This window comes from Micromys minutus (assembly GCF_963924665.1).
Source record: "Micromys minutus genome assembly, chromosome: 17".
NCBI lineage: Eukaryota > Metazoa > Chordata > Mammalia > Rodentia > Muridae > Micromys > Micromys minutus.
Genome location: NC_137952.1, coordinates 7,267,409 through 7,339,497, shown reverse-complemented (window position 1 = coordinate 7,339,497; position 72,089 = coordinate 7,267,409).

The window sequence follows — 72,089 nt, the reverse complement described above, 5'->3', positions numbered from 1 at the left end:
GTTTTTATTTATTATTTTATTTTTTTATACAATACATCTCAACACTAATTTTTGTCCTCCCCTTCAAGCTTCTTCCCCTTGCCTCCACGCTTCTCAAAATCTAACTGTTCTCTCCTCAGTGAACTGTATGTCTCCAAAAGATATCAACCAAACATAGCAAAATAAGGTACAATAAAATCAGGCATATGCCCTCACATTAAGGATGAGCAAGGCACCCAACTGAAAAAAAACGAAGAGCCCAACAAATAGGCAAAAAGGAGTCATGCACAACTCATGAGCATACAACTATGATTTCCACAAAAATGTCATGCTAATCAGTCAAACCATACACAAAGATGATGTAGGTCAGATCTCAAAGGATTTCTGCTCTCTACAAGTTCCTATGAGTCTCAGGAGGTTTGTTCTGTGGATTATATTCTCCTGATGTGTCCCTGACCTAACATGTTCTACCTATCCTTCCTTCCCTTCTTCCACTGGACACCTGAGCTCTGCCTAATGTTTGGCTGTGATACTCTGTATGTGCTCCCACCAGTTGCTGAGTCAAGTCTCTCTCTGGTGTTTTAAATGATGTTTCTGCTATACTCTTATCTCAGCATGCTCTACAGATAAGAAAAATGAGCTTTGTCTTTCAGTATCTGGGTTACCTCAGGTAGAATGATCCTTTTCCTTGTTTCATCTAGTCTACAAATTTTATAAAGTCATTGTTTAGTCTTTGTAGCAGCTGATTAATACTCCATTGTACTACATTTTCTTTATACAATGAGGACAGCTCATTTGTTTTATGCTTCTGGCTATGACATATCATGAAAACAGCTGCTATAACCATAGCAGCATCCATGTTATAGGAGATAGCATCCCTTAGGTATATGCTCAAGAGTACTAGGTCTTGATGTAGATCAATTTTTAATTTTCTAAAAAAAAAAAAAAAACCACTGCATCCTTGATTTTTAACATGGATGTGTAAATTTAAGTTATCCCTTGTTCTACATCCTTATCAGCATAAATTGTCATTTATGTTATTGATCTTAGCCATCCTGACAGGTGGAATTTCAAAATGGTTTTGATTTGTGTTTCTTTGATGGCAAAAGTGGTTAAACTTTTAAAATTATTTCCAGTCTTTTGAGATTGTTCTTTTAAGAATTATCTGTTTATGTCCATACTCCAGTTTTAATAATTAAATAATGTAGTTTGTTAGTGTCTAATTCCCAGAGTTTTGTATGTTGGATATAAGTCCTTTCTCAGACATGGTGTTGGTTAAGTTCTTTCTTTCTTTTTTTTTTTTTTTTTTTGTATTCTCTAAGTTTGTGTCTTTTAGTAATATCTGAACATAAACCTCAAACTATCATCAACTTGAGTGCCCAAATATGTACAGAAAAAGGATGAATTGGACATATCAATGTCAATGACTATTTATTTTATGAAGATATTATTGTATAATTATATCATTTATCCTTTCCTTTACTTCACCCAAACCCTTGTTACACTCCCCTTTCTACTCTTTCAAATTTATGATCTATTTTCATTAATTATTGTTAAATTATGTAATTATTCCCATTCCTGAAAATACTATTTTAACTTATTCAGTTTGATTTCTCAAACATATATGGATCTCTAAGTTCCTAATACAAATCTATGACATTGGAATTTTGACCAACTATGTAGCCATATTTGAAAGGGTCAAATGTTTACTGTACAAATAACTTTAACATTAGATATCCTAGAAAATGAAGGTATTATTGGGCTTGCAAAGACTATTCCAAGTGTCTGGGGGGAAAAGGCTTGGCAATAGATTTTAATGTCCCTCAAGTTATTAGGATACAATATTCCTACATCACATGCTTATGATAAAATCATAAAAAACACAAAAGTAAAATTCAGTCTTGCCATTTCTTATGAAATGTGTGGTTTTAACTTTAGATGTAAAAATTAGTGTCACATGTTTCCTCTGCCACTTTAACAAACTGCAAGCTCCAAATAGCTATATTTTTAAGTAGTGAAATCAATTTTTAATAGGTCATGTTATATGTGCAAGTATGTCACGTCTGCTTAACATTTTTCACCACTTATATTTGAGAATTTTTTCATTATCTAGGAACTTAAAAATAAAAAAAGAACAGTAGCCCAGTGGACACTCTTACTAATGTGCTAATCTTGCATCCTTTTCTATAACAGATTAGCAGGAGAAAAGTAAAAGGTTAATTTTGTAATTACATGCTTCTCTGAGGTAAATTGTGCATGGTTCCACATTCATTGACACAGTATAATGGGCACTTTTTGGAAAAGTGATTTTCTCTGAGGCTAGAACAATCAAATGTGTATTTTAGGAAATAAGTAGGCAGACAGCAAACAGCGAAGAGACATAATTCTCCCCAAAAGAGTGTTCTCAAACAGCTTTTGCTTTTGAAGCAAAATGTGGTGTTCATAAGTCACATACTCCAACCAGAGAAGTCAAGAATAAGCCTGAATTATACACAGCTCTTAAACTTTTCTTCATCACCTATGAACCACAATTTTATATATCTAAGGACTGATTTATTCATTAATATGTAAAATTAATATAGTGAATCTCTGGTTAGAGTGTGGTAATGTATGCAATAAGAATGAATGTGTAGTCTGTCGCGTATGAGATTCTTAATACATTTTAGGTATGATACTGAATCACAAGAAAAGTTAAAATTATGAGGATGAAATATATGTGTTAAGTAAATACTTAATTAGAAATATCTAAATAAATAGACCTTTCTGAGAACATACATACCTTTGCTTTATTGTTTGTGAGGAAAGAAATGTGTTTTAGAGCCAAAGGGGAAAAAAAATTATATGATATTTCATACGTGCTTCTGAATTCAGAGCATTCAAGTTGTTATATGGTTATGATTAAACTTTTTGTTGTTATGATTAAACTTTTGCACACATTGAAACAGCTTCCTCATGCCTAAGGCTTAAATGCAATCCATTATTTACTTATTTCCTATTGTAATTTTGTCTCATACTTATTAAATAGTGTCCCTTAAAAAGGCCACAAAGTGGAAGTCTCAGTCCTTCTTAGAAAAAAAAAAATAAGTGTATAGCACCCTCTCAGAGTGTGGTACACCTAGACCTTAAACCATTAATAACTCAAGAGCTAAGAAGATAGCAATTTTTGGTAGATAAAAAAATCATAATTTTTAATCTTTACATACCAAAAACTTTAACTATTTTCATGTTACATTTTGTTTTACATATACTTAATGATCTTTGTAAGGAGGAAGACTTCGATGTATATTTTCAAACCTTTAAAAAAATCAAGTACTGTGAAAAATATATTCATATATATTTATGCTAAAATGCTTTTAATAATCTGTATATGTATCTCTGTTTTTTTAAATAAAGGTGAAGAAAAGAGACCTACCTTCTTATTATATTTTCTTTTCATATAGAAAATGCTAGCTATTGGGTGGCTTCAGGACACCATGACATGGCACTTCCAACACCCTTAATCTTTTCTTCTGCTCTCCTGCTGAAGAATTTGTCCTTTGCAATGACAGGTTGCTTAGAGAGCTTTTTCTTCCCAAGAACTTCGTAGCAGCCAGATCACACAACATAAATAAAGTGAGCACCTCCAGTCTAATTTCTGTAGCATTGACTCCTGTCTGCTCACTATTCCAATGCTCATAATTTATTCAGGTTGACAGTTGGGGCAGAAGCTTGGGTTCACCTTCAAGTGGTAATGGCTTCTACCCACGTTTTCAAAGTAACCTGGTTGTGATGTGTTGAAGTTGATCCTGTGATCATGCTTGCCACCAACATTTCCATGGAGTCCTGACTACTTGCTGCGCTTGCCAGTGTGGCTATGACTGTGGCTCACATGGCCCTGAAGTTTCTGGTTCTTTCTCATTCTGGAAAGCATGGTTGTGGCAGAAAGGAAAGAGGCTTCTTGTCATATTTTAAGTATAGATCTATATTTGTAAAATGAGTACTCTACTCTACAAAATGACTCTAGAAGCTATTCATGTTTAAAAATTAACATCCATTAAGCAGCAATTTCCTACTTTTTTCTCCTAACTTTTGGCAACCATTCCTAATCTCTATGAGTTTGTTTATTTCCAGTACTTCTTCTAAATAGAAAAGCTTCTTGACCTTGTTTTTAGCAATGATTTCTTGGATTTGACACCAAAAGCATGATCAATGTTACCAAATATAGAAACGCAGAACTATATCAAACTCAAAAGCTTCAAAGTGAAAAATCAAAAAAAGTAGAAAGACAACCTACAGGATGAAAAGATGTATTTGAAAAGCATCTATCTGATGAAAATTTGTTTTATATGTTATATGTATAATATGTGTATATATAGATATAAGTGTATATGTATATATACATGTATATGTAACTTTGTATAAATATATATATATTGCTGTATATACATATATACATATTTGCACATATGTATGTAAATATATATATATGTATATATATTACAGGTTTTTTGTGTAAATATTTCATCATCCAGTTTAGTATTTTCACAGGATTTTTTAGTATGCCAGTGATTTTACATATATATATATATATATATGTAAATATATATATATATATATATATATATATATATATATATATATATATATATATATTTCAGTGGCAAAGAAGAAACCAAACTTTTAGTGTGGTTTAAATATAACTATACATTTATCACAAGGAAAAAGTAAAACTAACCACAAATACAAAAATGTCTGCTCAAGTCCTCAGTTATCATAATACAACAAAAAACAAAAACAAATCAAGTTAGCAATGTCACATCTCACTTAGTAAGTAGAATATTAACATAAACACAACCAGACAAGTACACACACACATGCACACATATGCATGTACATATATATATATATATATATATATATATATATATATATATATGTATATACATATATATTTAATGTAAATATTGAGAATTAAGTAACATTCTTCTGATAGAAACACAGAGAAGAGAAATAATTGCAGGCTTTTTTTTAGGCTTTTCAAGATAAAAATGAAAAAAAATCTCATTGTATATTATTTTCTTCTAATCATATCATTTGCCTGCAAATTTCATGTTGTCATTTTTTTCCTATCTGAGTAAAACTCTATGTATAAATGTATCCCATTGTTTTTATCTATTTTTTTCTCTGAAGGACACCTAGGTTGTATCCAGTATTTGCTATAATTAATAGAGCAAAAATGAATACGGTTGAGCAAGTGGTTCTGGAAGGCTGAAGCATCTTTTGGGTATATACCCAAGTGTGGTATAGCATGATCTCGAGGTAGATGAACTCCCAATATTCTAGAAAATGTCATCTTCACCCAGTCTCAGCAAGATGCATATGGTATGTATTCACTTTTACATGGATATTAGCTGTGAAGTCAATGTTAATCAAGCTACAATCCATAGAACAACAGAAGGTTGGCATAGAGTAAAGGGTTAGAGAGCACAGGCAGGTCTTGTTAGGAAAGGGAAAAAGAATAATTATGGATGGTTAAGAGGTTAAAGAAAAAATGGCATAGGAGGATAAATTTAGAAAATGGAATTGAGAGGATATTGGGGGTGAGGAGACAAGGCAAGAAATTAAATTAGGTGTTATTTAAGAGGAATTTTTTCTCTCTCTTACAACTTTATTTTTTACAAAAGGAGGGATACATATACAGATTTTTCAAGATATCTCAGCATAACACTTTATGAAAACTTTTTGGCAGTACTTAATTCTTTTAGAGGTTTGATGGCATGCATTGAGAGGAATTTAAACACATAATATAGTAAAAACTTCCTAATATATAGATAAAGTATGAATATGATCTAAATAGAATCTCCAAATAATGAGAGAGACAGTCTCTTCTAGATATATCTTGTCAGCAAATGAATGTTGTAGCACAGGACTTATATTACACCTAATTTAGTTGGTGGCCCAAGGGTTCCCATTTGAATCCCCAAAGACCCAGGCTTTGCCAAGACTGTAGATTATTTTGCACAAATTGGAAACAAGTTTCAATTGGTGAGCACATCATGAACAATTGAACATGGAGCGGTCAAGCTGGTGCCTACATAGGTCCTTCAACCACTGTGTTTCTATTGCAGGAAGGAACTCTACATAACAGAATTCAGAATGTAAAAAGGTGCTCCAGGTGGTTCTACTCAATTTCAGTTGACCAGAGTGAACGGAATGCCATCTGCTGATTTGGATAGTCAGTACTGGCCACACAACACAACCCTAGCATTTCCTTAATTTTACAGAAGAGCAGGTAAAACTAGAATGGCAATTAACTTGGTTTCAATCTATAAACTTTAAAAATAAGGATTTAATAAAATTTCCCTTGAGTTTCCGATATTATGTTGCTTTCCGTGTTCAAAGATTAAAGTTATTTTTATTATCTCTCTCAAGAAATTTTCTTACATTGTTATTAATAACTTAATGGATTCTGCTAAATGAATAATGCAATTTAATAACATAAACTTTAAATTACTATATGAGAAATACTTTATACCATAAACAGAATATTTTACATATGACCATAAAATTTCTATGGGATGTCTTGTTATAACATAATTCACATTTTCTAATTAAATCATAACTTGAGGATAAGTTACAATGAGAAAATCAACATAGAGACGTATTCTTTATTATAAGTAAAGTAACAAGTCTGCAAACTATTTTCCTTTTGTATGAGGTTCTAGTATTTTTACTTCATTTATAAGTTACTTTTTGATATTATTTTCTACCCATATTTCTTAGAGATCTTTTCCAACTCTATATTTTTCAAACTTCATATTTTTTTCAAAAAGTGAACTAAATTAAAAAAAATAAACACTACATAAATAAAACAAAAAAGATTATGCACAATACTGAACTTAGAACCAGAGATTAAATAAGTCATCAGCAGAATACAGCTACTGCAGTATACTACATTATTCTGTCAAAGACACAAAGCAATACAACGACATATTGCTATACCCATGAGGCAGCATATAGTTCAAACTTCTTCAGAAGAGATTCCTTTCCAGTATACAGGAATTACAAAGGATACATACAACTATACAATTTGCAAACAGTGAGAGACTTTGAAACACTCATCTCTAAATATTTCTATAAACCCTTCACACCAATGATTAAGGATCTATTCTGCAGAGAAAACTGAAAGATGATATTAGCCAGAAGTAGTAGGTATCTTCAAGCCAACAGTGTCCTCCAGACACATCAGAAAATATGGACATATGAACCCACAGAGACCTTGAAAGCCAGCCCAAGAACAGCATAGTTCAAAACAGACAAAATCCCAGCTCTTGGAGAGGAAGTGTGGACAATGTTCTACCCCTAGTTAAGAAAATATCTGTAATTAATCGATGCTGAGAGAAAGATTAGTTTTCTCCAAAGCAGTGTCACTGATTATGACAATACTCCAGAAATGTCTTCATGCCCAGGAGTTGGCAAAGACAAAATGGACTCTATATTATTTATTTGTATGTGTGTGTGTGTGTGTGTGTGTGTGTGTGTGTGTGTGTGTAAGTGTATGTCTGTGTGAATGTGGGTATATGTTTGTGGTGCCTGTGTGTAACTTTTGTTTTGCTACATTTTATCAAACACTGAAAATTAAAACAGCATAAATAAAAGAGGAATAACAGAACTTCCCATACCTGACATGTATAAAATAATTGTTATCTTTTATTTTTACATAAAAATATTGTCATGAAATAGATATATCATTTTCCAGATGCAGAGTTTAGACAAAATAATCTTCAACAATTTAGCAAGCCTAAGAAGGGGAAGAAAAAGATTGTATGTATCCAAGTTCACTTGAGTACAGTTTCTTATTTTTAAATCATATCATGTTTCCAAAAAACATATTACAATTAAGATTGTTATAAATTATGCATTATCATATTACAGTTGAAAAACAACTAGATATAAGACATGCCATATCATTGTAACCATAATGCATGTTTGCCCAAAATAAATATCACTTAATATTTCTTAAAACCAATAAAATATTCTTAGCAGCTTTCACACTTTTTACATCAGAATATAAAATCCAAGAAGAAAATGGTGATTATTTATGTTTACATAATTTAGAAGGACATATAATATTCTATTGTAAGATTACATACAATCTCAGTTCTTTTGCTTTTAAAGTATTGATCTTGCTACTATCATTATCTGTTTGCATCATTTTCATGGTACAATAATATACTCTGTCTCCCTTGACAGACATTGAAATACAAATGGAGAAAAATACACAGCTTCCTGAATATGGTTAAGAAACACCCATGTACAATATATGCCTTTGGAATAACACACATATATCATGGCGAGAGTGTTCAAACCAAAGCAACCCTTTATGGCGTGGCAGAAATATTGTGATGGGTTGTTATCAGTCAGTCAATTCCCTATGGAGGTGCTTCTGCCAAATCTGCCGCAGAAAACTGGCATACATGTTCATGACAGCCATCTGCAGATTATACTGAGCTGTTATCCTTCAACTGCTGTTGCCTTAGTTACTATTTTCACCAGCATGGTTTATTTTGAGACAGTCTCCATCTTCATTTATTTTTGTTTCTCCAAATCACTCAGAGGCAGTGCCCACTTTAGATGCAACGTGTCCTTGCAAGCCAGGATCTTAAAGTAGATCTGTCAAGAAGAATTGAAATGCACGGGGTTGGGCTGTGGATATATTGCTGCTCATCTGTTCAATACTGGTTATAGTTACCTGATAGTGTATGTGGGAGCAAACTCTCTACAGTAGGTTTTTAGTACTAACATCAGATTCAGAAAAGCAAGTAAATAGAGTTGTTGAATCTGCATATGTTAATAAACTCAGATGTACTTACTCTTTAAATTTCTGGTACATTGACATTTTATTTTGAATATACTACATTGAACTAGCTTATATATTTTAGGAACTGATCATTTAGCTAAACTAATATTTCATCTTTCTTTCCTAAAGTAAACATTATTATAGCCTTAATAATAATAAATAAAATAAATTTTGTGAATGAAAAATGCTTTAACTATCACAGATTTTAAATCCAAAAATTAATAATTTCTTTACTGCCAAAGGTCTAATAACCAACACAACATTAGATAGAGGCCTAATATCCAAGGTATACAAGGAACTCAAAAAGCTAGACACCAGAGAATCAAATAACCCTATTAAAAATGGGGTACAGAGCTAAACAAAACGTTCTCAGTTGAGGAACACCAAATGGCCGAGAAACATCTGAGGAAGTGCTCAACATCTCTAGCCATCAGGAAAATGCAAATCAAAACAACCCTGACCAAATCAGTAGCCTTCCTGTACTCAAAGGACAAACATGTGGAGAAAGAAATTAGGAAAAACGTACCCTTCACAATAGTTACAAAAACTATGAAATACCTTGGTGTGACTCTAACTAAGCAAGTGAAGGACCTGTATGACAAGAACTTCAAACCTCTAAAGAAAGAAATTGAGGAGGATCTCAGAAAATGGAAAGATCTCCCATGCTCATGGATTGGAAAAATCAACATCTTAAAAATGGCCATCCTACCAAAAGCAATCTACAGATTCAATGCAATCCCCATCAAAATTCCAACCCAGTTCTTCATGGAATTGGAAAGATCAATGTGCAATTTCATATGGAATAACAAAAGACCTAGAATAGCAAAATCCATCCTCAACAACAAAAAAACATCTGCGGGAATCACTATCCCTGACCTCAAGGTATATTACAAGGCAATTGTGCTGAAAACTGCATGGTACTGGTACAGTAATAGGAATGTGGATCAATGGAATAGAATAGAAGATCCAGAAATGAGCCCTCATGTATATGGTCACCTGATTTTTGACAAAAGAGCAGTAAACATACAATGGAAAAAGGACAGCCTATTCAACAAATGGTGCTGGTCCAACTGGCACTCAGCATGCAAAAGAATGAAAATAGACCCGTTCTTATCTCCTTGTACAAAGTTCAAGTGTAAGTGGATCAAAGATCTCCACATTAAACCAGATACACTGAAACTATTAGATGAGAAAGTAGGGAAAACCTTAGAACACATAGGTACAGGAGAAAATTTCCTGAACAAAACACCAATGGCTCAAGCTCTAAGGTCAAAGATTAACAAATGAGACTTAATGAGATTGCAAAGTTTCTGTAAGGCTAAAGACATCGTCAAAAAAACAAAACGGCAACCAACAGAATGGGAAAAGATCTTTACCAACACCACATCAGATAGAGGCCTAATATCCAAGGTGTACAAGGACCTCAAAAAGCTAGACACCAGAGAATCAAATAACCCTATTAAAAAATGGGGTACAGAGCTAAACAAAACATTTTCAGTTGAGGAACACCGAATGGCCGAGAAACACCTGAGGAAGTGCTTGACATCCTTAGCCATCAGGGAAATGCAAATCAAAACAACCCTGAGATACCACCTCACACCAGTCAGATTGGCCAAGTTCCAAAACTCAGATGACAGCAGATGCTGGCAAGGCTGTGGAGAAAGAGGAACACTTCTCCACTGTTGGTGGGGTTGCAAACTAATACAATCACTCTGGAAATCTGTCTGGCGATACCTCAGAAAATTGGATATAGTACTACCTGAAGACCCAGCTATTCCACTTCTGGGCATATACCCCAGAGACACTTTAATACACAACAAAGATATATGCACCACAATGTTCATAGCGGCTCTATTTATAATAGCCAGAAGTATGAAGGAACCCAGATGTCCTTCAGAAGATGAATGGATACAAAAATTGTGGTACATATACACAATGGAATACTACTCAGCCATCAGAAACAATGACTTAACCAAATTCTTAAGAAAATGGCTGCATCTAGAGAATTTCATCCTGAGTGAAATAACCCAGTCACAAAAGAACAGACATAATATGCAGTCACTGTTAGTGGGATGCTAACCCCAGAGGCTTGCACTCCCCCAGAAACAACTCACAGACTGTATGAAGTCCAAGAAATAAAGAAAACAAAAAAATATACATATATTTACAAAACAAGAAGACTTTGACTATTTACATGATGCGTTTTGTTTTGCATGTACTTTACGCTTATTGTAACTAGTAGGTTTTCAATGCATACTGTCAAGCCCTTGGAAAAAATCAAGTACTGACTAAAAAAATATATTCACATGGTTTTATGTAAAAATTATTTCAATGTCTGAAAAAACAGTACTGACAAAAATGTATAATTTTAAGCAAAAAATGTTTAAAATCTGTACATTTATCTTTGTTTTGTAAAATAAAGTCATTTAAAAAAAAACAAAAAATAATTATATAGAAAATTTGACAATCTATCCCCATCCCGGAAATCGAGTAAATAAAGCACAGGAGGTTAACAGAAATTTTTACATAAAACAAATATGGTTACTTCAATGACACAAAATAGCACATTTTAAACAATATGATAAGTTTGAATCAAGCATTGTCAAAATTAAAATTCTAGCCAGATATTACTTGCTAAATATTAGAAGGATCATATTCAAAATTAGGTTAGGACAAAAATAAATGATTATCCTAGACAGGTACCTAATCCAAAAGCTGCAGCAAATAAATGGGAGTTTTTTATAGTAACATTTGTAGTTTAACACAATCATGTTATGAAGAGGAAAGGTACAGTAATGATTTAATGAAATACTTAGGGTTCTGGGAGGTCTGATGCTTCTACCATGTAAATCATGGGCCATGATCTGCTTATTGTTGCTTAAGAGCACCTCAAAACTTTGGTAGCACATGCCATATGTTCTGTGGTCAGCCAGCTATTTAGAAGGAGAACAACCTTTAATAGTATGTGGCCCTGAAGTGATTCCACAATAAGGTAGTGAAGCAACGGACTAATTATATTGGTCTGTGCATGTGGCTGATCTGTTAGAATGATTGCCTAGGATGCATGAAGCCCAAAGTTCAAACACAGAAACACATGAATTAAAGGTGGAGGTTCATGCTTGTAATACCAGAAATAGTGAAGTGAAGCTACCTAGGATACCCTGGAATACATGATGGCCTGATACAAGATAAAAATACAAATTAAAACTTTAAAACACTATTTTCTGAACAAGGGCGAAGCAGAAATAAATTTATTTTCTGATGAACATAGTGCTTTAAACATTATCCAGTACAACACACAAGAAATATACAGAGCTGATATTGCTTGAAAGAGACATAAAATATATAATATCATCTACATGTTATCTTCAATATGAATTAAAAACTTTGACCATATATAAGAAGATTTCAAATGGAGTTTGAATTACACATTAGAAAACAAATAGATGTTTCAGGTTTTATATGCTTGGAAGAAGTACAATACAATAATTTTGAAACAAAATTCTCACTGTATAGGTTTGGTTAACCTTAAATACCATGTACACCATCCTGGCCACAATCTCATTTAAACTTGCTTGCCTCTGCATCCCAAAGGCTGTACATAAAGATGTGCACAACTGCAAATAGTAGAAAAATAATGCAAAGAACAAGCAAAATAAAACAAAATATTACTGAAGATGTGACAAATGAGAACAAATATAATTTAGTTTCATAGAAACTATATTAGATATGCAATGTTCTCTACTGTTTTCAGTGACTTTTAAAAAGTGTAGTCATAGAACATTATGTATTCCTCATAATACAAATTATTTCAGCTAGTCAAATGTGCACAGTAATAATCCTCAACATTTCTAAGAGAAAGCATTTGAGATCTGATGTGGCATTTTCTATGTGGTTTCCTGACGTATTAAACATCAAAGCCTTCCTTTTCAGTAGCAGTATGAAAACTTGGTGAGATCTACATATTCTTTGCATTCAACAAACTACAGGAAACAAACCTAAAATATACTTTTCAAAAGTATTATAGTTAGTTCAAGGTATGAGCAGGTTGCTTTGCACCACATCATAACCCTGTAGAAACCATCATGTACTTAAGGTGAAGAATCTTTCAAACTTTCTAGGTCCTTATACTCATTCTTGTTAATGAAGTTACGTGAATTGAGACTTTTTTCATACATTGAATGCCATAATATTTCATATCAAATTCAATATGTCACAAGCATCATAATGACCAGAACCTCCTATCCAATTTTAAGGGCTTTCAGAAATCAGGGTTGAGGGATTATCACTTAGCACATTTCTCTTTATGATTACAAAATGATGTCAAATTTCCTAAAAATAATTTTAGAAGTCTTTTGATCTCAATATTAACTTTATAAGGAACCAGGGAGATGATTGGATTCTCAGTAACTTGTCAAATAAGACAAATAAATTGTACATGACAAGAATAGAGATAAAACAAAAGACTGTCTGCTCTTCTTTATTAATCATAAAGGGCTGCATTCCACTAAGAGAGAAAAGGAATACATCTATATTACATTTATTTTAGGTAGATAACTTTATTTTAAAAAGGATTGTACTTATAATAGCTTCTGTATAATAAAACAGATGGAACTAAGAAAAGTACACTAAAATTTGATTAAAAATATTCAATGTTTTAAAGGTAGATGAATGTTCTTCATTTCAGTGTAGCCATTTTTTTTTCTGAGTATTATTGAGGATTGGGTCCACCATCTCCTACAAGAAACTAAAATCCATATGTAGGCAAATTTGTTACATAAAATGGTAAGTATTTCTGCATATGATCTATAAATACCCTCTCATACACTTTAAATCTTCTCTATTGTCACTTAGAGCATCTAACACAATGGATGTAATATGCAAATAAATGCTACTCTCCATATTTTAGAGAATAATGACAAGGAAACATGCCACTATGTGAATATTAATCACTAAAGAGTTTACAGATATCTGGTGTGAGAGTTTGTGTTTGTGTGTGGGAGGGGTGTAATAAGAGAAAGAACCAGAGAGGAACAAAGAACCTTTTGTAAGATAGATACTTTCTTTGAGCCTAGACAAACTTGAAATGACTGAGAATTTATTTTCATAAAATAAGATGTGAAACATGAATGGTGTTCTTTAGACAAGTTGAGTTTCATTAAATAAATGACCAGGGGACCATTATTTGACTTTGTTTATTAACACTAATACAGTTTATACAACATATATTAGTGTAAAACACTGAAGGCAGGGCCATGATTTGGAACTATTTTTCATGAAACCCTAATAATTGTTCCTGAGCAGTGGAAAGATATGATAGATAGTGGGAAACACAATGAATAGCCCAAGAATAAAATATCTCTTGATTTTAATTTTCTATTTGTTGCTATTGTAATGTGATCTGTGTTCTTCAGGAAAAATGCTGAAGTGCTACTTCCCTCTAGCTCACATTCTACTTTCTCTGGGAATAGGGTTTTGCTACAAATGTAATAACAGTAAATAAAGAACTGAGGCAAGCTCTTGTTATAGTACTGAATGGACCATAAAAAATAAACAATTAATTTCTAACTCTCAATGTGATAATTATTAGGAGAAAGTGCCTCTGGTTGATAATTAGGTCCTAATAACATAGCTCTCACAAAATTGATTAGTGTCCTTGTAACCAGAGTCATGAGAGATGATATTTATCTTCATCTTATGAGAAAATTGACTGATAAAATTCAGTAAGTGAGCAAGAGTCTTCAACATACATATTAGTTTTACTCTTGATTGCATCTTTATTTTGTCTGTGCCAGTCTCCATAATTAATAAAACTCACTGATTGTGGTTGATATCAACATATGTCATGTTATGGCATTTCAAATTTCTTCTTCTCCTTATTATTGCAAATTTCTCTTATCCCACCATTGTGAGTAGCTGAATCAGGAGAATCATCATGAGTTCAAAGTTAATGTTTCAGAACATCTGAATTACATACTGGTACTATGGCCCAAACAAGCAAAATCAAAGCAATCATTCCTGCCATATCTTTGTGTCCTGTTGTCCTTCTGAAGTTATAACATGAAAATTGCATTTAAAAATGATATTCAATGACTGAAGAAAATGAGAATTATGCAGCTGTAATTCAAGATAAGCCAAGGTGGAGGGAAGAAATAGTTGAAAATTGTAGACATTGAAACTTCCACTCCAAGTTACCTCACCCACTTATATTGCAAAACATAAACACAGTGTTTGACATGAAATAATCTTCAGACTCCTTATTGTATTACAGTTGTTTCTTCTAATTCAAATGGTAGGCTAGGTTTGCAGCAGCTGAATTTCTTAGCTCATGTTGCAATCCTTGACATGTACAAGAATAACTTTTATTCTCAAAAACTGAGTGAAATGCCACATTCTTCTAAAGTTCTGTCACTTCAAACATCCTGTATGGTTGACATAAATAAGTAAAAAATCATCACTTTCAAAGTGAAAGAGTTGATCTCAATTTTGACCTAATCGTGCATTTTCTAGGAATGTATCCCCCAGAAAGTTAAGAATATCTTCATAGATCTAGGCACAAAAATATTTTTATGTTACCATTTATAACATTTTCCCAGATGGTGCTGCCCTGATTATGGCAATGAGTAAGAGAGTTTCCACTTTACACAACTGTGATTCACTCAAAGTCTACCTGATATAGATTACTTCCCAAAGGAGTTTCCATGCACCAACCAGATACTCATGGTTTGCTTCTGAATTGTAGCCTGAAGCTGAAATATGAAAGGCTTGTTCTCTAGTTGGCAGCACTCCTACAGCAAGTTGTGCTGCAATGTGAGGTGGAGTCTCACTGTTCAACAGGACCATCAGGCCATGCTTTTCAAATATTGAGCTCCTGGCACAAGCCTCATTTTCTCCATCTGAGTTGTCTACAAATTGACCAGTGTCTCTAAAGCATGTGGTGATCTGAGCTGTTCTTCCATGCTTGCTCACCGTGGTGGACCAACAACCTTGTAATGATATTGTAAGATATGATTCAAAATATATCTTTAAATTGTTTATGTTCAGTGTTGTTTTTACAGTGTCACAAAAGTAACCACTAAAAAATTGTCTTTCTTGAGCCAGAGAGATTACTCAATGTGGAAAGTACTCATGACGCATAATGAGGACATAACCTTGGGTTCTTAGATCTTACAATGAGAAGAATAATGAATATAACAATGTAAAATGTGTGTGTGTGTGTGTGTGTGTGTGTGTGTGTGTGTGTGTGTGTATTTGTGTGATCACAGCTTTCCTATGGTAGATCAAGAGGTGGAGACAGGATTGCTAACTTAGAGTATGAATATGGCTCAAATATCAAGAAACAAAATTGACTAGAATATGAAAACTCAATGTTGTCTTCTGACATCTGCATGTGTGTGTGTGTGTGTGTGTGTGTGTGTGTGTGTGTGTGTACTGAATTGAACAAAAATTCCTAACTATAGTTCAAATATTTGTATGTCAAATGTCTCCTTAATGCTGAATGGATGTGTGTGCGTGTGTTCATGTGTGTGCTTGTACATGATCACCACACCTGAGAACTCATATTCATGTAAAATATAATCAAAAAACAAAACAAAATAAAGCAAACAAGCAAAAACCTCCCTTTATAGTCTATTCCTAAGATTTGAGAGAAGCTTGAAGCAAATGCTTCTCTGACATACTTATGCACTCATAATTACTTTCATATGAATCACCTTAAATTTTAGTTAATAGACTATATCATCTTTACCATTTTATAAAATGTTTTTATATTCTTTAACTTCCAGACTTGGTAACACTGGTAAAATCATTAGGGTTACATTAATACTGCAATATAATTTCTAGAGTAAGGAATCACATCTAAAAGACCTTTTATATCTGTGTGATCTGGATGGACTACCTATGTGCCTTTAATCCCAGGAGAAATAAGTAAGCAGATCTCTGAATTCAAGGGAAGCCTGGTTGGTATAGAGCATGTTTCAGGTAAAGAAAACACTAAGTCCAAGCATGTTTGTACACACCTTTAATGCTAGAATATTGGACAGAAAGAGATGAAAATATTTAAGTTATAGTTAATAAGTTTTGTTCAATTCAATTGAATTCAATCAGGAGAGTTTATCACAGACAGGTTGAAGAGAAAACAAGTTAAACACATGTGAAAAAAGAACAAACCTAAAACCAAGAAGAGGTCAGACAGAACAGATTGCTAGAGTTAGTTTAAAGTGAAGCAGTTCACTCACAATCTGAAATAATGCAGTTTGAATCAGTCAGTTTTGAGAGGAGTTTTCGACCAGAACAGCTGAGTTGAACTATTCAACCAGAATACAGAAAGATCTAAAGAGTATGAGCTTACTCAGAAGTAATTTTCAGAGGTTGAAAACATTCTAATCCAACATTAGACTGTATGGAGGTAAAAAGCTTTCAGGACTAGGCCTAGTTTAGCAGGAGATAATAAACCACCAGATAACAATTACATCAGCTGAATATGTTAATTCTACACACAGCCTTAGCAGAGTCTTTGTTGCAGTCAAGTTTCAAGATCATAGTCAATAACTATATTATGTGTGAACGCTTAAAAAATATTCTTGATCTATTGCTTAGGCTAGCCTCAACCTTGTGATTTTCCTTCTCCTGGTTCAGATTATATCTCTGTAGCACAGCCCCAGGTCTAAACTGTTAATACTTTTAATAAAATGCAAAACAATAATTTATCTATGTTTCTTCAACATTTGATTAAAGTACACTACTTTCTGTTTCATGTCCGTAAACAACCACAGCTATAAGGAAATATAGTAACAATGCCATGTTTCATCAGTAATTTTTACATTTGCAGTGACTCTAGGTAGTTAAGTATAAGTTGTTCATTACAGAAAAGGAAACAGACTTTTTTCTGAGTAGGTGCAGCCTATAAACATCTAGTTACACTTGGTGGGGATCCCAGGGCAGATCACAGTACAGAAACCACCAAATTTCAACTTTGAAAACCAATCTGTTTCATAAGAGTTACTTGAAAAATATAGATGAGGGGTTACTTACAGTAGCACAAATGACTCAGTGACAGCTGCATCAGCAAAGCCCACCACAGCAAGTGTGAAGCTCATAAAACCTGACGACCTGGATTATACTGTACAACCTTCAGCCAGCTCAACAAAACTCTAAAGTACCCTTTTTAGGTTCTTCAGTTGGTCTAACTCCTTTCAGGTAGCTGATCTGGTTATCTGTTTTTCTTTTCCAGGCACCCTGGAAAGTCTTCTATATAGCTTGGCTTCGCTGACAGTGACTCTCAGCAGCTTTTATTGCTAATCTGGGAAGGAGTGGTTTTCAGGAACTCCTTAAAATTATTTTGAGTTGTTTATATTCTAAGGAGTTCCTTTGGACATAGAATGCTTTGGATTAGAGGAAACTAGTACACAGCAAACTATGTACATAGTACATAGTTTAGAGGTAATCTATGTTTCAGAAGAAAATATTAGTAATTACGTGTCTGGCAGGTAGTTTATATCCCAAAATAAAACAAATACCAGATATTAATAATAAATACAAATGAGTAATTAATTAAACCCAACTGCATAATGAGAAATAGATGAACATGGACATTTCAAAAGGGAAGAACTTCAATGCACAACAGATACAAGAAAAAAACACTAGCAATGAACTCCGGGCAAATGCAAATCTGAAAGCACTGAGATATCATCCCTCCTATTAATAATGTTTGTTATAAAGAGAGTCCATACACTAAATGCAGAAGAGAAGAGGACACTTGCATGGGAACACTAATTAACTCCAAAACAGTACAGATGTTACTCAAGGACCTTACAATCTTTTCAAAGTAGTTTGAAGCTTTCTATTTTAAGAAAAAATGAAAACTTGAAGCCATAAATAAGTTCAACATGATTTAAATAGTGTTGTGTCACAGGCCTTTAATTGCAGAACTGGGTAGGCAAAGACAACAAATCTCTAAAAGTTCAAGACCAGTTTTTTTGTCTGCATAGAAAGTTTAAGACAAGGGATGGCTACACAGAGAAACCTGGTTGTCAAAACAAAATGAGGGAATTAAAATGTTCTATGGTATCTTTGACTATTTACAATATGTTTGTTTTATGAATTATTCAAAAAATTAAAACCTCAATTAACTCAAAAAACTTCTCAGAGAAAAATAAAATATAAAAGATATAGACAACACATACTGGGAAGAATTTGGAGAAAGTGGAACACTTCTTCCTTCCTGGTGGGACTGCAAACAGTAGAACCACTCTAGAAATCAATCTGGAGGTTCTTTAGAAAATTGAGAATAGATCTTTCTGAAGACCCATTTATACCACATTTGGGCATATACCCAAAAGTTGTCCCCTCATGCCACAGGGGCACCTGTTCCACTTTGTTCATAGCAGCTTTATTTGTGATAGCTAGAGGCTAGAAACAACTCAGAAGTCCCACAATTGAAGGATGGATACAGAAAATGTGGTTCATTTACACAATGGAATACTATTAAGAATAAGGACATCATGAGTTTAGCAGGCAAATGAATAGAACTAGAAAATATCATCCTGAGTGAAGTAACTCAGACCCAAGAGGACATGCATTTCATTTACTCACTAAAAAGTGGCTATTAGGAAATGTAGAGTACCCAGGACACAATCTAAAGAATTCAAGAAAGTTACCAAGCAAAGGACCCAAGTGAAGATGCTTCAGTATCACTTGGGGAAAAAAAGAAAGCAATCACAGGCAGCAGATAAAGGAACCTGAGTGGTAGAGGGGAAGTGGAGGGGAAGAGGGGACATAATCAGATATTGGGTGTGAGAACATGAGAGAGGCCCTGAGGGCCAGCAGAAACAATGGAAATATGCAAACTCAGGAGGTGGAAGATGGAGACACCCTCTATAATGTACCAAAGAACTGTGAGATGAGAGACTCTCAGGACTCAAAGGAAGGGACTTTACATGAAATGCCCTGGGAAGAGGGAACTTGTGGAGTCCACCTCCAGTCGAAAGATAGGGCATCAAGTGGTGGGATGTTGTTGCCATCCCAGAGTAAAACACTCTGACCTAGAATTGGTACTTTCTAAAACAACAGGAGGAACAAAAATGGAAAAGAGACTGACAGAAAGGAGTTCTAATAACCGGTCCAAATTGTGATCCATCTCTAGGAGAGGATCATGGAAGGCCTGACACTATTACTGAGGCTATGGTGTCCTTACAGACATGGCTGCCCTCGGAGAGGCCCAACAAGCAGCTGCGACAGAGGGAGACACACTCAGGCTATGGACTGAAGTTGGGGACCCCTGTTTTTAATTAGAAAAACGTTAAAAGACGTTGGGAAGGAGGGGGACCCCATAGGAAGACCAGAAGTCTAAACAAACCAGATCCCTGCGATCTCTCAGACACTGAGCCACTAACCAGACACCATGCACAAGTTGGTCAGAAGCCCCAAGGCATATGTAGTAGAGCACTGCCTGGTCAGGCCTCAGTGGGAAAATATGCTTAATCCTTGAGAGAAGGATAGTGGAGAGGCCTGGCAGGGGGCCATCCTCATGGAGACAGGTGGAGGAGTAATGTGATGAAAAACTGTGGAAGAGTGGACCTAAATGGGGGTGCAGGCAACAACTAGACTTTAAAAAAACAAAAGTAATAAAAAATTACAGTAGTAGCATGCTCTTTTGAAATATTCAGGCAGCCCTGATATTAATACTAGTTTATAATAATGTTTTCTGAATTCACAGAGGTGAATAATATTGTAATTCTTGAATGTGTATCTTTCTCATTTGTGTAGCAAGGGCATTTAGATTCAAATGCCTTTAATACATATTTCTGTGTTGTGACTCACATTTGTTATTCAGCTGTATCCTTTCCAAGTCTTCTCACAAATAGAACACAGTATATTTATATACACTTGTATATGACATTATTATAAATATAACCTTTGTGAATAGGTAAGCATTAATGATTTATATCTGAATTAGCAAATATGAATTTTATAATAATTTGAGTATTTCGAAGGGTTTTTAAAAGTTACAGATAACTAAAAATCTAGATCAATAATATTATAATTCTGACTTATTTCCACCTTACTGACTTTATCTTAACATAAATTAATTGTAGAATAAAATAAATGCAACAGCACACACTAATGCCATTATTATTTTATTTTTATCATTTATTTTGTGTACTTTTGGCATTCAAAAGTGTGTGTCATGTACATATAGCATGATTTGTGTATGTATTTCTGTGTGTGTATGTGTCTGTGTGTATGTATGCAGGAGTATACATATGCTAGATAAAAGTACTACTTGTGTTCTGTAATTATACTTTCTCTTCTGCTAATTGCCAATATTTTGTTACTCATTAGATAATCTGTAAATCATGGTATGTATAGAGAAGTTTTAGTTCTGATAGAAAATGAAGTCACTGGAGCATCTTTTGTTTCATATTCACAGTTCTTAGGTCTTTGTGGAACATAATTGAACCTCAGGACTTAATTCTCCTTGCTTCATTTCTTTATATCTAAGGTCTTCTCTATCCTTATCCCTACATCTGTAACTTCTACATCCACCATAGACCTTTCTTCATTTACATATTTTTCCATTCAATTTTAGAATATTTGTGGATATAAAAATAACTGTTTTTATTTATTTAAATTAAAATTATGAAAGATCACAAGAAATAGATTTTAATGATATATAATGAGAAGTAATTCTTGACACAGAAAAGTATGAATTTAATGTGACCATTATATTATACTTATGAATATATTCTAACACTCTAATTTCTATTATTTTTACGCTTATAACATCTGTGATAAAATTTTTCTTTATAAATATTATACATGATGATACTAAAAATCAGAACTGTTCTACATTTTTTTTACACCAAACATATAATTTTGAATAATCTAGTATCTGATCTCAAGGTTATTTGTGGCTAACTCATCCCCCACACCTTAAACTGTGATAAATATTTGTATTCAAGTACTGAAATACTTAATATATCAAAGATGTTTTGCAAGACAATAAACTATTTATTCCAGTATGTGGGCTCAAAGCAGGTTGTTATCTTGCCAGTAGATAGCCTTTATGTTACCAATCATTTTGAGAATTGGATAAATTTCTCAAGTTACTATGAGTCCATCAGTGAAAAAAAAAAAAAAAAGCAGGCTAGCTCAGTGCTGAGGATCTGAGTTCTAATGCCATTACTCTATTGCACTAGGTTTTTACCTTGCCCTTGCCCATTAAATAACCTCACTCTGACTCCAGCCATTTCTTCCAGAATTTCCCACTTCATATCGGATCTCTCCTGTTCCCAACCCAACTGCACTTAGTCTACCTGCGAAATCCATTCAATCCCCCTCCCTTAAGCCTGCGTTGCTCCTTATTTGCTTTGTGTCTGTGTCTTTTACTTTACTACCAATATCCACTTATATTTGAGTACGTATTATGTTTCTATATTTGGTTGTGTGTTACCTTGATTAGGATGATTATTTAAAAGAACGCTTCTGATTTGTAATATTTCAGAACAGTTAAAAATTCAAAATTGTGCTTATATCTCTTTCTGTCCACCTCCCATTGTGTATGCTTCTGCATGTGTGTGTAAGTGTATATGCATATTTTGTGATTGTGTGTGTGTATGTGTGTGTTTGACTGTGTGTAGTTAAGCCACATAAATATTCAGGTAATTATACTTTTTTTAACCATATGTCAAATGCAGAGCCGGATATTGGGAGCTTTCCGCTCTTGTTCTTCACTTTATTTTCTGGAGACAGAGTCTCTCACTAAAGCAGAAGTTTGAAATTGGGGGCTAGGCTGATTGGCCAGCTACCTTTCATGATTCATATTTGCAGTTCTTAGGTCTTTGTTGTTTTTTTTTTTTAAACAACTTAATTTTAAAAAACAGAGATAAATGTACAGATTTTAAAAGCACTTTGTATAAGACTATATGAATATATTTTTGTCAGTACTTGATTTTTTTAAGGTTTAATCATATTAATTGAAAACTTACTAGTTACAATGAGCGTCACAAAGCTGAAGCTCAGAACTTAATTTTCCTTGTTTCATTTCTTCATATCTATGGTTTGTCTCTTTGCTTTTCCCCTACATCTGTAACTGTGATGTAGTAATGTCGGACATTATTTGAACTAGCTATCTTCTGTAAACAGGCAAGGCCTCAAGAGGGGAGATTTGGACATCAGCCTAGCCACAAACCTCTGACCTTGCCTGCAGAATTTTCTGGAACTTGAGCCTAGCATAATTGTTATCAAAGAGACCTAAGAGATGTCACCAAGCAATTTATGGGAGCAGATGCCAAGTCTCACAGCCTAACCTTAGGCAGACCTTATGTGTCCTACAGAGGAAGGAGAGGAAGAATCAGAGGAATCAGAGAGGTCAGGAACACATCAGGAGAGCACAGCCCACAGAACCAACTGCTTTAAATTCATTGAAAATCACAGAGATCAGAGAACCTTTTGGTGTTTGACATAGGTCTTTTGTATAAACACTGTCTGAATAGCCTTGTGTTCTTTTGTTAATACTAACAGTAGGAGCAGGGGCTATCCTTGATATATATATATATATATATATATATATATATATATATATAATTTAACCTACATATTCAAACTTTTCCTCTCACTGGGCTGCCTTGTCTAGCACTGATGGGATGATATCTGCTTATTTTTTGTTTAGAATGATATACTATATTTGGTTGTTGTCCCTGGGATGTCTGTCATTTTCTGAATGGTGGCAGAAAGGTTGTACTTCTCAGGGAGAGGGGAGATTGAGGGAGCCTGAAGTGAGAAAAGTCAGGAAAAATTGTGGTAGGGATGTAACATGAGAGACTATTATAAAATTAAAAAAAAAATGATTCCCTACACACACACTGACATTGGTATATAGAGACTGGGAATACATATAGTTTAGCTTGCATGTTTCACTGGTAGTTGGATTGGATTGGAAATGTTATTCTATGAGCCATCACCAAGTGAAGTGTTTACAAGGGTAATTTTTATTGTAGTAAGACTCCAGAGTGCTGAACTTGAACAGTGAAATTGAATCACTCATGAAGCCATGCCAGATGTTATTCATATCAGGTGCTGATTAATGCACACACTTCATTTAGCAGAACTTAATATTGAGTTATTAAAATGGGAGGCTGTCAGTTTCAAAAGTGATTGATGGATGGAATTGGAAAGATTTATGACTGAGGTCTGAAGAAGTATGTAAAACATTTTTGAGAGGATTTTCCCCCTGAGAAAATAATCAAACCTGTTTTTGATTGTACTGTTTTAACAGGATTGCTTTGGGTAGTTTCTAGATACAACAATTCTGAGATTGGTCTTGATTCACAACCTTAAGAATCCCTGTCATGGAAGATCTAAATAAAATTATATGTTTGAGTCAAATATAAAAAATAAATACTATAGGAAAAGTAAAGTTTAGAAATGAAAAAATTCAATGTTCTGAGGAAAGGGAATTAAACAAATGATTTGTCATATGATCCAAGCTTGTTTGTGATATGAGGTTAACCTGGGCTTAGAGAAAAGTCTTTGGATGGTATGGTAGACAACCGGTGGGTAGAAGACAGCTGAGGCCAAACCTAAAGACAAATTCAAATTGATAATATTTTACTTCACTGACAGTGCAGACATTTTAGAAGTCTCTAGAAGAACATGAAGATGACTGAGAAGAGCACTTCAATGGCTCACACTTTAAAATAAAGAATTGATAAATGGGACCTCATGAAACTGGAAAGCTTCTATAAGCCAAAAGCATAGTCAATAGGACAAAACAGCAGCCTACAGACTGAAGAAAAAAAAACTTATCTAACCTCACAACAGATAAAAGACTAATATCCAAAATATATAAAGAACTCAAGAAGTTAACCACCCAGAAAACAAAAAACCCAATCAGAAAATGGGGTATAGAAATAAACTGAGAATTCACAGCAGAGGAATTTTGAATGTCTTAGAAGCAACTAAAGAAATGTTCAAAGTCCTTAGTAATCAAAGAAATGCAAATCAAAATGACCTTGAGATTGCACCTTACACCAATCAGAATGGCTAAGATCAAAACCTCAGGTGACAACACACGTCTGTGAGAATGTAGAGAAAGAGAAACACTCCTCCATTGCTGGTGGGATTGCAAACAGGTACACCTTGAAAACCAATTTGGAGGTTCCTCAGAAAATTTTAAATAGATATGCCTAAAGACCCAGTAATACCACTCTTGGGAATCTACCCAAAAGATGCCCTATAGGATCTTTCTCCAGAGGCTGGAAACAACTCTGATGTCCCACAACAGAATGAATATAGAAAATATGGTTTATTTATGCAATGGAATACTATTCCCTCATTAGGAATGAGGACATTCTGAGTTTTGCAGGCAAATGGATTGAATTAGAAAATATCATCCTGAGTGAGGTAACTCATACCCATAAGGACATACACGTTATGTACTCATTTGCATATTAGCAAAAAAAGAAAAGAGAAAAATGACAGAATACCCAAGATACAGTTCAACAAGCTGAAAGGTCCAAGTGTGAATACCTCAGTCCCATTTGGGAGGGAGAAGAAATCAACCATAGTGGGGAGGAAAGGAGGCATATGGAAGGGAAAAGCAATAGGGGGTGGGGGAGAGAGGAACATAATCTGGTATTGAGTTTGGAAAAGGACTGAATCCCTGAGAGCCAGCAGAAAGATTGGAAACAGCCAGTCTCAGGAGATAGGAGGATGGGAGGACCCTCTAGAATACCAGAGACCTGGGAGGTAAGAGACTCTTAGGACTCAAATGGAGTGACCCTAATTGAAATGCTGTATAGTAGGGAGAGGGAACTTGTAGAACCCATCTCCAGCAGAAAGACAGGTATCAAGTGTGGGGTAGGGTTGCTATCCCACAGTCAAAATTCTTACCCATAATTGTTCCTGTCTGAAAGAACTGCAGGAATGGAAATGAAAATGAGGAAAAGACGGGCCAGCAACAGGACCACAGTGGGATCAAGCTCAAGAGGACACCCCAAGACCTGACACCATTAGTGAGGGTATGGAGTGCTCAAAAAAGAGACCTATCATGACTGTCCTCTATCATGAAAGACCCAACAAGCATCTGAAAGATCATCATATGCAGATATTTGCACCCAAGCAATGAAGAGAAGCTGCTGACCCCTGTGGTTGAATTAGGAAAGAGTTAGAAGAAGCTGTGGAGGAGAACAGACCTATTCGAGGACAAGCAATCTCCATTTAACTTGAACCCCTTAGTTCTCTGAAACATGGGTTTACCAACCAGGCAGCATAGGCCAGCTGATATGAGGTCCTCAACACATATAGCCGAGGACTGCAAGGTCTGTGTTTAGTCAGAGATGATGCACCTAAACCTCACAGACTGGAAGCTCCAGGGACTTTAAAGATCTGGTGGAAAGGGGAAGGGTGGCTGGGGATATGGTGGTGCTGACAGGGAGGGCAGTCTGAGGATGTACCAGGAGGGGAATAAAACCTGAAGAGTAAATAGATAGATAGATAGATAGATAGATAGATAGATAGATAGATAGATAGATAGATAGATAGATAGATAGATAGATACATAAATAAATGAACCAAGGACTATCAAGTGTAGCAAAGAGACTCATCCTTAGTGTGCTGGAAGATGCTCTAGATTCCTTTCCACTCATTAAGGTCACACTTTCCAATCTAATGCAAGGTGGGGACTTGGAATTCTGGAAGTGGAGCTTGCCATAGCATAGAGTGCATTGCTACATTATCAAGTTTTCAAAAGAATTACTAGAATTTAATTCATACTTTTGGATATTGTAACAATTGACATACATGTAGCTTTCTTTTATATTTTGTCATAATAAGACCTTAATAAAATTGTAATACTAAGGCAATGCCCTTAGGTAAAATAGGGCTCATTTTATTCATATTCAAATGAGAAATGAATATTATTAATATACAACTTGAAAAGAACCAATTGTAACATTCTTAGGGGGAAAAATACCAAAAGTAGGCCTGGGTTCAATTTGTATTTCATTACATAAGTGTTTAGTGCTTTAAAATTTCAGTGAACACATCAAGATGACATAAAGAGATAAAACATTTCTTATTATCCATCCTGAGTCCTGTAGCTAAACAGTATAATTCATGACTTCAAACTGAGAAGGAAATGGCCAGTTTGTCTTTAAGTATAACTGAAAGGCCCTTGGCTTCTACCCTGTCAAGTGTCAGGTTGCTGGCACTGAAAATAAAAAGCAGATGGCCACCCTGCATTCGCAGCACCCTGTGGAGGTGAACAAGTGACAATTTGCTGGCTGATCAAACATAATTTAAGGTCTTTTAACCTTAGAAATTCAAGATACTATAGTGACAGATTCAATCACTTTAGTAAAAGTACAAACAAATACATATTCTGCCCCAGCCTTCTCCCAAATGAGAGCAAATAAATTCTCTAACTTACATAACTCGGACATACATTCTCTGTACATTTATCAGCATAAAATGTTTCTCTTCTACATATCTAAAATCAGAAAAAGAAATGCTCCAAAGATCAGAAGCATACATAAGTGAGAAGACGAATGTTGAACTGTGCAAAACCTCCCGTGCAATGGATTTTAGGGACAGTCATAGTGTCACATTCACATAATTCACAGTACTTAGAAAGCTAAAGCAACAAAGTCATAAAGCCAGGGCTCAACTGGACTATGCAATGACTTCAAGGCCATCCATGCAACATAGTGAGAATCCCTTTTTCAAACTTTCAGAAGCACCCAAAAGAAATAACCTATAACTGTTAGTGTTGAGTATCTTAAACTTTTCTGCTGAGATATCAAGTTGACATAAAAAGATAAAACATTTCTTATTTGCCAGCCTGAATCTTTTAGCTGAACAGTGATATGTAGGATGTGCTCCGGGGACAAACCCATTAGCAATCATATTCCTTATCTAGGTCCAAGTTGTTAGCTTTGAAATACTATGCACTAAAGTGACATTAAGTGGTCTGAGGAAATGGCATTTATATATTTATTTACACACACACACACACACACACACACACACACACACACTATGTATTAGTTCTGAATGAGTATGTAAAGCTGTTTCACTGGGAAAATTAAGCCCTTCTATTTACTGTTCTTCATGTTTGGCCCACCTGTTAGGTATCTAGTGCCAAACAATCATCCATATATATATATATATGTGTGTGTGTGTGTGTGTGTGTGTGTGTGTGTGTGTGTGTGTGTGTGTATATGTGTGTGTGTGTGTGTGTGTGTGTGTCTTTGTGTGTGTGTGTGAGTAGTATTGTATATGTCTGTTAGTGCTGAGATACCGGCTCCCATAAATTCCATACTGTTGTAATTTAAAATTATTGTACTAGACTGATACAGAGGAGGATGTTTGCAGCTAACCATGGGAATGAACATGGGAACCCCAATGAAGGAGTTACAAAACACTATAGGCAACCCCATGGAAAGAACAACATTATCAACCAACAAAACTCTCCACAGTTCAGAGGGGACTAAAACATCAACCAATGAGTTTGCATGGAGAGACCCATGGCCTCATTTACATACGTAGCAGAGGATAGCAGTGTTTGGTATCAAGAAAAGGAGAGACCTTTGGTTTAGTGAAGGCTTGTTTTCCCAGTGTAGGGAAATGCTAAGGAGCTGAGGTGAAGATGGTGGTTGAGAGAGGGTGCACCTTCATGGAGGCAAGGGTTGGGGGAGGCGGGATGGGAGTGGTGAAACAAGAAAAACATTTGTAATGTAAGCTTTTCTATAGTAAAAATTGTCAAAAATTCCACTCTACTTTGATCCAATCATTAAAAAAAATTACTTTTTCATTTCATTAAGGTTTTGTGCTTGCCTTAGTACACAAACACACACACACAGAGAAGACAGGCCACCCTGAGCTCTATACTCCACTCTCTCACCAGAAACTCTCACTAGTGGGACACACAGCAAATCCTCTCATTTCTCTCTAGTCACTTAATCTCTGAACACATTTTACATTTAAAAGAAAGGTATTCTTTTTTCTAAAATAACTCTCAGGAGACATCAGAAAAAAAAAAAACCCTCTAGGGATATACAAATCTTGTATTTTGCAAAGTTATTAAATTATTAAAGTTTCATCTTATGTTCTTGCAAGAACAAACTTGTCCCTGTAAACTGAAATAGAAAGGTGTCACCTTCAAGCATCCTCTCATTATTATTAGATGTTTGTTGAACACCAACAGGGAACTCTGATAGTTTTGGAATCTCATATAATTTTAAATATTAAAGAGAAAGAGAAAAAATCACACACACACACACACACACACACACACACACACATACACACACACACACACACACACACACACACACACACACACACATATTTCAATTAAATATGTGAATAGATTTACTGAATTAAAGGTACCTCTACATGGTTAGATAGATAAGGGCATACATATATACTTTCATACATATGTTTATACATACACACATACATAAATGACAGATTTTTCTCTAAAACACCTATGATTTCTGTTATTATCTTGTACATGGTCTTAATTTTTGTTTCAAATGTACTTTTATTAATATCCACTTCCTTTCCCCAAATGTTTTTTTTTTTTTTTAATTTTAAAAAGAACTTAAAATACTTTCTTCTGATTTTACTAGAGTTATTTAAGCTGATTGGTCCTCAGAGAAACTTTTCCGGATCTCTCAATATTAAGGCAAGTAAAGTTTCAAATAATAATATGAAGTTTTATCATAAGATGCAGATACCTGATATCATATATTGTGAGGTCCATCCTCCCACTCTTACAGATACTCTATTCATATAAAGTTTACAAGTAGAGGCCTTCTCAGTGTGATCAGTACTATTACAACTAATGTCTCATTTTCTGTCTAGCATCCAAAGAACTTTTCAAAACCTTTTCTTTTTATGGGGGGAAGGAGCAAAGAAGGTGAACCTCTGTAAGAATTTTATTGTATAAAATAAGTTCCATTGTTACTAATTTTGAATTGTTCTTCTCTCCATACACTACACCCTAACCAGAGTTTCCCCTTCATGCTCTGATCCCAGACCCTCCCTACCATAATCCACTATTGATGGGAAAATAAGGACACATTTGATTTCTTTTTTCTTTGGTAATCAGTAAATATTTACATTCATTCAAATAGTTTGAACAAAATTGTTTAATTATAAAACAAATTGTTTTACAAAAGCCACTGCCGAATAGGGTAAAGTCTAAAGAGTTGTAATATTATCTGAATTTTAAAATGTGTCAAAAAAGCTAAAGCCTACAAATCTCTATATCTTCACAATATTACAGTAAATTAAGAGTTGGTATAGGTTAATAGGTGAATATATTTAATGCCAAAAGCATTAAAAGAGAAATGTAGTTGTAATGTCTTCAACATTTCCAAAGTAGTTGATCCACATGACATGTGTGAAGCAGACAGGGCTCTTGCAAAGATATCTCAAAGTGATTCTTCTATCCAATTACACGTGTGTTTGGTTTCTTTTTAATTGTTACTTCTTTGCTAGTCCTTGTTTGGAGTGTAAAATAAGAGAATAAATAAAATTTTAAAAATACTATACTTAGTCATGAATATTTTGTCTATAAATTGTGCCTTTAAGTCAGATATCAATTGATAAACATAATGGAATACAACAATTAGGTTGTTTTTCCATTATGTTATAAACAGAGGATTATGTAAATCCTGTGTCTTACAAATACTCTGCATATTTTGAAATATCCTATTATCATCAAGAAGTCAAGCAAACATTGAAAACACTTGATTGATGCTCTCAGTACTCCATTCTTTTTTTAAAGTTCAAAGTCTCTTTGAGATTCATTTAATTACTTAACTGTAATCCATTATAAAATCAAAATAAAAGAGCAGATCATATACATCCAACATCACAGGATATACATTACCATTCCAAAACATCATAGTGAGGATGTACTGGACCAACACAAGACCAAAAACCAGCTGGGCAAACTCCAGGCTCTGCATCTCCATATCCAATGTCAAAATGCTCTTCAGATTTCCAACTCCTTTCATCCTTGTTGACTGCTGTTGGCAGATTTGGAATTCAGCAGCAACAAACTTCATTCTTTTGGGCTGGTTTCAATATCTGTTAATAGCTTTTTTCAACAGATATCCCATGGATCTTACATCTCTAACATTTTATAATATCCAAGGCAACTTAGACTTTACAACTTTTTGTTACAATGTCTGGGATCCACACATGATCTTCTGGGTTCCTGCAAAGGGCTTGGGTTGCTTCTCCAGCTCTGTGCTCTGTAGCATTCTAGGCTCTGGTTGATTCCACTCCACTGCTGCTGTTGTTCTTAGTGATCATCACATGGTCTTGCTTCTCTAATTCTATACTGCAACTAGGCTTCACCAATAGGCTCTCATAGGCTCCCCTCATGGTGCCAAGCCTCAAATTCTTTACATGACCCTGTCAGTCCTGGGCCATCAATACGACTTAGGCTACACCTTTACCAATGGCCTTCCATGCATCTCACAGTGCCAAGCCTCAGCTGTTCTCCATGACCCCTTCATGCCTTCAAAACCAGTACCACCAGGGTGATTCTTACACATTATTAAGTACAGCTGAATCACAAGGCAAAGCCTGGGCTATCTCTGAAACACAGCTTCTTTGTGATATCAGAAAACATTTCCCAGAAGATTTAACCTCAGTGAAGCTGGTCTCTTCTTAACCACTGCTAATTTCTTAGCTCCAGATAACCAGGATCAATAGTCCCAGTAGTCCCTTCTATTCTTGCATCTTTATATCTAGAGCCATGTGGCTGAAGTTGCTACATTCTGATACTTGCTATGGCTGGAAAATGGTCCCTTGTACTATTACATCATCATCAGTTTTCTGTTTCCTAACTCCTTCACTGTCAAAGCTTGACTGTTCTGGAACTTGCTGTATAGACTGATTGACCTTGAACTCAGAGATCTGCATGGCTCAGTCTTCTGAATACTGGAATTAAAGGTGTGTACCACCATGCCTGGATTTAAGCTTTTCTTTACTTAGAACTTGTTCTGTTACCCTAGATTCTGCTGGCCTAAATCTTTTGGTTCCAGAGGATAGTGTTCCTGCCAGGAGCATTGAAACTGGAAGCCCAGCCTTCCTCTTGGTCATTTTGGTCTTTTAATGCCTTCAAACCAACAGGATAAGAAAGGCATAATAGTGTTAAGAGGGATTATGGATCCAGATTATTGTGGGGAAAATGGATTGCCTATCCACAATGGAGGAAAAGGATGATTTCTGGAGTAGGAGATCTTAGTACAGCTATGTCCAATTATTAAAGTCAATGAGAAACTACAACAGCCTAATCCAAGCATATTCAAACCATCACAGTTGGTAAGGTACTTGCCTTGCAAACTCATACCTGAGATTGATGCTCAGAATAAAAATATAAGTGCTGGGACAAAAGCTATGCTCTTGTTTTGTTTTACTTTGTTTTTTTTTTTGTTATTTTTTTTATTGTTTTTGTTTGGTTTTGTTTTGTTTTTGTCTTTTTTGTGAAATTCTGTTGTCTTTATTTTTTTAATGGAAGAACTATATTTTAAAAAAACTAAAAGAAATGTACAAATTTTAAGCATTTTTTTAAGGTTTCATACTCTGCATTAAGGTCTTAATAGTTACAATGAGCAAAAAGTATTTGTAAAACAGGATGTAACCTGGAATTAGTCAATATTTTCTTGGTGTGTAAGGATTGAGCATAATGTTTTTTTTTCCTTGAACTTCACACAGTTTGTGAGTTGTTTCTGGGACAGTCCAAGCCTCTGGGGTTAGCATCCCACTATCAGTGACTGCACATTATGTCTGTTCTTTTGTGACAGGGTTATCTCACTCAGGATGATATTCACTAGATACAGCAATCTTCTTAAGAATATGGTTAAGTCATTATTTCTCATAGCTAAGTAGTACTCCATTGTGTAAATGTACCACAATTTTTGTATCCATTCATCTACTGAAGGACATCTGGGTTCTTTCCAGCTTCTGACTATTATAAATAGAGCTGCAATGAACATTGTGGTGCATGTATCTTTGTTGTATATTAAAGTGTCTCTGGGGTATATGCCCAGAAGTGGAGTAACTGGGTCTTCAGGTAGTACTATTTCAAATTTTCTGAGGAATCACCAGACTGATTTGCAGAGGGGTTGTATCAGTTTAGAACCCCACAAACAGTGAAGAAGTGTTCCTCTTTCTCCACAACCTCGCCAGTATCTGTTGTCATCTGAGTGTTGGATCTTGGCCAATGTGACTAGTATGAGGTGGAATCTCAGGGTTGTTTTGAATTAAATTTTCATGAAATCTAAGGATGTTGAGCACTTCCTTAGATGTTTCACAGCCATTCCATATTCCAAATTGAGAACGTTTTGTTTAGCTCTGTACCCCATTTTTTAAAAGGTTGTTTGATTCTCTGGTGTCTAGCTTTTTGAGTTCTTTCTATACCTTGTATATTAGGCCTCTATCTGTTGTGGAATTGGTAAAAAACTTTTCCCATTCTATTGCCTGCCATTTTGCTTTCTTGACAATGTCCTTATCCTTACAGAAACTTTGCAATCCCATTAAGTCCCATTTGTTAATCTTTGACCTTGGACCTTGAGCCATTGGCCTATTGTATAGAAAATTTTCTCCTGTGCCTATATGTTCTAAGGTATTTCCTACATTCTCATCTAATAGTTTCAGTGTATCCGGTTTAATGTGGAGATCTTTGATCCATTTATACTTGAGCTTTGTACAAGGAGATAAGAAAGGGTCTATTTCATTCTTCTGCATCCTGAGAGCCAGTTATACCAACACCATTTGTTGAATAGGCTGTCCTTTTTCCATTGAATGTTTAAAGCTCCTTTGTCAAAAATCAGGTGACTATATACATGAGGGCTCAATTCTGGATCTTCTATTCTATTCCATTGATTCACATGCCTATTTCTGTACCAGTATCATGCAGTTTTCTGCTCAATTGCCTTATAATAAAGCTTGAGGTCAGGGATAGTGATTCCTGAGGATGTTTTCTTGTTGTTGAGGATGGATTTCCCTATTATAGGTCTTTTGTTATTCCAGATGAAATTGCACATTGATGTTTCCAACTCAATGAAGAACTAGATTGGAATTTTGATGGGATTGCATTGAATCTGTAGATTGCTTTTGGTGAGATGACCATTTTTAAAATGTTGATCCTTCCAATCATTGAGCATGGAAGATCTTTCTATTTTCTGAAATCTTCCTCTATTTCCTTCTTTAGAGGTTTGAAGTTCTTGTCATAGAGGTCCTTCACTTGCTTAGTTAGAGTCACAACAAGGTATTTTTAATTTTTGTGACTATTGGGAAGGGTATCTATTCCCTAATTTCTTTCTCCACATGTTTGTCCTTTGAATATTGGAAGGCTACTCATTTTTTTGAGTTAATTTTATATCCAGCCACTTTGATGAACTTGTTTAGCAGCTGTAGGAGTTCTCTGGTGGAATTTGTTGGTTTGCTTAAGTACACTATCATGTCATCTGCAAAGAGTGATGTTTTTACTTCTTCCTTTCGGATTTGTATCCCTTTGATTTCATTTGCTGTCTAATTGCTCCAGCCAGAACTTCCAGTACTATGTTGAATAGGTAGGGGGAGAGTGGGCAGCCTTGTCGGGTCCCTGATTTTAGTAGGATTGCTTCAAGTTTTCCACCGTTAAGTTTGATGTTGGCTATTGGTTTGATGTATATTGCTTTTATTATGTTTAGGTATGGACTTTGGATTCCTGTTCTTTCCAATACTTTTAACATGAAGGGGTGTTGAAATTTGGCAAATGCTTTCTCAGCATCTAGTGAGATGACCCTGTGATTTTGTTCTTTGAGTTTGTTTATATGGTGGATTACACTGATGAAATTCCTTATATTAAACCATCCCTGCATCCCAGGGATGAAGCCTACTTGGTCATGGTGAATGATTGTTTTGATGTGTTCTTGGATTCGGTTTGCAAGGATTTTGTTGAGTATTTTTGCATCAATGTTCATAAGTTAGATTGTTTTTAAGTTCTCTTTCCTTGTAGGGTCTTTGTATGGTTTATGAAGGAGGGTTATTTAGCCTCAAAAAATGAGTTAGTTAGTATTTCATCTCATTCTATCTTGTGGAATAGTTTGGAGAGTATTGGTATTATGTCAGCAATAAATGTCTGATAAAATTCTGCACTGAACCTGTCTGGACTTGGGCTTTTTTTTTGTCAGGAGGCTTTTGATGACTTCTTCTATTTCTTTAGGTGTTATGGGATTATTTAGATGGTGGACTTGGTCCTGGTTTAACTTTAGGATGTAGTATCTGTCTAGGAATTCATCCATTTACTCCAAATTTTCCAACATTGTGGAGTATAGACTTTTGTAGTAGGATCTGATGAATTCTTGATTTCTGCAGTTTCAGTTGTTATGTCTCTACTTTCCTTTCTGATTTTCTTAATTTGGATACTCTCTCTTTGCCCTCTAATTAGTATGGCTAAGGGTTTATCAATCTTATTGATTTCCTCAAAGAACCAGCTCTTGGTTTTGATTCTTTCGATGGTTCTTTTTGTTTCTATTTGGTCTTTTTCTGCCCTAAGTTTGATTATTTCTTGCCATCTACATGTCTTGGGTGTATCTGCTTCCTTTTGTTCTATAGCTTTCAGCTGTGCAGTCAAGTTGCCGGGTGGGAAACTAGGTCCCTATGCTTGATTCCTGGACTTGATCAGGCAGGGCTCGGGTGCACTTTCCATGCATGCTCCGCAGAAATCTCTTTCCTCCCTGGCTACTAGGATCCCCTTCTTACCAGGCCTTTCTCTCTGGGCTCAGCACTTCATTCTTGTAGACACACTCGGTAGATATTCACTCAAGCTAAAAATTAACAAACCAATAAACAGACAAGAAACAAAAAAGAAAACAATATTAAAAACTGATATGGACAATCACTTTCATCTTAGTTAAGATTCAACCAGCATGATCCAAGCTTTCAGCTGATTTTTATAGCAGAATATTTCTAATTTAGGAAAACACTGGTTTAATAAATAGATGTAAATATCATAGGGAAACCAGCTGTCAATTTTATCATTGACATTATATACCTTCAGAGAAAATTGTGTTTATGTGTTACAAAGGTATAATCTTTTCACTTCATCTATTTGTTCAACATATGAAGATAATTCTACAGAGATATTTAAATACAGGAAGCATAAAAATACAAAATTGAGCAGAGCTCACTATCCATTTATATTTATAACAAAATGTGCTTTATGGGTGATTTTTTGTATCTTTTACAGTCATATTTCAATCTTCTTTGCATTAAGATTACATACTGCATTTGAAATCATATATACATTGTAAGGGCACAAAATATGTATTTTAAAAAATGTTATTCAAATGTTTAACACAGGTAATGATTGAAATTTTAATTAATGTGATACATTTTAGTTTGCATGAATACATTTTTATCCTATTTTTACATATACCATAATGATCTGTAGCATATTTATTCTAATGTACATGTCAGTATTTGATGTCAGGAAACAGAAGTAAAAGCAGATAGGAATTGATGTTTTTTAAAAGTCATACAGCCACCTTGACTCTCCACAGAGTGAGTACTGATGTGAAAATCAAAAGTATACCCCAAGCTTTAGGAGCTCAGATTAACATGTTCATTTTGATATGCACTGAACTCTTTATATTACAGTGGGAAGCAATTGTAAAACAAAGCATAAAGTTGTAGCCTACCATAAAAGCATAGTCCTACTGATCAGTGTCCAGGCCATTGATGTTAGAGGCCATAGGTGTAAAATTCTGCTTGCTTGAATTTTTAATTTCTCCTCATTGCATTAAACATAAAGTAGTTGCTTTTATGAAAAGGAAGATAAATGAGCAGAGAAAAGAAAAAACAAGTGAAAATGCTCAGATCTAATTGTGGTGATTTTCAAATCTGGAAGACTCATTGGTCCTTCTTTCCATTTCATTACTCAGCCCAAATGCCATCAAGCTAACTTGAGTGGGAATCACATAAGGAAATGGAATTGCCATGGAAACTAACTTAACATTTTTATCCTGCTGAGAATTTAGCTTACTAGATAATACTTTGTTTTAATCATTTTGGAAATTAGATGGAAAGTAATTTTAGAAACCTACATAAGCCATTACTAGATTCCAACCTTACTCAGGTCATGTGCAGTGAACAAAAAAGATGCTTTTAGTTTGGTATTCCTTGAGACGCAACCTACAGAAATTCCAAGGAGTTAAAAATTTACTCTCTTAGGATAATTAGATCATCATTGTCTAGACAACCACTCATATCTTGTTTGCTCATCTATTGAAATTTCAGTTTTCAAATAACAAATACAAAGTAATTTAGCATGACCTAGATACATCTTCCCATGACAGTCAGAAAAGGCATTGGGCATATATCAAATCATAATAACAATAATGTTTATATCATATTATGCAATAATGATATAACAAATTATCATAATAGTAACGATAATAATAATGCTCTTAAATGCCATAATAAAAAGGTTTACTCATTTTAGAGCATTAATTCTGGAACAAAAAAGGCTAAAGAGTAACAAGAGTATACACAAACACACAATGTGCCATCTCTACTGGTTTTAGCTCTCAAATCTAATCTGCAGCTGTTAGTCAGAAGCTATATTGATTTTCAAAGGTTATAATTATATTCTTTATAATCCATGAATAGCAGGACAAAGACAACAAGAACGGAAATGAAGTTAGATATCCAAATTGGATTCCAATTTTTCATAAAAGTGTAATTTTTGCTATGAGAAAGGGAAACAGTTTTTTTGCACTGGCATTTCCTTTAGGTGAAAATGTGGGGTGCAGCTCTAGACATTGGAATAGCAAATATGTGTGAGGGTTCTCAGATGCTTAAAAAAGACAAAGATAAGATTATAACTGTACTACATCACATAATATGGACAAGTATTCTGTTTAGAAATAGGACATCATTCCACAAACAATGTGTAGTGATTGTTCATATCAAAGTAAAAGAAAATATAGGTCTCTGAATTTCCTGTTTCATGTTTTGGTTTAATTTAAAGGAAAGATTATTGAAAACTCACTCTATGAAAGAATATAAATTTGTTTTTAAAAAACAGTGTTTATGTGTTCTTGGATTACCCCAAAAACATGGTAATCACCTGTCCCAGTCTCACAAGTGCTAAGATTATAGATGTATGCCAGCATAGCAAGCCCAAAGCCTTAAATTTCTAGTACAAAACTAGTACACAAACAAATGCCTCTGCAAAATCTTTTACCACATACCTAATAATGTTCTATCTGACTTCTTGAAAATTTTTCTAAACAATAAACTTTTAAAAAATAAACAAAAACTTGTTGTTATTAATGGGGACATCAGTAATTAATTTACACTGAAATTTATAAAATTATGAAACTTATATATGTTTTATTTCATTCAACACAAACTGATAACAACTAAAATGGTAGATCAGAGATAAAACCAAAGTTGGATCAGTTTTAAAGAAATAAGTTGATTTACAATAATAATAATAATAATAATAATAATAATAATAATAATAATAATAATAATAATAAATTCCAAATAAAAATAAAGCTAAGAATTATTTTGCAATGTCCATTTGGCAAGAGAGATGACTCAGCAGTTAGAGAACCTTCTCTTCACATGTGAGAACTTGAGTTCAAATCACAACACCAGCATCCAACTCAAGCATCCACTGCCTAGGGACCTGACAGCCGAGCATGCAAAAATAAATAAATAAATAAATAAATAAATAAATAAATAAATAAATAAATAAATAAATAAATAAATAAAGTAGCCATCAAATCACATTCTCCCTCTTCTTCAGCCTCAGATTTCCAAAGCCACATAAGAATCTGCAGCAGACTATGTGTTGTGGCCTCTTCATACTCTCTGTCTCCAGTTTTAGGTCAAAGATAACCTGCTACCATCTGTAGAAACACAGATGTTAGGTATACTGTAAGAAATTACTGTGAGGGCAGAGAAATAGAATTCAGCAGGCGAAAATAGAACAGATAGTTAAGGTGTACATGGGGCATGGACGAGAATATCAAGTGGAGAGGGAAAGGAAAACAAACACCAGGGGAACACTATGGGGGGTGTATATCTAAAATTAAGAACCATTTGAAATAAAGTATGGAAACCTAACTCAGGAAATGTTTCCTAAAATGTACACAAATATTAAGGAGATATAATTGAAATCCCAAAAGTTAAGTCCTCACACAAAGTGTCTCCCCTTAAGACTCAGGTAACTCCATGGAAGAGAACCCAGAAAGAATATTAGAGCCAGAGAGGGTGGGAGAAATTCAAATCAACAAAACTGAAAAATGTATGAATTCACAATAATTAAGCACTATCCACAAGGCCTGTAGTTTTCTGTAAAAGGTGGGATGCTAGACATGAAAAAATAAATAAATAAAAAACAACACATGCCCACATCCATAATCCATGTGACTATGTGGAAATAAAAGGAATTGTTTTCTCTACATTAGAATTTCTGGGGGAAGAAACTCCTGCTAAGGGTAGATTGTATGTCCAGCTATATTTGGACTCCATGGCATGTTTGGAGCTCCTTTGTCTTATATATCATGTCATGGCTTTTCCTTTTAAATTTTAAATTTTATCATATTCATTTCTATTTTTATTGTTTTTTTCTATCTTATTGTTTTTCCTTCTGTGTTTTTACTTCTCATGACCTTTCAGTACATATTGTTGTTTCCAGTTTAGTATTCTGGTGACATTTCTGAAAGTGTGAATGAGTGAGTCTGTTTCTTATGCCATGTCTTGGTCTCTTTCCCTTCTGTTTGCTTCTTTGGTCCTATCATGATGTGTTAGCTTTTGTTTTATCATTATAGTGTAGCATAGAATAACCTAGCCTAGCCTAGTCCAGCCCAGCACAGCCCAACAGAGCCCAGCACAGCCCAGCATAGCACAGCACATCCCAGCACAGCCCAGCACAGCCCAGCACAGCCCAGCACAGCCCAGCACAGCCCAGCACAGCACAACACATAAAAGCACGACACAGCATAGCATAATTACCTTAAAAACCCATGTCTTTTTTATACTGAGAGAAAGAAAGTGGGTAGCCCTGGTATATGGGGAAATGAGAGGAACTGGAGGAAGTAAAGAGAGAGGAAATCTAATCAAGACATATCATGTGAGATATAAATCTATTTTCAATACAAAAAAATATTTAGGCTGACCAAAATGTCATGCTTTTCTTCTGTACCTCAAACACCAAATTTAGTTATATGTTCTTGAATCCATTTTGCATCAAATAATTTGCCCATTGTGATCCCAATAAGCTTTAAACCTCACAGATGTGTGTACAGTTCAGGTGATGCTTTTGTCTTCCACTGGTTTGCCTAATTTCTTATGCTGATAAGGTGATGTAGTTTTAAGCAAAATTAAACTATCAGACAACCTAAAAATGCAATATGAAGATATTTTGTAATTATTCCTTCACAATTTAATCCCTGCTGCAATATATAATTATATACAGTGCAAAAATATATTTCTGAAATTTAGTTTGAATTTTTTATTCACCTTTCAGCAAGAGATCCAAGTGTTATTTTATGTGATGTGTTAATAATATTGTGATGATAACATTCTTAATGAAATTATTTGTCAATGTTGTATCTTTGTAAATTCTACTTAATTGGTCTAACTTTATTGAATGGTTTTATCTCTGTTAAAGTAAAATGATAAGAAACAAAACATAAACCAAATGTCATTAAATCTCTCAGCACTCATGACACCTTAATCCCTAATATCAAGACATCAGTTAGTGAATTCACAAGATATTCATTCTGCTGCTATATGAAGAATGTGGGAGCAAACTTTTAATAAAAGGATTTAATTAATATAGACGATTGAGCACAGGATGCATTTAAAAACAGCCCATTCTTCAGCATCTAATTTTTACTAGAACTAATGACTTAAAATGCATTTCTTAAATTTTATCTTAACATTCTCAATTTTGTATATAATCCATAAATAATCCTATGTATTGTTCTGCACACCCTCCAAGAACAATTTAAATAAATGGGAATGTATCATGATTGAAATGATTAAACTCTGAGAATTCTTCAGAGAATGCAATCATTTTTCCTGCCTTCACATTTAGAGAAACACTGAATTTCTTTTTACAATTCCAGGACAAGGTGACATTTATTCCTGCTCAAGGTCACAAATGAACACAAGAAATGTCTACAGCATCAAGTAATGACCATATAAATATACACTTGGAGGTAAATAAGACAAATTTCTTTTCTCTGTGATGGGATCATGTAAGTTCCAACTGATAAGCATGGAAAGTATAGGAATAGTACGTTAGAATCTGTTTTCCTAATATTTGTACATGAGATTTTCTCACATTTGATGAAGATGGTACCCAAATTTACTTAGAAAAGTCTCAATGAATAATATATTGACATGTGATCTTCAACACATTATGTTGTATTAACAAAATCTTCGCTTTGCAGCTCTCTCTGGTGTAAAAGGAAATCAGCAATTACATAGACCAACCTCTCATGTAGTTATCATCAAACTTTATTCATCAGCACATTATAGATGTAAGTGACTGTTATACTTTAAAACGCTCACTAATCTGGTGACCATCAGTTGATAAAGATTTATGGAAAAACTATGCTGGATTCTGAACTGATATGAAATGAGTGTATATTAATTTGTATCATTATTATAATGTCCATCCTTATATACCAAATTGCATTTTGAGATAAAAAAATTAATGTTTAGTCACCCACTTTTTGAACAAGTACAAGTACCCTTTTGAAGAATTCCTACTTTTATATATTCCAGTGGAAAAGAGTTTGGAGATATATTCAGTTATGTGACATTTTCTTGAAATACTATGTGGTTCAGGTCTTGAACAACACATTAAAGAGTATGGTGCACTTGGTTCATAGGTTACAACTTGACCAGTTCTGACACACACACTGGGTGGTCCTCAATGTGAATCTGATTCTCGATGCATTTTGATCTTGAGGCAAGGTCTTCCAACTTCATAGAATATTCTAAATCTTGATGGTAAATAAAATTATAGACATCTATGTAAAATATATTATAAAGGATTCTTCCACTAAAAAATCATTTCATTCACTGGGGAGATTGCTCAGCTGGTAAAAGAACTCGATGCACAACTCTGATAATCTGAGTTTGATTCCTGAAACACACATTATGGAAAGAGAGTTTTGACCCTTCTGTATTATTCTTAAAGTCCCACTGGTGCACATGCCACAAGCACAGAATAGTAATACTAATAAATAAAATTAAAAATACGATATTATAATTAAGAATTGAGTTTTATTAGGTGATCAAATAGAAGAAAGTACTCAAATTTCTTTTGGAGAAAAGCATATGCATTAAACACCTGTTTTGTGTGTAAAGTCAAAATAGTATGTCTGACTACTGTTATCAAGGTAATATTTGGAGAAATTATCACTGACATTCAACATGCATAAGTTGTGCAATAGAAACTTGAGAGAAAAACTATATATGAAAAAAAAAACCTCTTTATCATACTGGCAGACATTTGAACATTTATTTGAGTTTTCCTGAAACAAACAGTTACAGTAAACATTCCATCTCTGGTGTATAAAATATGCCATCAAATGAATTGTCAGTGTGTGATGCTTGAGGAGTGCTGTAGTAAGAGAAAAAAAAATTGCAAAGTACTAGATCATGAATGTAGGTTGTGAGAGTGAATAAGCAGAGAATCCTCAGAGAATTAAGGATGTTTTTCATATCTCAACAGAGATAAATTCTTCGAGATATATATTGTGTGAGCATGGCCTATAGAGAGAATATCTTAAGTTGTTAAGGTTGTAGCATCTGTCCGTAATAAATCAGATGTCCTCTGGCTTTGCTAAGTAATAGGATGTATAACATCTGAAAGGCAAACAGGATTCTGGGACAATGCCAGGCATGGGAGTTTCAACCAGGAAGGTGTGACAAGATGGAGACATGATCCCCTGGAACAGTTAACCATCCATGTGACAGAATTTAGATTAGGATATATGGATTACTTTATGTTATGATCTAGTCAGACAAGACCCTATCTGTACAACCAAGGTATACATTTTGAGTCTGTGTCTTATTTCTAGGAACATGGGGATAGGAGGAAGAACCAGACCTTACTTGTGTAAGTGGTAAACCAAAGAGAACTGAGTTTAGATTACAAGATCCTTGGAAAAAGCAGGGGGAAAGTCAGGCTAACTTGACAAGAGGCTTGGTCTCTTAAAAACAAGAAGAAGAAAGAAGAAGAAGAGGAAGAGATAGAGGAAGAGGAAGAAGAAAGGGAAGATATCATAAGACCCAAGAAACAAAAATCAGCAGAGAGATAGTATGGAAGGTAGCTTTTTAAAGAAGCCCATACTAAATTTAAAAAGAGAACACTGATGTTGGAGCTACACCCAAGGGAAGAGCATGGCAACTCGAAGGAGTTGGGACCAACTTCCTGGTTTCATATAAGATAAATGCAGGAGATGCTCCATTAGTGGCTAGCAAAACCCATGAAGACTTTCTAGAACAGGATAAGCCACTTCATGTTCTCCTAAACTTGGCACTGTGGGTTGGCCAAATCCTGTCCTATGGAAATTCATGATCTTCTCTTATGGTGCACAGAAATGCAGGCCTAGGTTTGACAATTGAGGACAGAATTGAGTAAAACGCTGAAATGCCTTTCCCTGGCAAAAAAAGGGACAGGGGCCTGGTGAGGTGCAAAAACTTAGCACAGCATCTGAACTAAATCAAATCAGACACGGGAGATAGAGACAGGCAGACCTCTATGAATTCTAGACCAGTCTGGTTTATTTAACACAGCTCTTATCAGATGACAGTCTAAATTTCTAAGAGAAATTTACAGGAGGCAAAAGGAGGGAGGGAACATCATGGAAAAGGGGTTGAGAAGGGAGGAATCAAGGCAGGGACAGGTGTGAGAAGAGACAGGAGGAAAGTCCAGGAGGGAAGTATGTAGAGGTAGGAGTAAAGCAAGGTGGGAAATGATGGCAAACAACTACAAAGTTTCAGACACCAGAGATCCAAGAAAATTTCAGAATCCAATGCAGATGGCATTACCCATAATGCTTCACATCAGGGAGATAGAACCTGAAGATACCATCCCCAGGAGATAGATATTGGCCCCAGTTGATGGATGGGACCACTCACTCATCTCAAAACTTTTAACACAGAACTGTCCCTGTCCAAAAACAAAAATAGGAACAATAATTGAGCAGACACTAATGGGAAGGCCATTCAGAGATAACCCCACTGTGGGATCCATCCCATCAGCAGACACTAAACCCCAACACCATTGTTAAATGCCAAGATATGCTTGCAGACAGGAGCTTGGTACACCTGTCCTCTGGAAGGAGGATCTGCTAGCACCTGACTAAGACAGATGCATATATTCACAGTCCACAATTGGGAGAACAACAGTATCAACTAACTGAACACTCAGAACTCCCAGGGAGTAAACCACTAGCCAAAGTTTATACATGTGCTGCTCCATGTATACATATGTAGCAGAGGATTACATCATCTGGAATAAATGGGATGGAAAATGCTTGGTCCTGTGGAGAGGAGAATGCTAGAGGGGAGAGGTGTGGATGTAGAAGCACCATTTTAGAGGGAGAAAACTGAGGATACAATGGGCGATGGTTCATGGAGAGCAGGCCAGGAATGGGGACAACATTTGAAATGTAAACAAATGAAATATCTAATAAAAATGTGTACAACCATAAAAATTTTACTCATTCCAATGCTTTTTTATTTACAATATTATATATTATATTTACTACACAGTGCAAAGTGAGTATATAATTCTCTTATTTTAAGACAGAATTATATTGTAAAGAATGCAACTGTGCATAGTACTTTGTTTTGACAGAATGCTCTACTGCAAGAAAATCTGCCTTTATAAACAAAAAGCCAAATATATGCTTTAGGAATTATGCTAAGCAAATTGCTTTGAATTAAAAAAAAAAACTTTAAAAAATCAATTATTTCTTTTTTTTTTTACATTTCTCTATCATTTATTAGGTAAGTGGAAACAAGTTAAAAAGGAGAAAGGACACAGAAATATAATAATATTAGACAAAGGGGTAGATTATTGAATGTATTCTTAAACCATCAAACATTTTACATCCAAAATTTTATGTTATAAAACTTTGCAATTTTTTTTGCAAAATTGAATTTATCTTTTGTAATGTTGGTACAAAATTATATATATTGATGCAAAAGTGAGGTTATGCTTTGGTATAAGTTATTGTCTGTTGATACAAATTTAAGGTTAAATGTGATATGCATAATGCATATATGTTTTTAATTTTATGTGATAAATTATGCCTAAACATTATTGAAATATACAATGTAAACTTCTATTCCTTTTGAACATGGTTATTTATTATAATAATTTTTATTGATATATGTTATTTACATTTCAAATGTTATCCCCTTTCCTGTTTTCCAAACACCCCATATCTTATCCCCCCCCATCCCCATGTTTCTTGGTAAGACCAAGGGCTTTTCTTCTCATTGATGCTCAATGAGGCCATTGTCTGCTACATATGCAGCTGTAGACATGTGTCTGTCCACGTGTGCTCTTTGGATAGTGGTTTAGTCTTAGGAGCTCTGGTTGGTTGATTGGTATTGTTATTCTCATTGGGTTGCAAACCCCTTCAGCTCCTTCAATCCTGTCTAGAACTCCTCTATTGTGGACCCCATTCTCAGTTCAATGGTTGACTATGGGCATCCACCCTGTATTTGTCATGATCTGGCAGAGCCTCTCAGGAGACAGCTATATCAGGCTCCTGTAAGCATGTACTTCTTGAGATAAGAGATACTCTTATACTAAGTGATCCAGTCAAACTAATGATAATATTAGATACTAATTTAACTAAAACAAGATGTTTTCTAGGTTATTCAGATAATAAATAACTAAGAATATGAAATGTTTCACAATTTGCACATACTATAGATAGATAATTGTTTTTCAAAAGCTTCAGAGAAGAGGACTCAGAGCCTGCCTGCAGACTGACTGCTGAGTACCCAGAAGAGCCTCAGAGGCACTTTCCCACCTGAGCTCACAGGTAACTTTCCACCTCATCTCCATGACTATACCAGGAGAGACCACCAAAAACTGTCAAGGAACAGGAGCATGTTGATGACTGGGAACAATGTGTTCTGACCCAGAGACAGAGCTGGGTCACTTCCATCAGGACACATTATATGCCAGCAGATAGCCTAACACCTAGAAGCAATCTCCCTCCTGAGTCCACAGTCAGTAGACCCACAGGAGAGACAAACTCCAATCAGTGACAACAAGATCACTTAACATCACAGATAACAAGATGACAAGAGGCAAGTACGAGAACCTAAACAATGGAAACCAAGACAACTTGGCAACATCAGAACCCAGTTCTCCCACCACAGCAATTAGTGGATATTCTAACACACCAGAAAAACAAGATTTGAAATAAAAATCATAATTCATGATGGTGATGGATATCCTTGAGAAGCACATGTATTGAAGAATTACAGGAGAACCAGGAGAACACACTTTAACAAGAAGAAGCCTCATATGCACCCAATGAACCCAAGCACTGTTACTGATGCTTAATAGTGGTTAATTGGAAAGAACCTGATATAGATGCCTCCTCAGAGGTTCTGCCAGAGACAAATTGATACAGAGGAGGATGCTTTCAGCTAACCATCGTACTGAACACAGGGACCTCAATGAAGGAGCCAAAGAAAGGACTGAAGGATCAGAAAGGGTCTGCAACTTCATGGGAAGAACAAAATTGTCAACTAACCAAACCCACCACAGCTCAGAAAGACTAAAACACCAACCAATGAGTTCACATGGAAAGACCCATGCCCCCATGTGCATATGCAGCAGAGAAAAGCATTTTCTGACACTGATGGGAGAATAAGCCTTTGGTCCAGTGCTTGCTTTCCCAGTGTAGGAGAAAGACAAGTTGCTGAGGGAGGAGAGATGGTGCTCTGGGAGAGGGACCACCTTCTTGGAGGCAATGGAAGGAAGAGAGACATTGTTGGAAAGGGATAACATTTGAAAGGTAAATGCAGAGAATATCCAATAATAAAGACAATAATGATAAATAAAAAATAAAAGTAGAATCTCTTAAAGAACAAACAAAAAAATCACTTAAAGAGCTACAGAAAAAACATAAACAAACATGTGAAGAAATTGAAAATTAAATAGAAATAATAAATCACAAAAAGGAGACAACCCTGGAGATAGAAAATCTAGGAAAGGGATCAGATGTCCTAGATGCAAGAATCACCAACAGAATTCAAGAGATGGAAGAGAGAATCTCAGAGGCAGATGATACCATAGAAACATTGACAAATCAGTCAAAAAAATGCAAAAGTTAAATAGTCCTAAACCCAAAATATCCAGGATATCCGGGACACAATTCAAAGATCAAACTTAGGGATAATAACTAAAGAAGAGAACAGAGACTTCCAACTAAAAGGCCTAATAAATATCTTCAATGAAATTATAGAAAAAAAAATTCCCTTACCTAAAGAAAGAGATGACCATGAACATACAAGAACCCATGAGAACTCCACATAGATTGGACCAGAACAGAAACTCCTCCCAACACATAATATCAAAACACCAAATTTTCAAAACAAAACAACAAGAAATAAAAAGACTAGGAAAACTAGTAAGGGAAAGAGAACAAATAACATATAGAGGCAGACCGATTATAATAACACCAGATGCTTCGTCATTAGTACTCAGGATCATCCCAGGAAAGGCTATGCTTGCAGATGAGCTGTACAAATTCTTTTCCACCTGGAGGTCTAAAAACTGGTCCTATTTCGATGAGAAAAAGAGCAAGGTGTGTGCCAGTACGAATCAGGACCTGTGGGCAGAGGGCTGAACTTCCAGAATAGCCTCACAAAAGCTCCCACACCGGAGCCCACGAAGACAGAAGTGAGTCACTGCCATCATTACTCACTGCTTGCCCACAAAGATCCTTACACCCAGAAGCAAATTCCTCCCTAAACAAATAAGTCCTCAAATCCACAAGAGAGACAAGCACTAGTCAGTGGCAACAAGATCACCTATAATCACAGATAACAAGAGGACAAGAGGAAAGGAAAGAACATAAGCAATGGAAACCAAGACAACTTGACAACATCAGAACCCAGGTCTCCAACCACAGCAAGAAGCAGATTGCCAAACACACCAGAAAAACAAGACTTAGACTTGAAATGATATTTCATGATGATGATGGAGATCTTCAAGGAGCACGTGAAAAACTCCCTTTAATAATTACAGGAGTACCAGGAGAAATCAATGAAAGAACTACAGGAAAACAAAATCAAAGAGATGATGGAATTGAAAACAGAAATAGAAACAATAAACAAAACACAAAAAGAAACAACCTAGAGAAAGAAAACCTAAAAACATAATCAGGAATCACAGATGCAAGCATCAGCAACAGACCACAAGAGATGGAAGAGGAGATTTCAGGGGCAGAAGAAACATAAAAAACATAGACAAAACAGTCAGAGAAGATGCAAAAACCAAAAATCTCCTAACCGAAAATGTCCAGGAGATCCAGGACACAATAAGAAGACCAAACCTAAAGATAATAGGTATAGAAGAGGTTGAGGAATACCAATTAAAAGGCATAGTAAATATCTTCAACAAAATTATAGAAGGAAACTTGCCTACCTTTAAGAATGAGATGACCATGAACAGAAAAGAAGTCCACAGAACTCCAAATAGATTAGACCAGAAAAGAAATTACTCCTGACCCATAATAGTCAAAATACCAAATGTTTAAAACAAAGAAAGAATACTAAAAGCAGTAAGGGAAAAGAAAAGGTAACATTTAAAGCCAGACCAATCAGAATTACACCAGACTTCTCGGCAGAGACTATGAAAGATAGAAGATCCGGGACAGATATCATACAGACTCTAAGAAAACACAAATGCCAGCCCTGGTTAATATATCTAGCAAAACACTTAATTATCATAGATGAAGAGACCAAGATATGCTCAGACAAAATCAAATTTACACACTATCTGAACATAAATTCAGCCCTACAAATGATAACAGATGGAAAATACAACACAAGAAGGCAAATTACTACCTAGGAAAAGCAAGAAAATAATTATGCAAAAAAAACAAAAAAAAAAAAAAAAAAAAGAAAGAAAGACACACAAACATAATTCTACCTCTAACAACAAAAATAACAGGAAACAAAAATCGCTATTACTTAATTTCCCTTAACATCAATGAACAGATTACTCTAATAAAAAGACATAGACTATCAGATTGGATATGTAAATGGGAACCAGCATTTTGCTCCATACAGGAAACTCATCTCAGCAACAAGGACAAAAACTACCTCAGAGTAAGAGTAAGTAATACTTTCCAAGCCAAAAGTAAAAAGTTAAAGTAGCCATTCTAATATTGCATAAAACAGATTTTCAACCAAAAGTTATAAAAAACAGAAGGACATTTTTGACATTTTTTTACTCATCACAGGAAAAAATCTATCAAAACTAGTTCTGAATCCTGAACATCTATGCTCCAAAAATATAATAAAAATAAATAAAAAATAAAAATCAATAAAACGAGGGCACACACATTCATAAAACAAACCCTACTAAAGCTCAAAGTGTATGTAGCACCACACACAATAATAGTGGGACACTTCTATTCCCCACTATTATCCATGGACAGATCATGGACTTAGAAAATGAACTTCTGTGAACACAGTGAAACTAACAGAAGTTATGAACCAAAGAATTTAACAGACATCAACAGAATGTTTAATCCTAAAACAAAATAATATACCTTTTTCTAAGCACCTAAGGGTATCTTTTCCAAAATTGACCATATAACAAGTCACAAAACAACCTCACCAGATATAAGAAGACTAAAATACACCCTTATAGCCTATCAGTTCACCATGGACTAAGACTGGTCTTTAATAACAACAAAATCGACAAAAGCCCACATAGATATGGAAGCTGAACGATGCTCTACTCAATGATAACTTGGTCAAGGAAGAAAAAAGGTAATTATGAATTCTGAAGAATTTAACAAACATGAACTCACAAGATACCCAAACTTATTGAACTCAACAAAAGCAATACTAATCTCTCATAGCTCTGAGTGCCTTCAAAAAGAAACTGAAGAAAAGCATATACTAGGAGCTTGCCAACACACCTGAAAGTTCTAGAATAAAAAGAAGTAGATACAACCAAAAAGAAAATATGGCAAAAAATAATGAAACTCAGCTGAAATTAACCAAATACAAACACAAAGAACTATACAAAGAATCAACAAAACCAGGAGGTGGTCCTTTGAGAACATCAACAAGATTGATAAACCCTTAACAAAACTAACAAGAGGGCACACAGAGAGTAAGCAACTTAACAAAATCAGAAATGAAAGGGAAATATAACAGAAACTGAGGAATTTCAAGAAATCATCAGATATTATTACAAAAGTTGATACTCAACAAAATTTGTAAATCTAGAGGAAATGGACAACTTTCTATAAAGATACTAGGTACCAAAGTTAAATCAGGATCAGAAAAATGATCTAAATAGTCTCATAACCCCTAAAGAAATAGAAGCAGTCATTGAAAGCCTCCCACCCAAAAACAGCACAAGACTATATGGCTTCATTGCAGAATTCTATCAGACTTTCATACATGACCTAATACCAATACTCTCCAAATTATTTCACAAAATAAAAACTAAAGGAATACTGCACAATTCATTCTTCAAAGCCACAAGTACACCCATACTGAAACAACACAAACACACCAAAAGGAAAGAAAACTTCAGTCCAATTTCCATCATGAACAGGGATACATAAATAATCAATAAATTTCTTGCAAACTGAATCAAAGAATATAATAAAACTATTATTCACCATGATCAAGGAGGCTTCATCCGTGGAATGCAGATATGATTCATTATACTGAAGCCTATGGTTGTAATCCACCATATAAACAATCTCAAAGGGGAAAAATAAAACATGATCATCTCATTATATATTGAGAAAGAATTTGACAAAATACAACTCCCCTTCATTTTAAAGGTCTAGAAACAACCAGAAATTCAAGGACCATATCTAAACAGAAGAAAAGAAGTATATAACAAAACAATAGCCAACATCATAATAAATGTTAAGAAACTTGAAGCAATCCTACTAAAATAAAGGAATAAAAAAGCCTGCCCACTTTTCCCTACCTATTTCATATATAACTGTATGTCCTAGCCACAGCTACTAGACAGCAAAAGAAATTCAAAGGATACAAATTGGAAAAGAAGAAAACAAATGTCACTATTTGCAGATGATATAATAGATTACTTATGTTTGCCCAAAAATTCCAAAAGACAGTTCCTATAGCTGATTAAAAACCTACATCAAAGTGGCTGGATATAAGATTAACACAAATAAATAAGTAGCCTTACTCTACTCAATGGATAAACATGCTTATAAATAAATTAGGAAAACAACACCCTTCATAATTGTCACAAACAATATGAAATACCTTGGGGTGACCCTAATCTATATGCTAAAAAATTCAAGTCTCTCAAGAAAGAAATTGAAGAAGATCTCAGAAGATGGAAATATCTCCCATGCTCAGTATTAGAAGGATCTATATGTTAAAAATAGTCATCATGCCAAAAGCAATCCATAAATTCAATTCAATCTTGGTAAGATTGCCAACTTAATTCTTCATAGAGTTAGAAAGATCAATTTGCAAATTTATATGGAATAACAAAAAACCTATGATACTGAAAATTATTTACAACTATAAAGAACTTCCAGGGGAATCACCATCCCTGACCACAAACTAATTACAGATCAATCTTGATAAACAAACAAACAAAAACAAAAACAAACAAAAAATGATATGTTTTCAGTACAGAGATAGAAGAAATAGGCAGTTTGATCAATGGAACAAATTGATGACCCAGCAACAAACCTATTTACCTATGCTAACTAGATCTTTGACAAAAAACATAAAATTTTCAATGGAAAAATAACAGATTCTTCAACAAATGGTGTTGGTTCAACTGCGTGTCAGCATGCAGAAGAATGCAAATAGATCCTTTTTTATTTACTTGTACAAATCTCAAGTGCAATTGGATCAAATACCTTTATATAAAACCAGGTACACTGAAACTATTAGAAGAAAATTATGGAAGAACTTAGAGAACATAGGCACAGGGGAAAATTTCCTGAACAGAACACAAATGACTTATGTTCTAAGATCAAGAATTAACAAATGGGACCTCATAAAATTGTAAACCTTCTGTAAGGCAAATTACATGGTTAAAAGGACAAAACAGCAAACAACAGATGGGGAAAAGATTTTTACAAGTCCTACATTGGATAGAGGGCTAGTATCCAATATATATATGTGAAATATATTTTATATATATATGAAATAAAAAAGTTAGACTCCAGAGAAACAAATAGTCCTATTAAAAAAGGAGGTTCTTAGCTAAACAAGGAATTCTCAACTGAGGAATACCAAATGGCCAAGAAGAATGTAAAGAAATGTTCAATGTCTCTAGTCATCAGGTAAATGCAAATCATAAGAACACTGAGAATCCACCTCACACCAGTCAAAATGGCTGGGACCAAAACCTCAGGTGACAGCAAATGTTGACAAAGATGTGGATAAAGAGAAACACTCTTCCATTGTTAGTGGGATTGCAAACTGATACTACCACTCTGGAAATCAGTCTTGTATTTCCTCAGAAAAGTGGACATAGTACTACCTGAAGACCCAGCTATTCCACTCAAAGATTATACCCAAAAGATGCTCCAACATATAACAAGGATGCATGCTACATCATGCTTATAGCAGCCTTATGTATAATAGCCAGAGCTGGAAAGAACCCAGATATCCTTCAACAGAAGAGTGGAAACAAAAATTTTGGTACATTTATACAACAGAGTAACATCTACTCAGATATTAGAAACAAAGACTTTATGAAATTCCTATGCAAATGGATTGAACTAGAGACTATCATCCTCAGTGAGGTAACCCAGAACAGTTTATTGGGGCATGAGAAGGGGAGTTAAGAGGGTAGTAGAGGCAGAGAGAAAGAGAAGAGGAGAAGAGGAGTAGAGGAGCACAGGCTGGCCATGAGCCCTGGAGAGAGATTATGGAAAAAAATGGGGAGAGAAGGGATAAGTGAGGAGAGCACAGTTGAGAGGCCAAGAGACCAAGAGAGTAAGAAAGGGAAGAGGTGGCATGCAGACCCCTTAATAGTTCCAGGCAACTTGGGAAGAGCATACCTGGCTGGTGCTTAAATGTGGGGTTGGGAATACCTGGATGTTGCCAGGCAACTCTGTGGTGGGTTTTACAGAATCCCAACAGTGATGACTAAGGATGTTGAACATTTCTTTAAGTTCATTTCAACCATGTGAGATCCTCAGCTGAATATTCTTCGTTTAACTCAGTAAACCATGGGTTATTTCGTTCTCTAGGTCTGTTTTTTGTTGTTGTTGTTTGATCATTTGTTTGCTTTGCTTTTGTTTTGTTTTTTGTTTTGAATTTTTTTGTATATTTTTGACATGAGATTTCTATTAGATGTAGGGTTAATAAAATTCTTTTCCAAATCTGTTGGTTGCTGTTTTGTACTATTGGCAGTGTCCTTTCTCTTACAGAGCTTTTTTAATCTTATGGAATCACATTTGTTAATGTTGATTTTAGAGCACAAGCTATTGGTGTTCTTTATGTTCAGAAAATGTTCCCTTGTGCCAATGTGTTCAAGGTTTTTGCCTGCTTTCTCTCCTATTAGATTGAACATAAGAGGCTCTGTGGGGAAGTCCTTGATCCACTTGGATTAGAGTTTATAAAAGGAGATAAGAATGGGTCAAATATTACTTTAACTGCCAGTTGATAGAGTATCATTTGTTGAAAATGTTTCTTTTCCACTGAATTGTTTTGGCTTCTTTGTAAAAGATGAAGTAACCATAGGTGTGTAGGTTAATTTCTAGATCTTCAATTCAATTCCATTGATGTACATTTCTGTCTGTATACCAATACCATAGAGGGTTTTGTTTTTGTTTTGTTTTTTTTTGTTTGTTTTTTGTTTTGTTTTTGGTGTTATTGTTGTTTGTTTTTGTTTTGTTTTGTTTTGTGTTTTTCTAAATCACTATTGCTCTGTAGTGTAGCTTGAGGTAAGGAATGGTGATTCCCACAAAAGTTATTTTATTGTTGAGAATAGCTCTTTGGTACTTTGTTTTTTTTTTTTTTTCTTGATAAATTTGATAATTATTCTTTCTATCTCTGCAAAATAATGAGTTGTAATTTTGTTGGGAATTTCATTGAGTCTGTAGGTTGCATTTGGTATGATTGTCATTTTTATCATATTAATCCCGTGAATTCATGAACATGAGTGATTTTTCCATCTTCTGAGGTCTTCTTTGGTTTCTTTCTTCTTCAGATACTAACTTTAAGTCCTTGTCATACAGATCATTCACTTGCTTTGTTTGAGTCACACTAAGGTATTTTACACTATTTGTTACTATTGTGAAGGGTGTCCTGTTCCCAGAAGTGTCTTGCTCCATCTCCAACTGCAGACATATATTTGCAAAGATAGTTACAAAGGCAGTATGCAAATTCCCTAGCTGCAGGGTGGAGGCATCACCACCTAGGGTGAAGTTTATAAACTGAGGTAGCTGAAAACAGGAAGAGGACCAGGTGTGGAGTAGGCTTGCAACTGGGCCAATTAGCATTACAAAGGAGGGCATGGTGCTTTCTCTAGTCAAGGTGAGCAAGTAGTCAGTTCAGCTAACCCTTAGTAGATGGGGTTTGGGCATAACTCCCAACAGTTTGGGAGTTATGTATACTATCATATCCTCTGAAAATAGTGATATATTCATTTTCTTCTTTCCAATTTGTATTTTTTTGATTTTTTTTTTTTTTTGGTTGCCTAATAGTGATGGTTAGAAAAAATAGGGGGAGAATGGTGTTTTGTTTTGTCAGACTTCTGAATCTAATGATCATGTGGATTATTTTTTCTTCTAGTGTGTTTATAAAGTGAATTGAATTGATAAATTTCCATATGTTGAATCATCTCTGCATCCCAGAGATGAAGCCTATTTGATTACAGTGAATTATTGTTTTGATGTGTTCTTGGATTCAGTTTGCAAGAATTTTATTGAGTATTTTAACATCAATATTTATGAGGGAAATTGGTCTGAAGTTTTCTTTTTTGTTGTATCTTTCTCTCATTTCTGATCAGCCTAACTGTGGCTTCATAGCATGAATTAGATAGTGTTATTTCTCTTTCTATTTTATGGAATAGATTGAAGAGTATTGATATTAGGTCTTCTTTGAAGATCTGATCAAATTCTGCATTAAAATCATGTGGTCCTGAGTATTTTCAATAGCCATTAGCTGGGAAGTACCCAGATACCCCTTAACAGAAGAATGGATATAGAAAATGTGGTATATTTACACAATTTACTACTCAGCTATTAAAAATAATTACTTCCCGAAATTTCTCAAGCAAATGGATAGAACTTGAAAATATAATCCTGAGTGAAGTAATTCAGTCACAAAAGAACATACATGGTATGTCCCCACTAATAAATTGATATTAGACAAAAATAAAATAAAATAAAAGCTTGGAATACCCACAATACAATTCACAGACCATATGAAGCCAAGAAGATGAAAGGCCAGACAGAAGTGTACATGCTATGTGGGGGTGCAGGGGGAAAAATAACCTCAGGAAATAGAGGGAGCTTGGAGGGAGAGAAGTCGCCAACAGGAAAATAAAATAGAACCTGTTCAGATATGGGAGGAGATGGCAAAGAAGTACAGAGGGTCAGAATATTGAAATGAGGTATGTAGCAGTTGGATTCTGGGAAGTTGTGGGTAGTCACTAGAACTTCTCAGATGCCAGGGACCCAAGAGTTTCCCAGGACCCAATAGGAAAGTCAATTGATGAAATACACAACAAAGGGGAGAACCTGTAGAGAGCCTATCCTTTGGATAGGCACAGCTTTCTATTGAGGGATGGAGCCACTCCCCCACCTCAATAACATTAATCCAAAATTGCATCTGTCACATGGATATTCATGGAAAAAGGGTAGATCAGAGGCTAAAATAAAGACAATCCAGAGATTGCCTCACCTAGGGATCCTTCCTATCTGTAGACACTAAATGCAGACAGCACTGCTGATACCAAGAAGAGCTGGCAGACTCAGGAGCTTGGTATGCTATTCCCTGATTGCCTTTGCCAGAGCCTAACCAATATAGATGTGCATGCATGCAAACAAATCTAAGACTGAGGGCTGAGTAATGGGACACCAATGGAAGAATTCAGGCAAGGACTGATGCAGCTGAAGGGAGTTTTAACTCCACAGAAAGAATAACAGTATTAACTAACCATACCCCACCCACCCATTCAAAGCTTCCAGGGATTGATCACCAACTAATGATTATATATACAATAATCCATAGCTCTAGCTGAATATGTAGCAGAAAGTTGCCTTATCTGACAATGGAAAAGGAGACCTTATGTCTTGTTGTGGCTTGAAGACCCAGGGTAGGGGAATTCTAGGGTACTGAGCCAGGAGTGGGTGGGTGGGTGGTTGGGTGGAGAAGCACCATAATAGAGACAGGAGGAAGAAAGTGGGTAGGAGGTTTGTGTAGGCAAATCTGGGAAGGGAAATAACCTTTGAATTGTAAATGAATAAAATAACCAATAAAAAAAATAAGATAACAAAAGATAAAAAGATAAAAACAAAAAGATAAAAAAGATAAAAAGCAACTAGCAGTTTAGCAAGAGAGTTAGTTGTTGGGATTCTGTAAACGCCACCTCTCAGTTACCTAGCAACAGCCAGGTATACCCCACCCCTCAATTACCCAGCAGTGGCCAGGTATGCTCCGCCCCAGTGACCTGACACTATAAAAGGAGCTGCTTGACCCCTCCTCTCTCTCTCTTGGCCTCTCCTGCCCTTGTGCTCTTGCAGCCTCCCTCTTCCCTTCCCTTCCCCCCTCTCTGTCCCACGTGCTCATGGCTGGCCTCCACTCCTCTACTACTCTCTCTCTCTCTCTGCCTCTACCACCCTCTTAACTCTCCCATGACCTGAATAAACTCTATTCCGTACTATACTGTTGTGTGGCTGGTCCCTCAGGGAAGGGATTCCCAACATGGACCCCTCAGAGGCATCTCCCTTGCCCTCAGGCCTCGCCGCACCTCCATGGGCCATATGCCCCCCACTCTCTTCATCTTTTCCTTACATTGGTGCCCCGTGTGAGGATGTTAGATTTCCTCACGACCACATCTCTCTTTCCTTTCATTCTGTGACTTTTAACAACCTTGGATTGGTGCCAGCGCCTCAAGAAAATGCAGATTCGAATCCCGACGCTCACTAGCTCAAGACCCGGTAAGCTCCCTCCCCACATCTGTCAGAGTAAGCATCCAGGAGGTCCCAGGGAAGTGTTCCTGAACTCCCCCTGAGGATAGATGCTTTTACTGACCCTCATTCTAGGACTTTTGCCCTTGGGACCCCCCTCCTCTTTTTACTAGACCCAGGCTAGGCCTGGATCTCATTCTGGAGCACCGCCTCCAAGGAGCGCTGCCTCCGCTTTAACCCCATTGCAGACTCTCACCCATGGGCCACCTCCATGGAGCACAGCCCATGTGCCCCCATGGCAGCTATACCTACCCTCACCCATGAGATTGTTTTCGCCGCCTTTGTTCCTATTTCCTGGGATGCTTTAGCTTAATTTACAGTGATCAGAAAGCAATAAACTGCACTCCCTTCCTAGCTATCTGTTCTGTGTGAAGGTCTGTCCCTGCTCCTAGCCTCTGCTTGAGACTGTTTGCTAGACCTAGCTGTTCCCATCCCACGTGTGCTTTCTCCATCCTGGTCTCTGTCCCAGACTCTTTGTCCGCTGGGACCCAGTGGGCAGGCATCTGGTCCTGCGGAAGGCTCAGCCTTGGTTGCTTGGTCCTGCGGCAGGAATCCGGAGCTAGTAGAGCCTGCCCGCAGGTGGGCTTCCTGAAAGGAGCAGCAGCCTGGGACACAGCTCCCGTAGGAGCTTCAGAGCAGGCTGATGTGCTGTGGGCCTAGTGCCCCAGGCTCCGGCCGCTCCCTAGGGGCAGTGAATAGAAGGGTGGTGATTGGGTTTCTGCAGGGACCCTGGCCCTGCTGGCAGTCCCTAGGGAAACCATGAGAGCAGGCCTCCTAGTAAGCAGTCGCCTGCCTAGCAGATCACACACGTGGTCCCAAGACCTGCCATGGCTGCAGCACAGGTACTCCCCGCCCACCGAGGGGCGGGGTGGCCCGCCCCCTGGCCGGAACTGCTAGCCTTGCCCTGCTGCCATAGTACCAAACCCCCTCCCTGTATGTGAGTGCCTCCAGTGCCCCAACTGCACTTTCACACCTGTGTGCCTGTCTCGTGCATGTTTTGTTTCCCTTTATTACTTTCAATCGTATTCTGCCTGCTAGATTAAAAGTTTTATTTATTCTAAGCCAGATTTCTGACTGCATTGACAGCTAAGGTAACTGCAGTTTAACTAAAAAAAAAAACAGATTTCTATTTTCTAACAAGTAGCTCAAATATATGGTTACTTTCTTACATAAGCTCTAGTTCCATTAATGCTTCATGTTTCCTCTTGCTAAACTTCCTTTTCCACTACATACAATTCTTGCTCCTTCTTCTCCATAAAGGCTCATCTTAAAAATGTTTGTTGTTAACTCATGTTGTTATCTCTTATAAGCTACAATCAGATCTACCTGCAATAGACCAAATGAGACTCCACCCAGATAAGTACATCTGCCTAAAGCTCACTACCTATTCTAAAAGGTGGGATTCCTCTAGATTTCAAATGTGGGTTTCAAATGTACATCTAAAATTTTTCTTTCTTTACTGAGATAGTTAAGCCAAACCTGCGCAGGGACCTAGATTTTCTCGTGACCAGTCCTTGCCGACCACCCCGGCCCACCCCATCGGGCTCGGCATAACCTTGACTGCATGGCTGGCGCTGCGGTTGCCTATTCTCTTAATGGACGCCACTGCCTCGAGTTCCCGTACTGTCTCTTGTTACGCTGACTGCTGCAGTGACCATCTCCCGCCACCGTCTCCCTGCCGCTGCCGCCGCCATGTGCCACAACTGCCTCCCCGTCTGCCACCATGGCTGATCTGCCAACAGCTGCCCGACTCACAGACTTCCAACACGTGAGTTGTCGCCATTACTGAAGCTCTAGACACTTGCTGGCCACTGCTCCACCATGTGTGCCAGTAGCTCCCGCCACGTGGGCTGCTGAGATAGATCAGCCACACACCACATGGTTTCACTTTTCCTGATACCAGATCGTGGCTAAGGCTCCCGCACAAACATCGGCAAATTGGTAGGGATTGTCACTCCAGTTGGTGGAGAGAATCCCCGATTTCCCAAAAAGGCCTGGCCAGCTTTTTCGGGCAAAGAGGGTTACTTCTCTATAGCCACAGTTTTGAGACAGACATTGACCATTGAGAAGCTCGTCGGGAGTGCCCTTCACTCTTTTTCCCTTCCCCCAGGGCTCTAGCAGCCGGTTCACTCAGCCGAAGTCCAGGCCTGGCGAGGGCACTCTCTGCCAGATCCAGGATCTGGCGAAGCCACCAGGAGTCCGAGTGAGGACTCGCGACCCCTGCGCATAGGCGAAACTTTTCTACCGAGTTTCATCCACTGGGACGCTGGATTGGATGGCTCCGTAGCCCCCTCCCTGTACCTTCCCAATGGACAACTCAATGTCTCAAAACGGGTCACCAGGCTCCCCACTGGGATGTCTCCTAAAAAATTACAAATCTCTAACACTGACACCTCAGCTAAAGACATCTAAATTGATACACCTCTACAACAATGTTTGGACTCAGTATCCACTAGACAATGGCCAAAAAATGGCATCCTAGACTCATTAATTTTATGAGACCTTCACTCATACTGCCAAAGATCTGGTAAATGGAAAGAGGTTCCCTGTGTACAGGCATTTATCTATCTCTGCTCTAATCCTTCTCTGTGTTCTTGTAGCCCCATCCAGCGCCTTTTAGCAATGAGGCAATAAGGCAGATGACACCACAGCTCTCGATCCAGCCAACGAGCCATCGCCGCAAGATCCAAACCTCTACCTCAGCTTCTATTCATGTTATTCTAAGCTTTTCAAAACTCCCCTCCACAGCCAGACTCACATGTGGACGTGGACACACCACCCGGCCTCCAGCACCACTGCCGGTGCCCCTTTCCTCCCTTTCTGTCCTCTTCTGTGCCGCAATCTTATAGTCTGATGTTCTATGCTTTACTGTAAGTCTCACTAATAATTTACTTCCTGAGGAAAGCCAGCGAGTTTGGGAGCAGAAAAAATGCATGCAGACGAGATCCATCAAACAGATAGACACTAACTTAGACCCTTAAAAACCCAAAAGGTAAACAACTTCTAATGACCTATTTCTTTTCCCAGAGCTACCCCGACATAAGAGACTAGCCTAAAAGCTTGAGGGGGAACCCCTAACTCCACAGGCAGAAGTCTTGGTGCTGGCCTTTAAAGTGTACCATGGGAAAGGTAAAAAGGCTCACAAATACCATATGCTGGCAAAGGCTTCCCGACCAGCCCCAGCCACTGCTACACCACCGGGCCCCTGCTACAGATGTGGTCAATAGGTAATTGGGTAAAAGCTTGCTCCAGCCCTCACAAGCCAAGAGGCCGTGTCCTAAGTATGATCCAGAGGAACATTGGGCTGTCGATTGCCCTGTGTCACGCAAGACAGAGGGACATCACGCCCAAATAACCCTCCAGCCTTCTAGGCTTGGCTATGGACAACTGAAGAGGTCCAGGCTCCCTTGACCTGACCACTGCCATCGCGAACAGGAAGCCACGGGTAGCTATCATGGTATGTGAGCAGCCCATTTCCTTCCTCTTGGGCACTGGGGCCACTTACTCGGTCCTGACGGAGTTTTGGGGACCTACTTCTCCCTCCCATTTTCCTATTGTCGGGTAAGAAGACACCTTACCTTCCTCACCAGATTCCAGCACTTACTTACATTTTTAGGAGTGCACCTCTCAGTCATTCCTTTTGGTAGTTTAGTGCCAACATGTCCTGTCCCTTTATTAGAGAAGAGATCTAGCTAAGTTGGGAGCCTCTATTTCCTTTGCTCCCCCCATTTGCCTGAACCCAAGCTTGCTAGCAACCCCTCTGCTTCTATCCAGTCAACCTATTAACACAAACATGTTTCCTTTACCAGCTTATCAGGTAGACCCCCGAGTCTGTTGCTAAACACTCTTCTATTGTCATCCAATTACTAGACCCTACCAGGACCCTTTTGAGGTGATTCTTAAGACACCTGCAGCTCTTTTACCACATACAAGATCCATGAGATCCCAGGTGGGAGACAGAAGTTGTTGGTAAGCTCTACTGTAAAAAACCAGCCAGAGTCCCTCCTGTAAGTACTATCAACATTCAGCTGCCCTGACTCTGACGTTGCCATGACTCCACACCTTTCCCCTATCTCTCTTCATGGTATGGCAAACCATTGTAAAATATCCTGGACACATTATAGTAATTTTCTCCGAACCTTATCAATCTTCTGTCTACTTCAACGACAGACAAAAATTTCTAATCAAACAATTAATTAGTTCCTGTTACAGGACTACCAGCCACTGTCCATAGAGGAGCCTGATGTAAAAATCTGCCAGGTGGATCCCGATGGTGAAAGCCAGCTGCACCCCCTTACGACGCCCCAAGACAGCAGGAAGTAGCCAATGAGACTCGACGCCCCATTCCCCTTTCACCATCGGCTCCCCCCTCCCTTTTTTCTCCTTCTTATAATAAGAAAAGGGGAGGAATGGCAGCATTAGGACTGCTCCTGAAAAATCTTTCTTTCAAACCAAATGTACTTAATCTCTATCTATAATGTATACACATGTGTGTTCCAGCATCTTGTCAAGTCCAGGTGCTTATTACATCTAGAACAGCTCCAGAGAAGCAACCTACAGATGCTTCAGCCTTCTCTCTCAGACACAGATGCTTCCACTGGACCTGTTACTTCTGACCTATCCTCAGATGGTTCCACAGACCCTGGACAACAAGAAAACAGCCAACTCTTAAGACTGGACAAACAGCCCTACCCCCACTTTTCTGGACTCTAAAAACATCACCCCAAACCAGCATGAAGCAGTCAAAGAGATCACAATGACCCTATTCCTGGCCCACCATCGCCTCTAATTTTTCTTTTTTAATTAAACAAAAATGGGGGAATGTTGGGATTCTGTAAACCCCACCTCTCAGTTACCTAGCAACAGCCAGGTATACCCCACCCCTCAATTACCCAGCAGTGGACAGGTATGCTCCGCCCCAGTGACCTGACACTATAAAAGGAGCTGCTTGACCCCTCCTCTCTCTCTCTTGGCCTCTCCTGCCCTTGTGCTCTTGCAGCCTCCCTCTTCCCTTCCCTTCCCCCCTCTCTGTCCCACGTGCTCATGGCTGGCCTCCACTCCTCTACTTCTCTCTCTCTCTGCCTCTACCACCCTCTTAACTCTCCCATGACCTGAATAAACTCTATTCCGTACTATACTGTTGTGTGGCTGGTCCCTCAGGGAAGGGATTCCCAACATGGACCCCTCAGAGGCATCTCCCTTGCCCTCAGGCCTCGCCGCACCTCCATGGGCCATATGCCCCCCACTCTCTTCATCCTTCCCCTAACATTGGTGCCGTGACTCGGATCGTTATCCTTTCACAACATTGGTGCCCTGTGACTTTTCCTTTCATTGGTGCCCCGTCATCTTTTCCTTACATTAGTTTCCCCTCCCATCAGTCACTGATGACCTGACCTTGTGACATGAATATTGTAAGTTTCAGAAACTTTTTTTTCCTTCTTTTATTGGATATTCTCCGTATTTACATTTAGGATGTTGTTCTCTTTCCCCAATCCAATCCCCCATCCCCATCCCATTACCTCCATAAAGGTGCTACTTCTCCCATCCAGCCTCTTCCCCATCTGGCATTCACCTACACTGGGGGGTTGGGAGGGCATAAGTCTTCGCTGGACAAAAAGCTCCCACTAATGCCAGAAAATGCTATCCTCTGGGGCCTGGGTCTATGGGTCTCTCCAGGTGAACTCACTGGTTGGTGTTTTAGTCTCTGGGAGCTGTGGTGGGTTTGGGTACTTGATAATGATGTTTTCCCCATTGGGTTGCAAACCAGGTTCAGCCTGAGAGTTCTCAAAGGTCTTTCCACAGCAAGGCAGTGGAGAGAGAGCATTGGCTCACCTCTGGGCTTAGGAGGGCCAGCACTCCTGTGTCTCCTCTGAGTGCTCAGCTCACTGCTGGTAGCTTTAGGAACATTCTACGCCTACTAAGTTGTTTCTATGGTGAATCTTGTCAGTTTTACTTACTATGATCGTTTTCATGAGCCTCCTTCAAGATAGAATGATTCTGTGTGGATAAAATTCACAAAACACACACTTAAAGGAAAAATAGGTCACTCGTGTTATTAAGTATCAGGTTTTTGACACCATTTGAAACTGTTGGGTGTTTTGTCACTCTTAATATTTGCTCAGATTGAATTGAGCAATGGTTCTGTATTCTCCTTTACTCTATGGAGACCATTCAATCATAGTTTCCTTTTCACTGCAACATTTGAATTTCATTTTAATATTGCATGCCTATTAATGAAATGTGAACCTATTATTTTAAGTTATCCAGAATTTTAAATCATAATTATAAAATATTCCCAAGTGACCTTCAGAATTTTATTATAGTATTTGAAAAAAGGCTCATTTTGTCAATAACTATATTAATTGGCTCTTTCTCTCCTTCTTTTAGGCTTTCCAGGTGTTCCTAAGTATTACTAGTTTTTTTTTTTTCCAAGAACCAAATTGCTAATTGGTGGATTATGTATAATGTCCCATTATTCTCTGTTTCATTAATTCCTTCCCAAATATTTCTCTACAGAACAGATTAGGTTTTGATTTCTTTCTTCCCTTTTCCTCCCTCTCTTCTTCTCTTCTTCCATTTTACTAGTAATTTGAAATACACAATTAGGTTGTTTATTTGAGTGCTGTCTTATTTTGATGTGTTTACATACATAAGTCTTCCTCTTAAGACTACCTCAGTTTTATCAAGGAGGTTTGCAGTCCTTATACATCACTTTGTATCTATTCGTTATTTAGAAATTCATCCCTTACCTGACCCACTCTTCAATAAAACATTCAGCATCTAATTTTGGTGTATTTGTATAAGATATAAGATATATTGATTTTTTGGGGTTTTTTTTTTTTGTTTATTTTATTTATTTACATTGGGAATGTTTATGTGCTGCAATTTGCGTTTTGCTGGAAATATCTCTGATTTTTCAGCAATTCTCAGTGACAAAGTTGTGGATGTAGCAATATTGGTTGTAAGATACCAAGCTTTAAAATAAATTGTCCTATGATGTCTTAGCTTTTAAACTTGCTACTGAAAGATCTGGCGTTATTCAGACATGTCTGTGTTTTGTGCGAACTGACTTCTGTCCATTTTTGTTTATGCCTAAAATAAAATGATCTTTTTGTATTGGACATTTCTCTGTATTTACATTTCAAATTGTATTTCCTTTCCCTCTTCTCTCCTCTGCCCTCCCACTTCTGCTTGTTTCCATGAAGATGCTTCCACTGCTAACCGCCCTCTCCAACCTCAGCGCCTTGGCATTCCCCTACACTGGGAAAACAAGCCTTCACTAAGCCAGAGGCCTCTCCTCCCATATGGCTGTAAAAACATTATTCAAAGAATGAGATTTTTAAACTTCCAGAACTTGCTCATGTGAATCAGAAAGAGAGAGAACAAATATTTTAAAAATAGAACAATATTAAAAAAATAGGACAAAAGACAGAAGTTACAGACATGTTTAAAATCACCTAATAATAAATGTTTTTTTTTTAAGTTCTCTTCCATGTCATTTAAACAGTTTTGCAAACTATTATTTTGTATCAATTAACAACTTAATGAAAGATATGTGGGTTGTCTCAGTGGGTAAGGGAACAAGATCACCCTACTTTCATCCCTTAAATAAACTAACAGGTGGAAGAAAGAAAATAACTTCGGAAAGCTTTTTTTTCTGACATCCACGTTATTTCATGTATGTTCATACCCACATATGTGCATACAGATAAATAAATGAATTAAGTTACATTTAAAAACAATCCTGGAGTTCACTCATGATCTTCTGTGAGCCTCCAAGGAAAAGGCATTTTACATGAGAAAATCATTTCAGTAAATGGCTATGCCTTGCTTGTTTTCCAACCTCTCTTAATTCTTGCTTTTTAATAAAATTTTAGTTAAAATGTACCAGTATTGTTTCATGTCCATGCCATTTACATAGCAAAGAAACTACCCCATGAATTGCAAGCCCCAAAATACTGAAAACCCCAAAGTCAAGTTTTTCTTTGAAGGTATTTAGAGAAGATTTTCACTGTCAGAAATTCATCTAAGCTGGTCATGTCCCACACTGTAACCTCTGTGGATTTGAATGAATATCTGATTGAAACTAAGTTAGAACAGACACTGAGACTCCTAGAATATTCACAGATGCCTCATCACAGAGCGAGTTGCACCTGGGAGAATCAGGGATTGTTTTCTTCAAATCTAAGAGGCATATTATTTACATTTTAACATATCTGAAATCTGAATGCATCAGCATGAAGAGATTTAAGATTGCATTAACCTTTCCATTATGCTGATTGTCCCATTTGGTGTACAGAAACTGTTTTAGTGGTAGCATTTCTTATTAATTCTATTTTGCTCTCCTGTGCAATAATTTTCAAGTAAAAAGTCACTTCATGATTTAAATCAAAGAACTCCTCCTCTCTTACATTTTCTTATAAGTGTTTTGTGGATTAGTTAATATATTTGAACTTTTGATACATTCTAAGTTGATTTTTAGAAGTGTAAGAGAAAGGTAGTATCTTATTTTTGTTCATATTTTAATATATTATTTTTAGCAGTGCCATTGAAGAATATACACTCTCCTAAATATGCATTTTTTTCTTTTGTATTGGATATTTTCTGTGTTTACATTTCAAATGTTATCCTCCTTTCTCCTATTCCCATCCCCCTACCCCTCCACTTGTTTCCATGAAGGTGCTTCCTCTCCCAACTGACCTCTCCACCTCAGTGCCTTGACATTACCCTACACTGGGAAAATGAACCTTCATTGGACCAAAGACCTCTCCTCCCATTGATGCCAGTCAATTCTATTCTATGTATTCTTACAACTTGATAAAAATATGTTAGCCACCTTCTATGTGTAAGATTTGTTTTCTATCACCTCTTGTATTCCATTGGCTTACAAATTTGAAGGTCATTTTTTTTGTTGTTTTTAATATGTTGTTGTTGCTTCTTTATTTCCTCCCCAGGAACATACTATTTTGTAACATTGTGCCATGTTTTGATTTCTTGAATTGTGATGCCTCCTGTGTACCTGTTCTGTTCTTGGAGCAACCCAGTGTCAAATTCTCAGCATCCACACGGTGACTTACATAACTACCAAATCAGAAGACTTAGTCACCATAAGTTCCATGTTCATAAGTATACATGCAATACCAATACCAAAACAAAAAAATTAAAATAAAAGTACTAAATGCTCCTTATTTAAACCATCTGTGAAAGGACAATTTAACATATTCTTTTAGTCATTCATGTAGATGTGCATATTTTTGTACAGATATAGATCAATGTAGACAGATTATAAATTTATATTTCAGTTAATCTAAAATAGCAATTTAATTAGAATAAACATCCAAGATTAATGATTAATTAGGACTAATTTTTAATTATCATTTCTGTTTGAAATAACAATGTTAGCTGATAATATTGTTTTTCCATTGGGTTGCACACTCTTTCTGCTCCTTCAATAATTTCTCTAGCTCCTTCACTGGGGTCCTCATGTTCAGTATGATGGTTAGATGAAATCATCCTCCTGTGTATCAGTATGGCTCTGGCAGAGTTTCTGAGGAGGCATCAATGTCAAGTTCTTGCCAGTAAGTATTACTTGGCATCAGCAATAGTCCTTGGGTTTATTGGGTGCATGTGGGGTTTATCTCCAGGTGAGGCAGTCTCTGGACAATGATTTCTGAAAACTCTGCTCCTCTATTTGTCCCTTTATTTCCTCCCATGAACGTTTTGTTCTTTCTCCTATGAAAGACTGAGACTTCCACCTTCTAGCCTTCCTTCTCTTTGAGCTTCATAAGTTCTGTGGATTGTTTCCTGGGTATGAAGAGCTTTTAGTGGGGTAGTATTGACTAAAATTAGCAACTAACCAAATCCACCAGAGCTCCCAGTGACGAAAACACCAACCATTGAGTTCACATGGAAAGATCCATGTCCCCAAGTGCATATGCAGCATAGAATAGCATTTTCTGACATCAATGGCAAGAAAGGCCTTTGTTCCAGTGAAAGCTACTTTTCCCAGTGTAGGGGAATGCCAAGGCACCCAGGTGGAAGAGGGTCTTTGGAAGAGGGAGCATCTTCATGGAGACAATGGGAGGGGGAGGGGATTGTGAGAAATGGATAGTATCTGTAATGTAAATGCAGAGAACATCCAATAAAAATTTGGGAAAAAATACTAATGTAAGATTTTTACTTTTTATACTTATTCTTAATGGAATCATCCCCAAACCATGTACTATTAAAAAAGAGAAAACAAAGCTGAAATTCTACATTGACATAATCTTAGGAGTTATCTGGATAAATCAGGTGAAGCTAAGGTATGGCATGAATTAAAGCTGAGGATTGATTTTGATTGTGGAAATAATTGAGTAAGAGAGAATAATTAAAATTTTGTAGACAATAACAGGACAGTGAACAAAGAAAGACAGACAGACAGAGAACAAAGAAATCAAAAGAAATTAGTGTTCATATGAACAAGGCTGGATCAAGATGGAGTCTCTATACAGAATTTATAACTTCAAAACTAAACTGAAATAGCATCATAGTCTAATAAGTAAAAATTGATATGTCTGGACTCTAAGTAAAAGTATTCTGAAAACTTTTAAACACCTAGAAATATTTCATCCACACTGCTAGAAAAACCTTATGATGCCATCCTATTGGATATGTATCATGAATGAATGACTAGTGTCTCCTTAAATCATTTAACTGAAATTTATTTAAACAATAAGAGAAATTATACAACATAAATAGTGACAATTTTCATTACATTTGTAAAACTTAACTAATAATTTTGTCAAATAATATCCAAACACCCACCACACAATTTTGGAATATGTAAGCATACCCAATCTATATCTTTGTGTCTACAAGGGTCCAAACATAATTATAAATGTGACTCAACACAAAGGCATACATTCATTTGAAACATTATAAATTCTTTTTGCTGAGCCTTATTCTGAAGTTCTTCAGAAAGCACTTTGTAGAAGACAACTTTGTTACTTGGTGTCAAAGTGTTATGTATGGCGTGCCAATGAAGTGAAGGAAATTTTCTTGTATCATTTTCTAGGCGTACACCTATGCATAGCTTGTTCCTGAAAACTGCAAGCAAAATTTCATGAAATTTACAAGCACCTCTGTTTATACACCTATTTATATGCATTAATGAATGGTTATCTTAATAGAACTTCAAGGCAGCTTGCAGTACTTAGCCAATTTAAGAAATTAATCTAATGGCTTTGCAGATTTATAATTTTTTCCCAGGTTTTGCATTAAGTATGTCATCTAGTAAGTGTCTCCTCTTGGAAATTACCAGGCTCACTTTAATCATAAAATATATACTCTATTAACCCATAGGGAAATATATTACAGAATACTTAGTAACAAAATGAAAGCTTAATTGTTGGTTTTCAAAGAGAATTCTAAATATTATATCATAAGGTTTATGGTGGTAAGAAATATAAGAGGATTTTAGTTCTCTTCATATACAAACATAACAACAATTAATTATTAGGTAATTAATTCAATAACCTGATTAACACTAAACATATGTATGTGTCAGATACACACCAAGGCAGGACTATAGAGAACCACAGAAAGTACATAAAATTACTGTTTTTTTTATTGGATAGTTTATGCATTACATTTCAAATGTTATCACCTTTCCAGGTTCCGCTCTATCCAATCCCAACTCCCCCTGATTCTATGGGGATACTCCCACTCCTATGAACCTACTCCTACCTAAAACCATGGCATTCCCTTACACTAGGGAAATGAGCCTACACAGGAACAAGGGCTTGTTCTCCTACTTTTGCCAGACAATATCTTCCTCTAATACAAATGCATGTATGGGTCACCACATGGGTCAACACATGTGTCCACTTTGGTTGGTGGTTTACTCCATGGGAGCTCTGGAGAGTCTGGTTGGTTATATTGTTGCTCTTTCTAATTGTTGCAAATGGATCAGCTCCTTCAGTCCTTTCTCTAATTCCTCCACTGGGGTTCCAGGACACATTCTGATGGTTAGCTGCAAGCTCCTTAATCTGTATCAGGTTCCGGCAGAGAATCTCAGGAGACATCCATAACAGGCTCCTGTCAGCAAGTAGTTCTTGACATAAGCAGTAGTGACTGGGTTTGGTGGCTGAATATGGAATGGATTCCAAAGTGGGGCAGTCTCTGGATGGCCTTTCCTTCTGTCTCTGCTACAAATCTTGTCTCCTCATTTTCTCCTGTAAATATTTTTGTTACCCCTTCTAAGAAGGACTGTGGTATCTACATTTTGGTCCTCCTTCTTGAGGTTTTGTATGGTCTTTAAATTGTATTATGGATATCCCATGCTTTAGGGATGATATCCACTTATAAATGAGTGCATACACTCTGTGTTCTTTTGTGACTGGGTTACTGCATTCAGAGTGATATTTTCTAGTTCCAGCCATTTGCCTAAGAATTTCATGAAGTAATCATTTTTAATAGCTGAATAGTATTCTATTGTGTAAATTTCCCACATTTTTTATATACATTCTTCTGCTGAAAAGCATGATTTTTTTTTAAGGTTCTGGCTATTATAAATAAAGCTTCTATGAACATTTTGGAGTATGTGTCCTTGTTATATGTTGGAGAATCTTTAGCATATATGAACAGAAGTGGTATAGCTGCCTTCTTAGGTAGTACCATGTCCAAATTTCTGAGGAACTGCCAGACTGATTTGCAGAGTGGTTGTACCATCTTGCAATCTCACCAAAAATGGAGGTGGGTTTCTCTTTCTTCACACCCTCACCAGCTTCTGCTCTCACCTAAGTTTTTGATATTAGCCATTCTGACTAGTATGAGGTGGAATCAGGGTTGTTTGCATTTACATTTTCCTGATGACTAAGGATGCTGAACCTTTCTGTAAGTTTAGCTCCATAACCCATTTTAAATAGGAGTGTTTGGCTCTATGGTTTCTAACTCCTTGAGTTTTTTGTATATATTAGATATTAGCCCTCTATAAAATGTAGGATAGGTAAAGGTTTTTTCAATCAGTTGGTTGGCATTTTCCCCCATTGACAGTGTTCTTTGCCTTACAGTTGCTTTTCAATTTCATGAAGTCTCATTTGTTGATTGTTGGTCTTAGAGCATGAGACATTGATTTTCTGTTCAGGAAAATTTCCCCTGTACCCGTGTGTTCTAAGTTGTTTCCCACTTTCTATTCTATTATTTACTGTGTGTCTGGTTTTATAGGGAGGTCATTGTCCCAGGTGGACTTTATCTTGTACAAGGAGTTAAGAATTTATTGACTTGCATTCTTGTACTTGCTGAGCAATGTTTCAACAAGCACTATTTGTTGAAAATGTCTTTTTTCTATTGGTTGGTTTTAGCTCTTTTGTCAAAGATCAAGTAACCAGAGGCATGTGGGTTCATTTCTGCATTTTTAGTTCTATTCCTCTGATCTACCTGCCTTTCTTTGTACCTTTCTGTGTATCATTGAATAGAGCATTGCTTAGCTTCCATGTATAAGTAGCCATTTGGCTGTCTTTGTTGTTATTAAAGAGCATCCTTAGTCCATGGTGATACATGACATTATTTCAATCTTCTTGTATCTGTTGAGACCATTTTTGTGATCATCTTTGTGGTACCTTTTGGAGAAGGTACCATGAGATGCTAAGAAGAAGGTATTTTTTTTTTTTTTTTAGGACGAGATATTCTATAGATATATTTTACATCCATTTGTTTCATAACCTCTGTTAGTTTCACTGTGTTTCTGTTTATTTTGTTTCTTTAATCTGTTCATTGTTGAGAGCGGGGTATTGAGACTCTTACTATTATTGTCTATGGTGCAATGCATGCTTTGAGCTTTAAGAAGGTTTCTTTAATGAATGTGTGTACCCTTGCATTTGGAGCATAGACGTTCTGAATTGAGAGCTCATCTTAGTTTATTTGTTCTCGGATAAAATGTCCTTCCTTATATTTTGTAAAAACTTTTGGTTGAGAATAAATTTTATTCATTATTAGAATGGTTACTTCAACTTTTTTCTTTGACCATTTGTTTAGAGATTATTTTTCCAATCCATTACTCAGAGCTAGTTTCTGTCTTTGCACTAAGAGGTTTTACCTGTATCCAGCAAAATGCTGGGTCCTACTTATATATCCAGTCTGATACATATGTCTTTTCCTTGGGGCACTATATTCATTGATTTTATGAGATATTAAGGAATAGTGATTAAAGTTTCCTGTTACTTTTGTTTTTAGAGGTCAAATTATGCTTGTGTGGCTATATTTGTTGGGGTTTGTAACAAAGGTTGCTTTCTTGTTTTATTCTAGGTTATAGTTTCTTTCCTTATGTTATTTATTTCCATCTATTATTCCCATCTATTGTAGGGCTGGGTTTGTGGACATATATGGTGTAAGTTTGTTTTTGTCATATAATACATTCATTTCTCCATCAACATTAATTGAGACTTTTTCTGGATATGGTAGTCTATGCTGGCGTTTGTGTTCTCTTAGGTTCTGTATGACATGTGCCCAGAATCTTCCAGATTTCATAGTCTCTGTTGAGAAATCTGGTTTAATTCCAAAGGGTCTGCCTTTATATGTTACTTGACCCTTTACCTTATTGCCATTAATATTCTTGTTTTGGTTTATGTATTTGATGTTTTGACTATTATATGATGGAAGTAATTTTTTCTGCTCTGATCTATTTGGATTTCTGTAGGTTTCTTGTACTTTCATGTTCATCTCTTTCTTTAGGTTAGGGAAGTTTTCTTCTATAATTTTGTTAAAGATATTTACTGGCCCTTTAATGTGGGAATCTTTGCTGTCTTCTACAC